Source organism: Hyla sarda, chromosome 4, assembly GCF_029499605.1.
Source record: "Hyla sarda isolate aHylSar1 chromosome 4, aHylSar1.hap1, whole genome shotgun sequence".
Classification (NCBI taxonomy): Eukaryota; Metazoa; Chordata; class Amphibia; order Anura; family Hylidae; genus Hyla; species Hyla sarda.
The window spans coordinates 3504773-3576861 of NC_079192.1; the positions used below are offsets into that span (position 1 = coordinate 3504773).

General features: G+C 44.5%; 1 protein-coding gene across 1 annotated transcript; it reads right to left on the bottom strand.

Annotated features, from left to right (window-relative positions):
• Positions 1-1829: 1829 nt before the first annotated feature.
• Positions 1830-28979, bottom strand: LOC130366701 (olfactory receptor 6B1-like). Its single transcript, XM_056569021.1, has 3 exons — positions 28406-28979; positions 3437-3573; positions 1830-1964 (listed from the first exon to the last, which is right to left on the bottom strand). Exons 1-3 carry the CDS (start codon positions 28977-28979, stop codon positions 1830-1832), a joined length of 846 nt encoding a protein of 281 aa, XP_056424996.1.
• Positions 28980-72089: the final 43110 nt, after the last annotated feature.

The following is a 72089-nucleotide window of genomic DNA, read 5'->3' on the forward strand; positions in this document are numbered from 1 at the left end:
ACTTCTTTAGGAGAGGGAGCAGCATAGGACAAAGGCAATGGGAGGACAGGGACTGCTCCCGGGCCATGCCAACTGAGGGTTGTGTCTGAGAAACCCACCGACTGTTGACTGGGGGTGTCAGATGTCACTTGTGATGAAGTGAATGAGTGTGTTAACCAATTGATGATGGCAGATAGGTTGCTGGTCGAGACACGAGCGCTAGCTGATATTGGGAGCTCAGGCCTCTTGCTGCGACTCCTGATGCCACTCGCCCCTAGTCTGCTGCGACCTCTGCCTGATGAATTTAGGCCTTTGCCACTCCTCTGTGCATGTCCTGGCACTTCTCTGCCTGACATATTTAGTGCGTATAAGAGGGGAGTACAATATGCTCCACTATGCTTAAAACAGTGTTTGTCTAGAACAGCAGAAGGTGATTACTTTTGGCTGTCCTTTCACAGTATCTAGGCCCTTAAGACTTTAACAGGAACAAAATCGTACACCACCTACTGTATGTAAGCACAGGTTACACTTAATAGAGGACAATATGCTCCGCTACGCAACCTGTATTAGGCACTATGATTATGGCTTTTAGTGCTCTGCTTACCCTAACTGGCTGGCTACTATTAGCTTTTCAGTGGGTGTACACACCAGTGCTGCAGCACACAGTCGCTGTGTACTACACTCAAAATATAATTTTCTCTCTCACTTCTGGATTTGGGCTTGATGTGAATCGCTAGTGTAGAAATGCTTTTCTGTTCAACACACACTGCTGTCCGTCCCTCTCTCTCTCTCTCTGCAATAAAAGGCTGAAGTGACTGGCCGCAAGATGGCTGCCGATTATATAGGGCTGTGACATCACAGGGGTGGCTTGCTTGCTGATAGGATGCATGCTGTATGTGATTCAGGGTCATCCCGACTATCCATCTTCCCGCCTTTCCAGAGTTCCTTGCCCCATGTCCTCACATGTGGAGCCGCCATCTTAGATGCCCTGGAGCCTGGACCGCACTAAATGGAGTTTAATGAAGTGATTCGTAAGTTGGAATCGCGGCAATATTCTGATTCATTGCAAAGCAAATTTTTCCTAAAATTCGTAACTAATTCAGATTCGGGAGATTCGATTTGCTCATCTCTGCATATAAACATAACAGTGTAAAGTTATAGTTTAACTCATGTTTCAAATAACTTCCCCATGTATGATAACCTATATGAATCGATAAAAACTGTGATATCCAGCGCTGGACTCAGGAAAGATTCTTTATTAAAGGGGTACTATTAAAGGATAAGATGTCTTAGCGTTGGAAATAGCCATAGGAGACATCACAGGAACTCAGACAACGTGACGCGTTTCAACCTCACTGAAAGGCCTTAGTCATACAAAGGTTAAACACACATGGATCTCCTTATATATGGGGGAGAACATGTGGCGCAACCCAAGGAAATCAGCCTGCGTCACCAGGACCATCTGCATACAATCACAAGAGTAACACTAATTAAAAATGCATGTGAGAACAATAAATATATTCAGTACAAATAAAAACAATCACATTAAAAACAATGCATAAATCTTGCTCCTGCCAATGTTCAGTTGTGCCCAAAAGATATAAATAAATCAAATTGCATATTAAATAAATGAGAACAATAAGAAACATATAGCAGGATAACCAGGAGGTAGTTATTAGGTGCGACAAAATATGTACATGAGTAAGGACATACAATACCAAAAAATTGTATATGTAATGGAGGGATGCCAAATAATGTAAGATTGTGTCTTTGCCTTCTATTCAGACCACACGGGAATCTTGTATTGAGTCTCAGTATCCAATACACCTCACAATCATAAATCTTTTGTTTCAGGCTTCCTCCTCTAGGTGGCAGTATAACTCTTTCAATGCCCTGAAGCTGAAGTCAAGATGTATCGTCCTCATGTTTTTGAGCACAATGTTTTGTGACCATTGAAATATATTGTGACTGGAAGTGTGCAACATCTGAAAGATGAATACGTATCCTAGATTTTAATGAATTTGTGGTACAACCAACGCATTGCACACCACAGTCATGACATGTGAACAGATATACAACTCCAAAAATGTTACAGTTGATGTATTGTTTTATAAAAAAAAAAAAAAAAGAAGGTGTTATTATTGCTGGAGGATGTCAATTGAGTGGAATTGAGCATGTGATTACGACAAATACATTTTTTAGCCCCACATTTAAATGAACCTGGATGATTCAGCCACGTGGGTTTCCTGGCTGGACGATCCATAAATAAACAAGGGGAGAGATTTTGACTAATCAATGGTGCTTTCCTGAATACGCACATATAGCCATGTTTCAGAGCCTCCTTAAAATTAGGGTCAGTATACAATCGACATATATTTAATTATTATTAATATATTTTAAGGCTCTGAAATCTGTGAAATCAGCTATTCTATTTATAGGATCCAGCTAGTTCAACTTGTATATATTTAACTTGTGGTGTATACATTATGTCATGGCTACATTGTTATCTGATTGGATCCTACTAACCATTCACATATGGTACTTCTCTGAAGTCTCAACATGACTATTCTCCTGCTACATATGTGCTGAAATAGTATATAGTGTGTCATGTTGTCTATAGACATGCGTGTGTGGGAGAATGATAGCATGGCACTAAATGCATACAGTTTTTCTAGGATAGACAGTCAGCAGGAGTTAAAGAGGCAGGGCGAGGCTAGCAAACTTCAATAGTGCTGGGTAACGGTGCTAGGATATTAGAAATAAGTAGAGCTGCAATATCGTAGGTAATATAAGATAAAAAAAAAAATATATCCACACTCACCACCGGGAATGGCCAGCCATGCTCCTACATGGAGTCAGCAACGGGACCGAGACCGCTGGCGGTCTCGGTCCCGTTGCTGACTCCATGTAGGAGCATGGCTTGCCGTTCCCAGTGGTGAGTGCGGATATATCTTTTTTATCTTGTATAACCTACGATATCTGTAGACATGATATCCTTTGACAACTGGTGAACTTGTTATTTCAACACGTGATTACCATAACTTTGATACATATATTCAGTACATAATATTGAAAAATGCTTTTTATCATTCCACCAGTCTTTTTTAGACATGAAAATGTCAAGAAGGACACACCTTTTTCTTTTTGAGAGCCACCTTGATTTTTTCATTTTTTAAACAATATATTACGGGATTTAGTAATGGAGTCACAACGGTGTAGATGATGGAAAGAACTTTGTGAAAAACTACAGAATTTATATTTTCTGGGTAAAATATATAGAAAATAGTGTCCCATAAAATATAGAGACCACGGTCAAATAGGAACCACAGGTGGAGAAAGCTTTTTATCTTCTGGTGATAGGCTGGATCCTTAAAATTGTATGGACAATGTAAATATAGGAAAGGACCACCATAACAAAGGGGCACACGATCACAGGGAAACCCAAGAAGATAGATACCAACTTAATTGTCTGAATATCTGAACATGAAAGCTTTAAGACAGGATCAAAGTCACAGAAGAAGTGGTCAGTGACGTTTGATTGACAGAACTGAAGCTGAGCTACGTTGACTGTTTGGCCTAATGTCACGTTAATGCCTAAGAACCAACACATTAATATGTATTTCAGGCAAAGCTTAGGATGCATCATCAATTCATAATGGAGAGGGTGACATATGGCCAGATACCTGTCATAAGACATCACTGTCAGCAGAAGACATTCCGAAGCTTCGGAAGAACCAAAGAAAAATAGTTGTGTGAGACATCCTAAAAGAGACATGGAGGCGCCATTGTTTAGAACCATAGGAAGCATGTTAGGGACAATATCTGAAATGATGATGATATCTGATATGGTGAGCTGTGTAAGGAGGTAGTACATGGGACAATTGAGGTTCTTGCTGTAGGACATCAGGGTGAGGACCAAGAGGTTCCCACAGATGGTTAAAAGGTAAATAATAAAAAGAAAAGAAAAACAAACAATTCTGAAGCTATGGAGGCCTGAAAATCCAAGGAGAAAAACTGTAGTGACATTGTCTGGTGACCTGTCCATTCCTATGTAAACGAGATATTGGATAATAATAATAAGTCTTAGACCCTTTCACTTTTTTCACATTTTATGTTGCTCCTTGTGCTAAAATAGAAAAAAAAAAGTTTTCCCATCATTCTGCCCTCAAGTAAAAACATAACAACAGGAGCAGACGACCATGGGGCAGTTTTATTTTTGCTGCCCGATCCTAGAGGTGTCTGGCAACGTTTTACCACACCCCCTGCCCCATATGGCACAATTTATAACAAATAGCAAACCTTGATATGTGCATATAAAAGGTCTCACACAAAAAAAGTTCAACATCCAGCATTAGTTTTGCCTTTTAAGCTTTTCCTGACATTTCAGGTGACTTTTTAGGATAAGCTCTTGTATGTAGATAAGGAGTAGCACTATCTCTGCACATTATTTAACTTGTAAATGGCATTTACCCCTCCACAGTGAGTATTTACAAGTGTCAGCTTTCCCCGAGTTCAGGTGCTGAAGATTATTTTTGACATAAAATGCAGACTCATTAGAAAAAAAAACTGCTCTCCCACCTGTCGGTAGCAAAGCCTCAAAAGTAGCAGCAGGATGGAGGACATTATAGAACAGTACTGTGCCAAAGAACTAAGGAGCCTGAGAAGTGAAGAAAAAAGAAGATCTATTACAGAATTTCTTATGTTTACTTGTACTATTGATTTATGTAACATTGTTTGTAATGAGTTTTGCAATTCAAGGGGCTGAGACCTGATGATGCTCTATCGTTATAATAAACTGGAACATGATAATAAGTAACAGAAAACATTTGACCCTTCATCCACATGAGGTGAAATACCCCTAAAGGGAGAGAATGTGTTAATATGAAGACAGTAGAGAAAGTCCTGTTACATAGGTTTTGCAATATGCACTTGAGCGTTTCTATGCGGCCATGTTGTGCCATAAAACTTGATGAATATTAAAGCCTGAAGGAAAAAGATGGCTGATCTCCTCCTGTGTGTCTGTAGGATTATATAGTGACAATGAATAGAGCTGAAAGTGGTGAAGGAAAAGACACAATGGTTTATGTTCTGTCTTTTTATAAGCTGATGGATAAAACACTGAAGAAAGGAAATCGGTGCAGAGCCGGGGGATGATCTCTGAGGTGGTGAGGCCCATGGGATGAATGAGATACAAGAACAATTATTAGGAATAATTATCTGATAATAATATGTATTGGGCTATAGGATTCTAAAGTGAATGTATCAGCAAGTGATATGATGTCACATAAAATGTATAGACATGTAAAAAATGTAGATAAATATATGAAGGTGTAAAATGTAGATAAATATATGAAGGTGTAAAATGTAGATAAATATATGAATGAATAAAATGCATAAATATCTAAATGTATATAAATATACAAACGTATAAAATGTATATAAATATATAAATGTATAAAATGTATATAAATATATAAATGCAAAAAATGTAGCTCAATATATGAGGGTGTAAAATGTAGATAAATATATTAATGTATAAAATGTATAAATATATAAATGTATAAAATGTATATAAATATATAAATGCAAAAAATGTAGCTCAATATATGAAGGTATAATTTGTAGATAAATACAGTATATAAAATGTATATTAATGTATAAAATGTATATAAAATACAAATGTAAGAAAAGTATATAAATGTATAAAGTGCATATAAATATTTAAATGTATAAATGTATGAAATGCATATAAATTAATAAATGTATAAAATGTTCATAAATATTTAAATGTATAAAATGCATATAAATGTAGAAAATGTTTATAAATGTATAGAATGTATATAAATGTATAAAATGTATATAAATATACAAATGTAAGAAAAGTATATAAATGTATAAAGTGCATATAAATATTTAAATGTATAAATGTCCGAAATGTATATAAATTAATAAATGTAGAAAATGTTTATAAATGTTTAAATGTATAAAATGTATATAAATATATGAAAATGTATATAAATGTATACAATGTATATAAATATATAAATTTATAAATTGTATATAAATGCAAAGAATGTATAAAATGTATATACATATATAAATGTATAAAATGTTTATAAATATACAAATGTAAAATTGTAGAAATATACAAATGTATGTAAACATATAAATATATACAATGTATAAAATGTTGCAAATGGGGTTGATTGTGTTTGTTTATTTTAAATATAGGATAGAATAATGCACTTTTCTATTTCACAAGGCTTGTATACATGGATTATTTAACCCCTTAGGAATGCAGGTTTTTTTTTTTTTTGCACTTTAGTTTTTTCCTCCTTGCCTTCCAATAACTATAACATTTTAATTTGTCACCTACAGATGACTGTTTTTTTGTGTCGCTTATTGTACTTTGTAATACATTTACAAATTTTACCATACAATCTGCTGTGAAACAAAAAATCTATGCAGTGCAGTTTACAGTAAGAAAGATGTGTTATCTCTATTCTGTAGGTCCATATGATTACAATGATACCCTATGTATAAAGGGGGTGTCCCAGAGCGGAACACCGTTGTCTACCTGCCCTGTCAGGTGGATGTCACTATATGGTGCATGCTTACAGTATTGTGGTAGAGGTAGTACAGACAGTTCAATTCAACAAAGGTGTGATCGTAAGGAAGGATGCAGTAAGAAAATACAGTTGCTTTACAGGGCTTTCTGGGACTTGTAGTCTTAACCGACTCTGCCTTGACTAGGACTTGGTTAGATAGGAAATTAATAGACTTTACTTGAATAGACTTGTCCCTTTGGAAGCTGACTAACACTGACTAAAGCTGCTTCACACTAGGGAATCCAATTTTAGTGCTTACTGCCAGGGTGGACTATACCGGACAGACATTGCCTTAGGATCTTCACACCTTTATCCTTTGGTCTGCACTGACCTTGTAAAAAGTGCGTAGAAGACCTGGGCGTAGAGGGGCGGAAGGCCATGATTGGCTAAACTGCTCATATGATTTCTTACCAATCCTCTCACAGAAATAGCATTAACTACACAATAGCATTGTATGAAATTAAAGATGCAATTACAGTAGACAGTGAAAAACACAATAAAGACATTTGTCATAACACAATAGAATTTGACATAGAGCTGTGGAGGCAGAAGCAGGCACCATATAGTGACATCCACCACCTGATAGGGCACATAGACAAGGGAATTCCACTAAGGGACAACAGTATAGGTTTTGTTTTATTTTAGTACTTTAAAAAAAATTTAAACTTTTTGTATGAAGTTTAGTGTGACATTTTTCCACACAGCAAAACCAAATATGTTTATTTTTGTTTACATTATTTTATTTAACCTATTGGGGATGGAGGGCGTATCGGTACGCCCTCGCGTCCCGGTACTTAAGGATGGAGGCCGTACGTTAACACCCTGAGTTCTGTTACCAGGGTTTTAAGCGTGCTCACGAGCAGAGCGTGCATTAAACCTGGTGGGTCCCGACTGCTATCATCAGCGAGGACCCAGGATTAATGCCAGGCACCGCCGACGAGGCCAATGCCCAGCAATAACCCTTTAGATGCTGCAAGATTGATTGTGGCATCAAAAAACTAAAGAAAATGTCCCGGCAGCTCAACGGAGCTGATCGGGACCATTGCAGGGAAATCACGATGTCCCGATCAGCTAACTGGACAGCAGGAGGGTCCTCATCTGCCTCCTCGCTGACCGATCTGTGATCTGCTGCTCCAGCCTGCTGAACACCGATAACACTGATCAATGCTATACTATGGCATAGCATTGTTCAGTATATGCAATCAAAAGATTGCATGGTAAAGCCTCCTATGGGGGCTAAAAAATAAAGTGCTAAAAAAAAGTTAATACAAGTTTTTTAACCCCTTCCTAATTAAAGTGTATTTTATTTTAAATAAAATAATAAAAATAAAAAAAGAATTATATGTGGTACAGCCGCATGCATAAATGTCTGAATTATTAATATATAAGGGTAGTTAAACCACACGGTCAATGGTGTACACGAAAAAAATACCAAAGTCCAAAATTGTGCATTTTTGGTCACTTCATACACCATATAAAAATTTATAAAAAGCGATCAAAAAGTCTCATCAAAATAAAAATGGTACCGATAAAAACTACAGACTATGGCACAAAAAATTTAGCCCTCATATAGCCCCGTATGAGGAAAAATAAAAAAGTTATAGGGGTCAGAAAATGACAATTTTAAACATACTAATTTTGGTGCATGTAGTTATAATTTTGTTTAAGTAGAAAAATTTAATTTAAGAATCTTTGTATCCGTATGGACCTAAAGAATAAAGAAAAGGTGTCACTTTTACCGAAAAATTTAGAAACGGAAGCACCCAAAATTTTCAAAATGGCATTTTTTTTATTTCAACCCACAAATAATTTATTTTTTGTTTTGTCACAGATTATGTTATAAAATAAGTGATATCAGTACAATTGGTGATGCAAAAATAAAGCCCTTCTATGGGTCTGTAGGTGGAAATTGAAAGCGTTATAATTTTTAGAAGGGGAGGAGGGAAAAAATGAAAGTGCAAAAATGAAAATTGGCCTCGTCCTTAAAGGGGTACTCCAGTGGAAAACATTTTTTTAAATCAACTGGTGCCAGAAAGTTAAACAGATTTGTAAATAACTTCTATTAAAAAATCTTAATCCTTCCAGTACTTATTAGCTGCGGAATACTACAGAGGAAATTATTTTCTTTTTGGAACACAGTGCCCTCTGCTGACACCATGACCACAGTGCTATCTGCTGACATCTCTGTCCATTTTAAGAACTGTCCAGAGTAGAAGAAAATCCTCATAGAAAACAAATGCTGCTCTGGACAGTTCCTAAAATGGACAGAGGTGTCAGCAGAGAGCACTGTGGTCATGTCAGCAGAGAGCACTGTGCTCCAAAAAGAAAATAATTTCCTCTCTAGTATTCAGCACCTAATAAGTACTGGGAGGATTTATATTTTCTTAATATAAGTCATTTACCAATCTGTTTAACTTTCTGACACCAGTTGATTTAAAAAAAAAGAAAAAAAGTTTTCCGCTTGAGTACCCCTTTAAGGTCAAAATGGGCTTCATCCCCAAGGTGTTAAAAATGGGAAAAGGGAGGGGGGTGATATAAACTTTTATTAGGGAAGGGGCCTATTTACATTTATTAACATGTTTTTCAACACTTTGTTTACCATTCCCTTTGGTTTTATACACTGAACAATGCTGTTCCATAGAACAGCATTGATCAGTGTTATCAGCACTCCATTGCTTCAGGCTGCCTAAAGTAAGGGGACACTGATTGTATGAGCTGGGGGCAAGTAGGGACCCTCTGCCCATCCACTGGGCTGTCAGGACCCACAATTTTATCTTGGTGGAACCGATCAGCTCCATTACCTAACCAGCAACATTATTTTTCCATTTTAGATGCCATGATCATCTTTATTTGTGGTGTCTAAAGGTGAACCTCGGTGTCCCGATCAGGTAGGACGCACAAGAAGGGTCCCTTACCTGCCTCCTCCGCTTCTGATCGCTCAATGACTGCTTTGTGCCTGAGATCTAGGCAGGAGCAGTCAAGTGGCAATAACACTGATCAATGCTATGCTATGGCATAGCATTGATCAGTGCCTGCAATCAATGTATTGCATGTTATATTCCCGTATGGGAGCAAAAAAAAAATGAAAAAAAAAGTTAATAAATATAATTTCACCCTTTCCCTAATAAAAGATTTAATCCCCCCCCTTTTCCCATTTAAAAAAAACTGTGTTAATAAAAATAAACATACCGTATTTATTGGGGTATACAATGCACTGGCCTATAACACACACCCTCATTTTACCAAGGATATTTGAGTAAAAAAAGTTTTTTACCCAGATATCCTTTGTAAAATGAGGGTGCATGTGTGTGCATGTGTATACCCCGATACACTGTTTCTCACCCTGCAGAAGCCCCCAGGAAAGGCAGGGGAGAGAGGCTATCGCTGCCCACTTCTCTCCCCCTGCCTTTCCTGGGGTCTAGAGCCCTGCTGCCGCCGCTTCTCTCCCCCTTGCTATCAGCGCCGCGGTTCCATAGCCTCCCCCATCCCCGGTTTTATGATTACCTGTTGCGCCAGGGTCAGGTCCACGCTGCTTCTGGCTCCGTTGTGGCATCTATGCATCTTTGCTATGCACTGCGAGGCGCAATGACGAGTGACGCGACGTCACTCGTCATTACGTAGCGCAGCGCATAGCAACGACGGATAGACGCCACATCGGAGCCAGAAGCACTGCGGACCGGAGCCAGAAGCAGCGCGGACCCGACCCCGGCAACAGGTAATCATAAAACCGGGGATGGGGGAGACAATGGGGCAGCGGCGCCAATAGCCAGGGGGAGAGAAGCGGCGGCAGCAGGGCTCTAGACCTCAGGAAAGGTAGGGGGAGAGAAGCGGGCAGCGACGGCCTCTCTCCCCCTGGGGGCTTCTGGGGGGTCAGAAAAACCAGGGGGGGGGTGGGGGAGGTAATGGGGCAGCGGCACCGGCAGTCTCTGGACCCCAGGATAGGCAGGGTCAGAGAAGCCGTCAGTGACGGCGGGTCTCTGGACCTGCAAAAGCCGTTGCTATTCATTAATTTAAAGCGCCTGCTTTAAATCATTGAACTGCACCGGCTTATCTGCGTATAACACGCAGATAGACTTTAGGCTATGTGGTATGTGGTATGTGGTATCGCCGCGTGCGTAAATGTCCGAACTATAAAAATGTATTGTTAATTAAACTGCACGGTCAATGGCGTACGCTCAAAAAAAATTCCAAGCAAAAATGGTACCAATTAAAACTTCAGATCACTATGCAAAAAATGAGCCCTAATACCATCCCGTATGCGGAAAAAATTTAAAAAAGTTATAGGGGTCAGAAGATGACAGTTTTAAATGTATTCATTTTCATACATGTAGTTATGATTTTTTCCAGAAGTACGACAAAATCAAACCTATATAAGTAGGGGATCATTTTAATTGTATGGACCTACAGAATAAAGAGAAAGTGTCTTTTTTACCGAAAAATTACCTGCGTAGAAACGGAAGCCCCCAAAAGTTACAAAATGGTGTTTTTTCTTCAATTTTGTGGCACAATGATTTTTTTTTTTGTTTCGCCGTAGATTTTTGGGTAAAATGACTGATGTCATTACAAATTAGAATTGGTGGCACAAAAAATAAGCCCGCATATGGATTTTTAGGTGCAACATTGAAAGGGTTATGATTTTTAAAAGTTAAGGAGGAAAAAACGAAAGTGCAAGGACTGAAAAGTGCTATGTCCCTAAGGGGTTAAAGGGGTACTTCACCTGTAGACATCTCATCCCCTATCCAAAGGATAGGGGATAAGATGTCTGATTGCAGGGGACCCGCCGCTTGGAGCCCCCGCAATATCTACTGCAGTACCGCAGTCATCCGGAGCACAGAGCGAACTTTGCTCCGTCCCTGATGACTAGCGATGCGGCGCTACATCGCCCCCCTCATAACATCGTGCCTTCTCTCTCAATGCAAGTCTATGGGAGGGGAGTCATGAAAAAATAACATGATTCCTGGCAAATAAATAAAATAACATAATATAAAATCAAAATAAAATTGTAAAAGGAAATTCAATTACCAAAAATAGTTTTTCTTATAAATGATAAAAAGAAGGAATTTTTTTTTTGTTATTTATAAATCAAAATTGTAAAAATAGTGCATTTTAAAAAGTTAATTGTATTAAACAAGTTTCTTTCTATTGGTAATAAAATAGTCATATAAAAGTGTAAGTAATAAAACCATTATGATTTCAGATTTTTATTAATAGTATGGTTAGCAGAAAACCAATTTACCAATCTAAAGAACAAGCAAAAAAGAACTTTTGGCTACGGTCTACTTTTAATTTATAGATTTATATTTATTTATAGGAGAATATCTTTGTTTTTTACATTGTAAATAACTTTATTTCATATAAAATTAAAGAGATATTCTGCTCATAGACATCATATTCCCTATCCAAAGGATAGAGGATAAGATGTCTGATTGCAGGTGTCCCGCCACTGGGACCCCCTGCAATCTCCATGCAGCACCTGACATTCTGTGCCGGGTGTTGCGCCAGCCTGGGAAGCGCTGGGTTTCCGGGACTGGAGAGGTGACGTCACGCCACGCCCCTCCAGTCATGTCTATGGAAGGGGGCGTGATGACAATCAGACATCTTATCCCCTATCCTTTGAATAGGAGATAAGATGTCTATGAGTGGAATACCCCTTAACCCATTAAGGACCAAGGGCGTACAGGTACGCCTTTGCTCCCTGGGACTTAAGGACCAAGGGCGTACCTGTACGCCCGTGGGAATTTCGGTCCCCGCCGCGCGCCGGGCGGGGACCGGACCGGGGTGACTGCTGATATCTATCAGCAGGCACCCCGCGCAAATGCCCAGGGGGGTCATCAGACCCCATCATGTCGGCGATCGGCGCAAATCTGTAGCACACCTGGGGGAGGGGTTAATTGATTAACTACTCTCAGGTGTTTAAAACTAACTGGGATACTCTGTGAGCCCTGCTCTGGCTGAGTCTCACTGAAGCTTTGGTTTGTATTCTAAAGTGTTGTATTCTTAAGTGTTAACATCTGAGAAGTTTTATACGCAGAAGTTTAAAAAGCAGGAGTTTTAAGCAGGACCCACTGTAACTGTAAGTATTACACTCCCTTGATAAATGTAATTTTTCTGAATAGTTAATAACAGCTGTTTGTCACAAAGGATAAGGACAGCAGGATTGGAGGTTTTCTTCAGTGCACATTGTGCCACATGTATTCATCTCTGGACCAGCAGCTTCAGGGTGAATACCGCTGTGACAAATGTGAGCATGTTGCCCACCTGGAAGCTCATATTAGAGATCTAGAGGAGCAAAATGCAACATTGAGGGCGATTTACAATCTTACAGAGCAAGCAGTTAGTGGGGTAGAAATGGAGGTTGGAGAAACTAGCCGGAGGCCCAAGTAGGGAGCTGGGTTAATGTAGTTAGAGGGACTGGAAAGGGGGCAAGGAAAAGGAAGGCCACTTCTGCTTCTGATCTCCCAAGAAAAATTGCCAAGTTGGGCGATGATGCGAGGGCCTCAGTATCAGAGATGGCAACCCTAGTGGATACTGGTCTCCCTAACAGCCGGGGGAACTGCTCAACTAGTAGTGTGGGGGATGGTAACGCAGGTAGGCCAAGACAGTTAGTTGTGGTAGGGGATTCTATAATCAGGAAGACGGATAGAATAATTTGTCACCAAGACCACCTCAACCGAATGGTTTGCTGTCTCCCTGGTGCCAGGGTTCGGCATGTGGTGGAAAGGGTGGACAAATTACTAGGGGGGGCTGGGGATGACCCAGCTGTCATGGTCCATGTGGGAACCAACGACAGAATATATGGTAGGTGGAGGTCCTTGAAGAATAATTACAAGGAACTAGGTGCCAAGCTGAAGGGAAGGACCTCTAAGGATGTGTTCTCTGGAATACTTCCTGTGCCATGCGCATCGCAGGAAAGACAGCGGGAGCTTAGGGAGTTAAATGCATGGCTTAAGTCGTGGTGTGAGGGGGAAGGGTTTGGGTTTTTAGAGCACTGGGCTGACTTTTCATTGGGGTACAAACTCTATTCTACGGATAATTTGCACCTGAATGGAAGGGGGTCCACTGTGCTGGGGGAGAGAATCCTGGAAGGGGTGGCTGAGTATTTAAACTAGGTGAGTGGGGGGAGGATAATAAAGCAAAGAAAGCAGACAGTGGGATGGATAGGTTAGAGAGGAGTCAGGACATAATGGTGGGTGGAGAGGAGTCCTGTGGGGGGAGGTTAAGAACAGTGGATAAGGAGATCCATGGGTTACAAACCAGCCGTAAAAATAAATGTAGCCCGAAAAATTGAAATCCCAATAATTCAAAAAATTCCATTAGCCCCAATAACTCAATAACTACAATAAGCCCCTTTAACTCAAAAAATACCATGAGCCCCAATAACTTAAATAATAACGTTAGACCCAATAACTCAAAAAAATCCCATTAGCCCCAATAACTTAAATAGTACAATTAGCCCTTATAACTCAAAAAATAACATTAACCCCAATAACTCTGAAAATCCCATTAGTGAGACTATATGTATAAAACTTAATGGAAATGTAAAGTGTATGTTCCCAAATGCCAGAAGCCTAGCAAATAAAATGGGGGAGCTTGAGGCCTTGATACTGGAGGAACATATTGATATAGTTGGGGTCACTGAGACATGGCTGGACTCCTCACATGACTGGGCTGTTAATCTGCAGGGGTTTACATTGTTTCGCAAAGGATAGAATGAACAGAAAAGGTGGTGGAGTCTCTCTGTATGTAAGAAGTGGTATGAAAGTCAGTGTGAACGATGCCATAGTGTGTGATGATTCTGAGGAGGTGGAATCATTGTGGGTAGAATTACAAAAGGAGGGAAATACTGGAAAAATAATATTTGGGGTAATCTACAGACCCCCTAATATCACTGAAGAGATAGAAGGTCGGCTGTATAAACAAATAGAGAGGGCCGCCCGGGCAGGTACAGTAGTAATAATGGGAGATTTTAACTATCCAGATATAGCTGGGGCCGGGGGTTGGCTAAAACTACAAAGGGGCGACAATTCCTAAATTTATTGCAGGATAATTTTATGGGCCAGTTTGTGGAGGACCCAACAAGAAGTGATGCCTTGTTGGATCTGATCATTTCCAACAACGCAGAGCTGGTTGGGAATGTAACTGTGCGGGAAAACCTTGGTAATAGCGACCACAATATAGTTACTTTTCACTTAAAATGTAGAAAACAAAGACAGGCGGGGAAGGCAAAAACATATAACTTTAAAAATGCAAATTTCCCTGGGCTGAGAGCTGCACTACAGGACATAGACTGGGGGGAAGTGTTCTCAAATACTGATACAGAAGGTAAATGGGACATCTTTAAATTAACTCTAAATAACTATACAGCTAAATATATACCAAAGGGGAACAAATATAAACGATTAAAACTAAATCCTACATGGCTGACAAATGAGGTTAAAAGAGCAATAAACAACAAAAAAATTGCCTTCAAAAAATACAAATCTGATGGGTCAGCTATAACATTTAAACAGTACAAGGAGCTTAATAAAATCTGTAAAAATGTAATAAAAACAGCAAAAATTCAAAATGAGAGACAGGTGGCCAAAGAAAGCAAAACTAATCCTAAATATTTTTTTAGATATATAAATTAGACTTGTGCACTAGAAAATTTTTCGTTTAATTTCGTTTCGTTTTTTCGTTTTGGAAAAATATTTCGGTTCCGCAATATTTTCGGTTTAGATTTTTCGGATACATTCGGTATTCGGGTATTCGTGTTGGTTTTTTTCGGATACATTCGGTATTCGGGTACATTCGGTAAATCTTTTTAGTCTTTTTTTGGACTTTAGCGATCCTAATAAATAGTGGAGATACCTTTTTTATTAAAATTTCGCAGGGTATAATAAAAAAATCATAATAAAAAAGATACAATGGTGATGGAAAAAATTGTATCTAACGAAATGTATCTTTTTTATTATGAAATGTTTATTCATTTTTAAACAGGGATCAATTTATGTGAGCGGGTAAAGCACAAAAAATGTAGCCGACAATAATGAAAATGTAGTGTGTGCGTGTTTTTCACTTTTTTTAAAAACATTTTTTAGGTAGTACTACTACTCCCAGCATGGAACACACTCTTCCATGATGGGAGTAGTAGTTACCTGTACTAATTGACAGATCACAGGGGTCCCTTGCGATCCTCTTGTATAATATATAGATGCGCCGGCTGCTCTTCTATGGTCCCCTGCACTCACGTATATATACACATATTCATATTTCCCGCAGAGCTGTGATTGGCCAGATGGTTCCAGCCAATCACAGCTCTCTGTGAGAAATAGGAATATGTGTATATATACGGCCGTGCAGGGGTCCATAGGAGAGCGGCCGCCGCATCCATACATTATACTGGAGGATCGCAGCGGGTGTCAGGAGTGATACCCGCAGTGATCTTCCCTTTACTACAAGTACTACCACTCCCAACATGGAGTACACTCTGCTCCATGCTGGGAGCTGTAGTACCTGCATTAATAGACAGATCGCAGCGGGTGTCAGAAGTTACACTCGCTGCGATCTGTCTCTATTAATGCAGGTACTACAGCTCCCAGCATGGAGCAGAGTGTGCTCCATGTTGGGAGTATTAGTACCTGCAGTAAGGGACAGATCCCAGGGATGTCACTCCTCCTGACACCCGCTGCGATCCTCCTGATGTGAATGTCGGGATCAGCTGTTCTCAGGGCTACAGAGACGGGAGAACAGCTGACGCTGAGCTGTAGGTATACATAGTATATCTACTGCCCAGCAAGAACTTACAGTGAGCCTGCAATGTGTATATACAGTATACATCGTATATCTACTGCCCAGCAAGAACTTACAGTGAGCCTGCAATGTGGATATACAGTATACACATTGCTGGCTCACTTAACCCCTTTCTGAGCTGTGCGCTATGCGCAAGCCCAGCAAGGGAAGAGTTAACTTACACTGCTGGACAGTGTAGGTTAACCCTTTGTGCGGTATACACTTTATACAGCTATCTATAGATAGCTGTATACAGTGTATACAGAAGACGAAGTCCAGCTTACTTCCCTCGAGTCCCGGGCTGGGTTTGTGTGGCTCCGCCCCCTAGTGATGACGTCATTAGGGGGCGGAGCTACAGAAGGGAACAAGGCTAGTTAATCTGAAGCTCTGTTCACATTGTACGTTTTGCATAATGTGAACAGACCCTTCTGGCAGTGTCTACCCAGACAGGCAGACTCCAGCTGTTGCTAAACTACAACTCACAGCATGCCCAGACAGCCAAAGGCTGTCTGAGCATGCTGGGAGTTGTAGTTTTGCACCAATTGGTTGCTCCCTGTTTGGGTAGACATTGCATCATGGGTGCTCTCCCCAGCGGACAGCGCCAAAAATGTCATAACCAATTTTTTGTGTTTTTTTTCTTCTCTTTTCAGATCCGTGTATGCAGAGGATTACTGCGGATTCGATGGATTACGGCGGATTATTTATTTTTTCCTTTAATAAAATGGTTAACGAGGGCTGTGGGGGAGTGTTTTTTTAAATAAAATAATTTTTCCAATGTGTTGTGTTTTTTTTTTATTTTTATTGAATTTTCAGGGTTAGTAGCGGAAGCTGTCTTATTGACGGAATCCATTACTAGGCCAGGGCTTAGTGCTAGCCCCAAAAACAGCTAGCGCTAACCCCCAATTATTACCCCGGTACCCACCGCCACAGGGGTGCCAGGAAGAGCCGGTACCAACAGGCCCGGAGCGTCAAAAATGGCGCTCCTGGACCTAGGCGGTAACAGGCTGGCGTTATTTAGGCTGGGGAGGGCCAGTAACAATGGTCCTCGCCCACCCTGGTAACGTCAGGCTGTTGCTGTTTGGTTGGTATTGTGCTGAGAATGAAAATACGGGGGAACCCTATGCGTTTTTTATTTTTATTTAAATAAAACATTTTTTTTTTTAAAACGCATAGGGTTCCCCGTATTTTCATTCTCAGCACAATACCAACCAAACAGCAACAGCCTGACGTTACCAGGGTGGGCGAGGACCATTGTTACTGGCCCTCCCCAGCCTAAATAACGCCAGCCTGTTACCGCCTAGGCCCAGGAGTGCCATTTTGACGCTCCGGGCCTGTTGGTACCGGCTCTTCCCGGCACCCCTGTGGCGGTGGGTACCGGGGTAATAATTGGGGGTTAGCGCTAGCTGTTTTGGGGGCTAGCACTAAGCCCTGGCCTAGTAATGGATTCCGTCAATAAGACAGCTTCCACTACTAACCCTGAAAATTCAATTAAAAAAAGAAAAACACAACACATTGGAAAAATTATTTTATTTAAAAAAACACTCCCCCACAGCCCTCGTTAACCATTTTATTAAAGGAAAAAATAAATAATCCGCCGTAATCCATCGAATCCGTCGTAATCCTCTGCATACACGGATCTGAAACGAGAAGAAAAAAACACAAAAAATTGGTTATGACATTTTTGGCGCAGTCCGCTGGGGAGAGCACCCATGATGCAATGTCTACACAAACAGGGAGCCACCAATTGGTGCAAAACTACAACTCCCAGCATGCCCAGACAGCCTTTGGCTGTCTGGGCATGCTGGGAGTTGTAGTTTAGCAACAGCTGGAGTCTGCCTGTCTGGGTAGACACTGCCAGAAGGGTCTGTTCACATTATACAAAACGTACAATGTGAACAGAGCTTCAGATTAACTAGCCTTGTTCCCTTCTGTAGCTCCGCCCCTTAATGACGTCATCACTAGGGGGTGGAGCTACACGAACCCGGCCCGGGACTCAGGGAAGTAAGCTGGACTTCGTCTTCTGTATACACTGTATACAGCTATCTATAGATAGCTGTATATTGTGTATACCGCCCAAAGGGTTAACTTACACTGTCCAGCAGTGTAAGTTAACTCTTCCCTTGCTGGGCTTGCGCATAGCGCACAGCTCAGCAAGGGGTTAAGTGAGCCAGCAATGTGTATACTGTATATACACATTGCAGGCTCACTGTAAGTTCTTGCTGGGCAGTAGATATACGATGTATACTGTATACACATTGCAGGCTCACTGTAAGTTCTTGCTGGGCAGTAGATATACGATGTATACCTACGGCTCAGCGTCAGCTGTTCTCCCGGCTCTGTAGCCCTGAGAACAGCTGATCCCGACATTCACATCAGGAGGATCACAGCGGGTGTCAGGAGGAGTGACATCCCTGGGATCTGTCCCTTATTGCAGGTACTAATACTCCCAACATGGAGCACACTCTGCTCCAAGCTGGAAGCTGTAGTACCTGCATTAATAGACATATGGCAGCGAGTGTAACTTCTGACACCCGCTGCGATCTGTCTATTAATACAGGTACTACAGTTCCCAGCATGGAGCAGAGTGTACTCCATGTTGGGAGTGGTAGTACTTGTAGTAAAGGGAAGATCACTGCGGGTATCACTCACTCCTGACGCCCACTGCGATCCTCCAGTATAATGTATGAATGCGGCGGCCGCTCTCCTATGGACCCCTGCATGGCCGTATATATACACATATTCCTATTTCTCAAAGAGAGCTGTGATTGGCTGGAACCATCTGGCCAATCACAGCTCTGCGGGAAATATGAATATGTGTATATATACGTGAGTGCAGGGGACCATAGAAGAGCAGCCGCCGCATCTATACATTATACAAGAGGATCGCAAGGGACCCCTGCGATCTGTCAATTAGTACAGGTAACTACTACTCCCATCATGGAAGAGTGTGTTCCATGCTGGGAGTAGTAGTACTACCTAAAAAATGTTTAAAAAAAAAAAGTGAAAAACACGCACACACTACATTTTTACTATTGTCGGCTACATTTTTAGTGCTTTACCCGCTCACATAAATTGATCCCTGTTTAAAAATGAATAAACATTTCATAATAAAAATCATACATTTCATTAGATACAATTTTTTCCATCACCACTGTATCTTTTTTATTATGATTTTTTTATGATACCCTAAGAAATTTTAATAAAAAAGGTATCTCCATAACTTTTTAGGATCGCTAAAGTCCAAAAAAAGAATAAAAAGATTTACCGAATGTACCCGAATACCGAATGTATCCGAAAAATCTAACTATCTGTATCCTTTTTATTAACTTTGTTATCAGAATTAATTCTTCACGTCGTTTACGGATAACGAATGCATTCGTTATTTACAGGTCGGGAAATAACGAATGTTTTCGTTACTTTGCTATTCGTATTATCGTGGCTATTCGGGAATGTTCAAAATATGTTTTCGTGCATTCGGATGGGTCCGAATGCACGAAAACGGTAAAATTCGTTAATTTAGACATTCGTGCCGAACCGAATTGCACATGTCTAATATAAATACAAAAAAAAAAACAAGGACAGAGCATGTAGGACCCCTTAATAATGATAATGAGGAGGTTGTCACGGGCGATCAAGAGAAGGCGGAGCTACTGAATGGGTTCTTTAGTTCTGTATACACTATGGAAAAAGGAGCTGACATTGGACAGGTCAGTGCTGGTAACACATCATGTACAGGTCAGTGCTGGTAACACATCATGTACAGGTCAGTGCTGGTAACACATCATGTACAGGTCAGTGCTGGTAACACATCATGTACAGGTCAGTGCTGGTAACACATCATGTAATGTACTGAACTGGCTTAATGTAGAGATGGTACAAGGAAAGTTAAGTAAAGTAAATGTAAGCAAATCTCCAGGGCCGGATGGACTACACCTAAGAGTTCTTAGAGAGGTAAGTTCAGTAATATCTATACCCTTGTTCATGATATTTAGAGATTCTCTGGTGTCTGGTATTGTGCCAAGGGACTGGCGCAAGGCTAATGTGGTACCAATCTTCAAGAAGGGCTCTAGGTCTTCGCCAGGCAATTATAGACCGGTAAGTCTAACATGCATTGTGGGTAAATTGTTTGAAGGACTTATAAGGGATTACATACAGGAATACATAGGGGATAATAGTATTATAAGTGATAGCCAGCATGGGTTTACTATGGATAGAAGTTGTCACCAATCTAATTTGCTTTTATGAAGAGGTGAGTAGAAGCCTTGACAGAGGAATGGCTGTGGCTATAGAGGGGGGGCTGTGTATATAGAGGGGCTGTGTATATAGAGGGGGGCTGTGTATATAGAGGGGGGCTGTGTATATAGAGGGGGCTGGGTATATAGAGGGGGGGCTGTGTATATAGAGGGGGGCTGTGTATATAGAGGGGGCTGTGTATATAGAGGAATGGCTGTGGATATAGTGTTTCTGGATTTTGCCAAAGCGTTTGATACTGTCCCTCACAGACGTCTGACAGGTAAGTTAAGGTCTTTGGGTTTGGAAACTTTAGTTTGTAACTGGATTGAACACTGGCTCATGGATCGTACCCAGAGAGTGGTGGTCAATGATTCGTACTCTGATTGGTCCCCGTTTATTAGTGGTGTACCCCAAGGTTCTGTACTGGGCCCGCTGTTGTATAATTTATTTATCAATGATATAGAGGATGGTATTAACAACTCTGTTTCTATCTTTGCAGATGACACCAAGCTTTGTAGCACGGTACAGTCTATAGAGGATGTGTATATAGAGGGGGGCTGTGTATATAGAGGATGTGCATAAGTTACAAGATGACTTGGATAGACTAAGTGTCTGGGCATCCACTTGGCAAATGAGGTTCAATGTGGATAAATGTAAAGTTATGCATCTGGGTATTAATAACCTGCATGCGTCGTATGTCTTAGGGGGGATTAAACTGGCAGAGTCACTGGTAGAGAAGGATCTGGGTGACTTGTAGATCACAGACTACAGAATAGCATGCAATGTCAGGCTGCTGCTTCCAAAGCCGGCAGGATATTGTCATGTATCAAAAGAGGCATGGACTCAAGGGACAGGGACACAATACTCCCCCTTTATAAAGCATTGGTACGGCCTCACCTGGAATATGCTGTTCAGTTTTGGGCACCTGTCCATAAAAGGGACACTGCGGAGCTGGAAAGGGTGAAGAGACGCGCGACTAAACTAATATGGGGCATGGAACATCTTAGCTATGAGGAGCGATTAAAGGAGTTACAATTGTTTAGTCTTGAGAAGAGACGTTTAAGGGGGGATATGATAAACGTATATAAGTATATAAATGGCCCATACAAAAAATATGGAGAAAAACTGTTCCAGGTTAAACCCCCCCAAAGGAGGAGGGGGCACTCCCTCCGTCTGGAGAAGAAAAAGTTTAGTCTAAAGGGGCGACACGCCTTCTTTACCATAAGAACTATGAACTTATGGAACAGTCTACATCAGGAACTGGTCACAGCAGGAACAATTAACAGCTTTAAAACAGGGTTAGATACATTCCTGGAACAAAATAACATTAATGCTTATGCAGAATTATAAAACTACATCCCTTTCCCTTATCCCCTTACACCCTTCCCTTCAATTCCCTGGTTGGACTTGATGGACGTATGTCTTTTTTCAACCATACTAACTATGTAACTATGTAACTATGAATTCACACATGCGATTTGCGCGATTCCGGGTCATTACGGGTCTATGGTGACCCGGTGACCCTGAATATAAGTGGGATCGCGGGTGTCTAAGACACCCACAATCCCCCTGAAGAGATAGGAGTGAGGTGGCAAGGGTGCCACCCCTGCTATCCCTGCTATTGGTGGTCTAGACGCGACCACCAATAGCAGATCGGGGGCGGGGGGGGGGTTAACTTTTGTTTTCCCCATCCTGCCCACCCACAATAGGTGGGGGAGGACGGGGAAATGACAGAGGACCGGCGCCGGAGTCCACTTACCCATATGCGGAGGCTGCGGGCGACGATCGGCGTCGGAGATCGGCGGGACGGCGATGTCGCGCAGCAAGCTCCCTGGATCCGACGGAAGCCGGTAAGTTGCCTAGCAACATCTTGAGGGCTGCAGTCCGAGACCACTATATACTGGTCTCTATACTGTAGCACTCCAGATGTTGCAAAACTACAACTCCCAGCATGCCCAGACAGCTGTTTGGGCATGCTTGGAGTTGTAATTTTGCAAAAGCTGGAGGGCTACAGTTTGAGACCACTATATGGTAGTCTCTGAACTATAGCCCTCCAGATCTTAAAAAACTACAACTCCTAGCATGCCCACACAACTGTTTGCTGTCTGGGCATGCTGAGATTTGTAGTTTTGCAGCATCTGGAGGGCCACCGTTTGCAGTGGTCTCTATACTGTAGCTCTCCAGATGTTGCAAAACTGCAAATCCCAGCATGCTGGGAGTTTTAGTTGCGATCCCTCCAGCTGTTGCATAACTACATCTCCCAGCATGCCCTTCGGTGATCAGTACATGCTGGGAGTTGTAGTTTTGCAACAGCTTGAGGCACACTGGTTGGAAAATATTGAGTTAGATAACAGAACCTAACTGAAGGTTTTCCAACCAGTGTGCCTCCAGTACAACTCCCAGCATGCACAGTCTGTCAGTACATGCTGGGAGTTGTAGTTTTGAAACAGCTGGAGGTTTTCCCCCCATGTGAATGTACAGGGTACAGGGTACATTCACACGGGCAGGCTTACAGTATGTTTTCTGCTTCAAGTATGAGCTGCGGCAAATTTTTCGCCGCAGCGCAAACTCTTAGCAGGGAACTCACTGTAAACCTCCGCCAGTGTGAATGTACCCTAAAAACGCTAAACTACACTACACTAACACATAATAAAGGGTAAAACATTACATATACACCCCCTTACACTGCCCCCCCCCCCAATAAAAATTAAAAACTTATTTTACAGCAGTGTTTCCAAAACAGAGCCTCCAGCTGATGCAAAACAACAACTCCCAGCATTTCTGGACAGCCACTGACTGTCCAGGCATGCTGGGAGTTTAGCAACAGCTGGAGGCACCCTGTTTGGGAATCACTGGCATAGAATACCCCTATGTCCACCCCTATGCAATCCCTAATTTAGTCCTCAAATGCGCATGGTGCTCTCTCACTTCGGAGCCCTGTCGTATTTCAAGGAAACAGTTAAGGGCCACATATGGGGTATCTCCGTACTCGGGAGAAATTACACTACAAATTTTGCTGGGCTTTTTCTCCTTTTACCCCTTATGAAATGGAAAAGTTGGGGTATACACCAGCATGTTAGTGTAAAAAAAAATAAAAAATTACACTAACATGCTGGTGTTGCCTTTTATTTATTTTCACAAGAGGTAAAAGGAAACAAAGACCCCCAAAATTTGTAACGCAATCTCTCCTGAGTACGGAAATACCCCAGATGAGGGCGTAAAATGATCTGCGGGCGCACAACAAGGCTCAGGAGTGAGAGCGCATTATGTACATTTCAAACCTAAATTGGTGATTTGCACAGGGGTGGCTGATTTTACAGCGGTTCTGACAAATGCAAAAAAATAAATACCGACATGTGACCCCATTTTGGAAACTACACCCCTCACGGAATGTAACAAGGGGTATAGTGAGCATTAACACCCCACAGGTGTTTGAAAATTTTTCGTTAAAGTTGGATGGGAAAATAAAAAAAAAAATTTTTTTTCACTAATATCCTGGTGTTACCCTAAATTTTTCATTTTCACAAGGGAAAATAGGAAAAAAAGCCCCCCAAAATTTGTAACCCTATTTCTTCTGAGTAAGAAAATACCCCAAATGTGGATGTAAAGTGCTCGGCGGGCGAACTACAATGCTCAGAACAGAAGGAGTGCCATTCTGATTTTGAAGAGAAAATGTGTCCGGAATTGAAGGCCTCGTGTGTTTACAATGCCCCCATAGTGCCAGAACAATGGACCCCCCAACATGTAACCCCATTTTGGAAACTACACCCCTCACGTAATGTAATAAGGGGTACAGTGAGCATTTACGCCCCACAGGTGTCTGACAGATTTTTGGAACAGTGGTCCGTGAAAATGAAAAATTAAATTTTTCATTTGCTCAGCCCACTGTTCCAAAGATCTGTCAAATGCCAGTGGGGTGTAAATACTCACTGCACCCCTTATTAATTCTGTGAGGTGTATAGTTTCCAAAATGGGGTCACATGTGGGTGGGTCCACTGTTCTGGCATCAAGGGGGGCTTTGTAAACGCACATGGCCCCTGACTACCATTCCAAACAAATTCACTCTTCAAAAGCTCAATGGTGCTCCTCCCCTTCTGAGCATTGTAGTTCGACCGCAGGGCACTTGACGTCCACACATGGGGTATTTCCATACTCAGAAGAAATGGGGTTACAAATTTTGGGGGGTATTTTCTGCTATTAACCCTTGCAAAAATTTGAAATTTGGGGGGAAACACACATTTTAGTGATTTTTTTTTTCCTTTACATATGCAAAAGTTGTGAAACCCCTGTGGGGTATTAAGGCTCACTTTATTCCTTGTTACGTTCCTCAAGGGGTCTAGTTTCCAAAATGGTATGCCATGTTGTTTTTTTTTTTGCTGTTCTGGTATCATAGGGGCTTCCTAAATGCGACATGCCCACCGACCAAAATTTGCTCTCAAAAAGCCAAATATGACTCCTTCTCTTCTGAGCCCGCCGAACACTTTACGTAGACATATGAGGTATGTGCTTAATCGAGAGAAATCGAGCTACAAATACAAGTATACATTTTCTCCTTTTACCCCTTGTAAAAATTCAAAAATTAATTCTACAAGAACATGCGAGTGTAAAAAATGAAGATTGTTAATTTTCTCCTTCACTTTGCTGCTATTCCTGTGAAACACCTAAAGGCTTAAAACGCTGACTGAATTTCATTTTGAATACTTTGGGGGGTGCAGTTTTAATATGGGGTATTTATAATATGAAGACCCTTCAAATCCACTTCAAACCTGAACTGGTCCCTGAAAAATTGTGAGTTTAAAAATTTTGTGAAAAATTGGAAAATTGCTGCTGAACTTTGAAGCCTCTGATGTCTTCCAAAAGTAAAAACTTGTCAATTTTATGATACAAACATAAAGTAGACATATTGTATTTGTGAATAAAAACATTTTTTATTTGGAATATCCATTTTCCTTACAAGCAGAGAGCTTCAAAGTTAGAAAAATTTTACATTTTCAATTTTTTCATCAAATTTTTCACCAAGAAAGGATGCAAGTTACCACAAAAATTTCCACCATGTTAAAGTATAATATGTCACGAAAAAGCAATCTCAGAATCAGAATGATAACTAAAAGCATTCCAGAGTTATTAATGTTTAAAGTGACAGTGGATGTTTAAAAAACGCTCTGGTCCTAAGGTGTAAAATGGCCTGGTCCTTAAGGGGTTAAAGGAGGTAGCCCATTGAAATAAATACTCTCAGCGCACTCCGGCCTCCACCCTCGGAGATTGGCTTCAGTGTCGGCCCACTCAGCAAATCACCAACTGAGCCAGTAACCTGGTTGAGCCGAAGATTTGCTGAGCAGGCCAACGCTGAAGCCTGTCTCCGAATATAGAGGCTGGAGCATGCTGGGGACAGGTGAGTATCCTGCACAGGATATTTTGGGGGGCCCAGTGGTCAGATCTTTGGTGATCAAAAATGTATCCTCCATACTGTAGATTAAAAGGATGATTTTCCTACCTATTTCATGACCGTTTTTTTTTTGTCTTGTTTTCAGGGGCAAAAAAAAACTAAAATCTTTATACCATAGTTACATTTCTCATGAATTTTCTCATTACATTTTGTTTAAATTGTTTTTAGAAAATAAAGAACTACATCCACAACTTAATTGTTTTTTCATGGAGGTTTTATTTAATTCTCACTCAAAAACTTTTCAGTAACCTTAAATAAACCTGAATATTGTCTTATTCTTTACTGCCCTAGCCACAAAGTATTGGAATATTTTGTTTGTAATACATTTATACTATATGCAGTGTCACTAGTCCGGGGCCTGGCCCGGAGCGGAGAAGAGGGCCTTCCGGTGAAGATGGATGGCCCAGACCGGCTGACCCTCCCCACCGGAATTTAGACGGTCCCTGCAGCTACTAGGCAACATGACCGAGAGAACTGGGGAGTTGAGTAGACATTGAGGGGGGCTTGTATGATGACGAAGGGGGCAGTCTGGATGATGACAGGGGGGATATTGACTGGAGGTGATGATGACAGGGGGGTCTGGATGATGACGGGGGGTTGACAGGGGGTAATGATGATTGGGGTGATGATGAGATGATGACGGGGGCTCTGGATGATAACAGAGGGGGTTGACGGGTGATGATGACAGGGAGGTCTGATGACAGGGGGATGATGTATTTCCCACTCTAGGCTTATACTCGAGTCAATAAGTTTTCCTAGGGAAATTAGGGGCCTCGGCTTATATTCAGGTCGGGTTATACTCGAGTATTTTCAATTTTTTAAAATTTCCTTTTAAAATGTAAAGCTAAGTTTACACACTGTAAATTACTATGGTGTATTTTATTTTACGTGCACATTTTCACCAGTAATCGACAAAAGATGGCCAGGTGAAAAAAATGTGTAAAATAAAACATGATGGGTAATTGTAAGCAGTGTGAACTTGGTTAGTAAAATAGATGATATTTCTAATGATCTCCACTATAACACATATATAAAGCCTTATAAAAAAAAAAAAAACTAACCCATAAATCAGACATTAATGCTTGCCCTATGGTTAGAACACTACTATAGAATCTTGAAACTTTCTGTGTCCTTAACAGTGCTCTGGCTCTCCTCGTGCATGTAGCGAGAGTTGGCACATGCCCTCCATTTATCTCTATGGGAGAGCCAGACATAACAGTGCTCGTATCTGTTCAGCTCTCCCATAGAGACGAATGGAAGGTGCTTGCCGACCACCCGCTCTGTGCACATGGAGGACTGGAGTGCCATGCAGGAGATCACAGGGCGTCCTTGGGGGAACTGGAGTACCCCTTTAAGCACCTCTTGTATTTTCACCATTTATCCCGCTCCTGAAAGTGGAAGTTGGTCATAGCTGACACAAGGTGCCAGATATCACTTCCAAAGAGTGTCTCAGAGTGATAGCCCAGGGGAGCCAAATAGCTGGTCAAGAAGGTAAAACTTAGGCTTCTTTCACACTACACTAGAGGCTCGGTTAAAAACGGACGTTAATGGCTCTTTTTTTTCTACTTTGTCTGCCATTAACATCTGTTATTGTAACGGAGCCTAACGGGTGTAATAACGGGCACAAAGGATCCCATTCACTTGAATGGGATCCCTCTAAAGTCAATTATAACTCCCGTTATTGCGGCCGAAGATAGAGGGAGAAAAAGATTTGTCATGCATAAATTTTTCTTCCGCGATCTTCCTAAAGGACGTCACCTACCAGGTAAAAACGGTAGTGTGAAAGGAGCCTTAGTCAGCAGGCTGGGTCATACACTGAAGTATTCTAATGGTACACAAGAAAGAGAATGACAGTCATACTCCAAATTCATCCAAATTATCAGGGCAGTTAGCACATGTTCAGGTCAACAATCCGGGGCAGCAACAGGAGAGACGTATAGTACAGATGGATCATACAGGAAAGTAGTGTGGAAAGGTAGGCATGGGTCATACACAGAATGGCAGGATCAGAGTATAGAGCATACCTTAGCAATGGCAAACTACTATGATGCTCAGGCACCAGGGAGAGGGTGGGGTACCCTTAAATAGCAGATGCTGAGCAAAGGCAGGTGGAGGAAAGATTTGGAGTATGCACACATCCAGTATAAGAAACAGAGAGAGAAGGTTCCTGCCACTTATTGTAGCTTTGGAGGAAGAAGCAGCATTGCGTTGTGATGTGAGTGCTGGGAGTGACAGTTTGGCTACGGTTGCCATTGGCTGGTGTTACAATTACATTATAGACTTTATTAACATTACTATATTGGTACAAGAGGAAATTCTTATAATCATAAACAAGGTTTGTTGAATTTCTAAGTGAGTCTTCCCTTACCACAATCCAGGACATATTTCATTATGGACGCCTGAATCTCTTTGTTTCTTAGACTGTATATAATGGGGTTCAGAAGGGGGTTTAGTACAATGTAGACCAGGGAAATAAACTTATTAACATTCAATGAATCTTCTCTGTATGGGAATATGTAGATTATGAGCATGGATCCATAATAGATAGAGACAACCATCAAGTGAGAACTGCAGGTGGAGAAGGTTTTCTGTCGGCCTGTTGTGGAGGAAATTCCAAAGATAGTGTCAAAAATACAGACATACGATATGATCACTAATAGAAATGGCAAAATTATGATTGGAAAACAAAGGACAATCATTTCAATGTTAGGAACGGTTGTGTCTGAGCAAGAAAGTTCTAGAAGAGGAGCATAGTCACAGAAGAAATGGTTCATAACATTCGGCCCACAGAAGTCTAAGCTAGATATGAGTACAAGTGAAATCAACACTAACATGAAGCCAAGCACCCAGGAGGAGAGGACGAGGATGTATCTAAGCTGGACACTCATCATTGCCATATAATGTAGCGGTTTACAGATGGCCAAGTACCGGTCATAGGACATGGCTGTGAGCAAAAAACACTCAGCACTGACCGTTCCACCATACAAGTAAAATTGGGTTAAACACCCAATAAAAGATATAACACTTCCTTCTCTTATAATAACATCCAGCATCTTAGGAACAACACTTGTCACAAGGATAATGTCTGACAGGGCCAAATGTCCAAGGAAGAAATACATCGGAGAACGGAGACGTTGGCTTGTGGACACCAGGAGAATGATCAGGAGGTTCTCACATATAGTCATACAATACATAGAAAGAACAATACAGAAGAAAGGGAACTTGTAATCATTCAGAGCCGGGAACCCAAGTATAAAAAACTCAATGACGAAGGTGGAGTTGACTTCATTAACTTTCATCTCTAAATGTTACACAGAGGTGTCCTGTAGAGAGTCAGAATCATATCAAAGCTATGATGGGAATATTCCTGAACACTTTAGCTGCATGAACAATTATTAGAGTTCAAAACACAAAAACTTGGAGCCATTCAAGTCTGGAAAATCTGGACGTTGAAAACGCATCAGGTCTGTCTGGATTTTGGATATATAGTGGAGATCCATCACTTTACACCGTGATATATCTTGTCAATATCTCCTCAACCAGGTCTCCATTAAGAGATCTTCTATCATCAAGACCTTAGAGAACAGAGAGAAACCATCAAGATACGTTCATAGCACATATACCTCCCATCCCATTAATTAAAGAGTACCTCCAATTGTGCCACAGTAATAGGATGTGCTTTTCATTTTTATTGCCCTAAGACTTTCACAATCTGGTGATGGATTTGCTGGAGGTTCCATAGACTTCCGGGAAATGTGCCTCCAGATCTTGATGGTCTTAGGGTTAGTGACTTTATCAGAATAGCGCAAGAAGGAAGATGTCCAGCACTCCAAGGCTTATAAGGTACATAGTTTCGGCTACCAAGCCAAAAAGCATCACTGTCTTCTATGTCCTATGCACCTTGAAGAATTATAATAAAGAAGCTACGTTGTTAAAGGGGTACTCCGCTGCTCAGTGTTCGGAACAAACTGTTCCGAAAGCTGGAGCCATTGCCGGGAGCTCGTGTTGTCATAGCCCCGCCCCCTCATGATGTCACTCCCCATCCCTACAATGCAAGTCTATGGGAGGGGGCGTGGCAGCCATCACGCCCCCTCCCATAGATTTGCATTGAGGGGGTGGGGCGTGATATCATGAGGGGGGGCTATGGTGACACAAGCTCTTGGCGCCGGCTCCAGCGTTTAGAACACTGAGCAGCGGAGTACCCCTTTAAGAGCCTTGGGGGGTCATCTTCCTTTGGGGTAGATCCACATCTGTCCATGCACCTGGTGGACACAGAGATGATCTGGTTTGCTTTGTTCTTTTTTTTTTATCAGAATTGGTGACAAAATTTAAAACCAGATCCTGGAAGCACAATTAGAGGAACAGATAAAGGGGTACTCCGGTGGAAATCTTTTTTTTTTTTTTTTTTTCAACAAATGGTGCCAGAAAGCTAAACAGATTTGTAAATACCTTCTATTAAAAAAAAAAAAAAAAATGAATCCTTCCAGTACTTATTAGCTGCTGAATACTACAGAGGAAATTATTTTCTTTTTGGAACACAGAGCTCTCTGCTGACATCAAGAGCACAGTGCTCTCTGCTGACATCTCTGTCCATTTTGGGAACTGTCCAGAGCAGCACATGTTTGCTATGGGGATTTTCTCCTACTCTGGACAGTTCCTAAAATGGACAGAGATGATACTATATCATTGACATTGCATTCTTCTTGTGATTGTATCTACACCAGTCACTCTGGTATTGCTTATCTTCTAACATATTGCTTCATTGTCATTTATTGCTCAGTTGCTCTGGAGTCGCTGTGATTCTATTTTGTATGTTTTCCCTTTTTTCTTTTAATAAAAAAAATTTTTGAATGAGAAAATGGACAGAGATGTCAGCAGAGAACACTATTTTCTTTTTGGAACACAATTTCCTCTGTAGTATTCATCAGCTAATAAGTACTGGAAGGATTAAGATTTTTTAATAGAAGTAATTTACAAATCTGTTTAACTTTCTTGCACCAGTTGATTAAAAAAAAAAAAAAAAGTTTTCCACCGGAGTACCCCTTTAAGAGCTTTAGGATCTCAAAATGTCATGCCCCAATCTCTACCAATCCCTACCAAAGAAAGTACCTCAATGTGGTAAGGTGCAAATAAAGGTTTAAAAACACTTAAAAGCACAACATGTAACCAACCCCCCCCCCCAAAACCATGGTGTGGACATCACTTACTAGTGGAAATGAACTGGTAGAACATGGAGGCCACATCTGCTGAGCTGCATTTACTGGACAATTTGCAGGTGATGATTGTAATTCCTTTGCCTATAAAACCGTAATTTTATCACTTGGGGTCACTCCTGAAGAAGCTGTTAGAGACCCTCAGGGGGATTTTTTTTTACTTTGCATTGACTCTGTATTGCCCTTGTGCTCTGTATATTCTATAGCTCTGTTACTTTTCTCTGCATTCCTTTGGGTCCTGCCCAGTAGGTAATGTCCACATTCTCTTCTGAGTATGCGGTAGGTATCATTCGTGTTTTCCAAGTGTTTTTAAACCTTTTTTTGTGGCATTTTCACATGAATACATTGACCCTAATTTACATAAGGCTTCCCGACTGTTTTTATCGATTTGTGCGCCTAAATTTCTGTCGCAGCGAGCGTGCAACCAAATGTGCGCCCAAAATTTACACCGCAAAACCGACAGTTGTGCAAACACTCAGAGTATTTTTTTGAACCGAAAAAAGGTGTGTTTTTTGTTAAAAGGGGCGTGGTCACGACAAAATGCTAAAAATATTCCGAGTTAATTGGAAAACACTCTGTAAATTGTGTGAATTGTGTTTGCTGAAAAACCGACAGCCAAGAGGATGTGTAAAAACCACCAAAAGCGAATGATTTTAGAAAAGGCACAGCTGAACGTGGCGGGGAGGGCTTAAACTATTTTCTTTTTCATTGTTTTACAGTTCTACCCAAGGATTTTAAGAATATGCAATGCATTTTAAACTTTTAAATATGCCTTTAATTGTATATGTGGTTTCTTTTTGTGCCGGGGGGGGGGGGGGGTAAAGGGATACTCCGGCGCTAAGACATCTTATCCCCTATCCAAAGGATAAGGGATAAGATGCCTGATTGCGGGGGTCCCGCCGCTGGGGATCCCCATGATCTTGCATGCAGCAACCCGTTACCATCAGTCCCCGGAGCGAACATGGGGCCGGAGCATTGTGACATCACGGATCCGCCCACGTGTGATGTCACGCTCCGCCCCCCTCAATGCAAGCCTATGGGAGGGGACGTGACAGCTGTCACGTCCCCTCCCATAGGCTTGCATTGAGAGTGGGGGGCGTGACGGCACAATGCTCCGGCCCCCTGATCGCAGTCATCAGACCCGGGGCAAACATGCTCCGGAGACTGATAGTACCAGGGTGCTACGTGAAAGATCATGGGGGTCCCCAACTGTGGGACCCCCGGGATCAGGCATCTTATCCCCTATCCTTTGGATAGGGGATAAGATGTCTTAGTGCCAGAGTACCCCTTTAAACTCCTATATTAGATGGTCTAAGTCCATAAGTTAAATTTTTTTTGTTCTATTTTGTTGCTTAAATCCCGTTAAATGTTGCTTATTTGGTTTGGCACATGCTATTGATGAGTATGTGCGACACATTTTCCCATGCAACACAAAAAAACCTGTGTTACAGAAAATGAACCGACATGTGTGACACATTAGTGGATCAGCTCCCAGAAAAAGAGGAGTGAAATCTTAAACACTCAAGAAAGAACACTCGGATTTTAGTAAATCAGGGCCATTGAGCGCGTCCATGACCATTTATATGTGAAACTGATAACGATTGATAACTGATGGGACGTGGATTGTCGCGCAGACCAGCGTTCTGTTTGTAGGCAGTGTCCTCTGCTCTCCTGGTAGTCGGTGGTCAATGCCATAAACACAAACTCCTTCACTCATCCGTACAGTATGAAGACTCTTGAAAGATTATGACTTTTTAAGCAGCCTGGTGAAGACTGATTACCATACTGTGTAAGTATATATTATGTCCATCAAGAACATTAAGCTCTAGTCTAGGTCAGTAAGATGTTCCAGAGTGTAACGTTACGAACCAGTTGACATCACACTAAAGATGGAGCTAAATTAGTCAAGTAGTGATGAGTAAAACATTGAAATCCATTGAATTTTATACTGGGGAATGTACTCAAACCTTCAATGTCCTATATGGTGTTACCAGAATGTTTTAAAGGGGTACTCCACTACCCCAGTGTCCGGAACATTTTGTTCCGAATGCTGGGTACGGGCTGCGGGGGTCGTGACGTCACACCATGCCCGCTCAATGCAAGTCTATGGGAGGGGGCGTGACGGACGTCATGCCCCCTCCCATAGACTTGCATTGAGAGGATGTGACGTCAGGACCCCCGCACCCAGTGTTCTGAACTAAACGTTCCGGATGCTGGGGCAGTGGAGTACCCCTTTAATGATATGAAGATGAGAAGATTTGGTACCACAATGGGTAGTCACAATGCTGGTCATAGCCGAGGTGCACAAACACATGGACTTCACCATATAAAGGAATTAGAAACCATAAGTAACACTGTAACACTATAAAGGTCTTTACACGAGTTAGTCTCAAGACAAATACAAGTCACATGATAACCTGAGTCCACCACCAACCACTGTTTCCTCGTTACCGTCCCCAATCTCTATGAACATTTTACCAGTATCCAGCCATCAGTGAGGACAATGAGAGCCTCAGCTTCCTTGTAAATTTGATTACCAAAAAAAGATCATCTTACATTATTGTACTTGTGGGAGAATAAATGGAAATAGGTGAATAAATGGAAAAGAATAGAACGATACATGATGTATTAAAAAAAATATAAAAAAGAGAAACAACATAAAACTAATTGGTTAACGGATAGTTGCCTTGTTGGAAATTATACTTGTTCAACTTGTTCCTATTGTTAATACAATGCAAAAGCCAAGTTTGTTAGATTGGGGGGACACGACATACAGATTAAACAATTTTTCACGTGCAGGAGCAGTTATGTCGTGTATACCCTAGTTTGCAAATGTGGCAGGTTTTATATTGGCAAGACAATTAGGCCATTATTTCATAGGATTCGAGAGCATGTCAGGTCACTAGCCATGGGTGTAGGAGCCACGAGGTTCATAACACACATAAATGAGTGCCATGCAGAGGAACCGGTCCCCTTCAGAAGAGAATCCAAATGGATTCTCCGGACAAATGCATTAGGCCAGGCAGGCCTGAATGATAAATGTGAAATGGGAGCATTTTTAGCCACTTAATAGTTGTGTATATTAAGAAAGATTCACAGCGTCATTAGGTTGTTGTTTTTAACTTATTTTATCACTTTATATGTGGTTTTATCTGCTTTGTTACAATGGTCACTATGGTGATGCCTGCGCCGGCAGGTAGAAGAACTCACCTTCTGACGGAGTGACGTATGGCCTGAGGAAGTGCTGTGAGCATGCAGCGGTCCGCCGCCACTCCCCCCGCATGTCTGTCTACCCGCTCTCCCGCTGTATCCGCTGGCGTCTTTTATCCTTATGAATAAAGAAGACACTATGGTTGGAATTCCTGGTGAGTGCAGCGTTTTTATTCTTTGAGAAGTTCGGATTATTGCTCTATACTGCATAAACGCTAGCACCGCGAGTGCCGACAGCCGGTCAGAATACATCTGATTGCTCCCCACCTAGTACGAGCATATTGCATAGCCGTATATACAAGGTTCTGGTGCCGGTGTTTTGTTTCCTCTTGATGAGAAGCAGAATAAATGGAAATGATTAACCCTTTCCTTTATTACCTGGTTCTTAACGGCTCGTTCTCCCTCGATCACTAGAGAACAGCTGTCAGTGCGGAGCCGAGTGTGTGACTTTATAGTATTGACTCAGCGGGGGAGGGGCCCTCGGGACTCGTTACCTCGTTCATTAATTTGTTGCCAACAGGTCTTAATGACTTGTTAGAGACAGGAATAACAGCAGAAGTGATTACATTATATGTTTGACAACAAGTGAGACCTAATGATCCATGAATAATCCATTGTTAGGCTGCAAAAGCATGTAACATTACTGTAGGTATGTAACCCTCACTCCCACCGTGTCCTCTTAATACTTCCGGGTTGAGCAGTTGGGCAGTCCTACTATTCCCAGAATGCATTGCTTACCCTCAGCTCTTTATCACTACCCCCTCCTGCCTTCTCCCCTACCACAGCACTACTTCCAGATTCCCACACAGAGCTGTTGCAGAACATTTTAGTACAAATCAGACCTGCTCTACATTCAGTTCATCTGCAGCACCAGCTGTATTCATTCACTGCCTGCTCTTCTGCCTGTGGCAATGCTCAGCAGAAGGCAGCATGCTGTAACTACACCTCATTCTTCTCTTAATATTCCAATAAAGATAAATATGTGTATATGACAAGGAAATAGTGATATAGGCTGTGAAAACTGGTCAGGGGTGATGACATTACTCAGAGGGAGGGGATAAACTCTGAGACAAGATCCAGCTAAGCCTCCTAAGACAGCAAAGGATAATGTGTCATCCCTGGAGGGGGGAAATAGACGGTGAGCTGCTGAGAGAACTTCACACTGTAAAGAGGAATGAGCCAGGAGCTGGAGACAACATTATACTGACAGTGAGAGGACTACACAACTTCCTGTCAGGAGAGGGGGAAAAGTCAGGGAACTGCTGAAACACCACCCTGGCAATTCAAGGACTGCACAACTTCATGTCAGGAGAGAGGGAGGGGGATATATGGAGACCACACCACATTGACAACAAGAGAACTGCACAAGGTCCTGTGAGGAAAAAGGGGAAGCCTGAAAAGGGGGAGCCTGACCAGAGAACACCACACTAACAATAAGAACTACATAAAAAAACTACATCATTTCCAGTCAGTAGAGAGGAAGAAGCAAGGGAACTGCTTAGAAAACACCACACTGACAAAGCAAGAACTACACAACTTCATGTCAGGAAAAAGAAAGGAGTTGGGGAGATGAGAGATCTCAATAGATGATACCTTTAAATGGTTACTTAAAAAGTACTGACAAGCAGTTGATTTTCAGACTATCTAGGTCTGTACCTTTGTCATGTTAAAGGGGTCATCCAGCGAAAGGTCCAAGGCTATCTGATAAACTAATAAATAAAAAAGCTGTACTTACCTTCCTTGATCCTCTGCAACCTCTGTTACCACGGTTCCCAGTTTTAGTTAAACTGCCCTTCCTGGTGCTGTGGTAAACAGGTCACATTGTTGCCCAGCAAATCACTGACTGTGGAGGAGCCCCACTGTGGTCAGTGACTGGCTAAGCAGCAATTTGTCATGCCAAACCCAGCACCAAGTCTCAAGGGTTTGGGGTCAGCTTGACATATTACTGCTTGACCAATCACTGGTTGCAGCAATGTCCCATCTCCAGTCAGTGATTGGCTGAGCAACAATATGACCTTTTGACCTCCAGCACCAGGAAGGGAAGTTTAGGAGTCCAGGCACCATGATACCAGAGGCAACAGGTGTTTGTTTATTTGATTGGAAAGCTTGGGCACATTTCTTAAACAAAAACCTTAAACCTCTGTTGTTTGACAACCCCTTTAACATAATATTTAAAGAGCCAAATTTTTATCCACAAAAGGCTGCAATGTGTCTCTTTGAGTAGACAGCCAAGCTGGTGTAGACCGCTTCATGGGTTATGGAATTCTGCATGGAATAAAGAGTATGCAAATTAGCTTTCCTCCAGAAGAGAATAGAAGAGATCTGGCTCTCTAGTGCCACCTATTAGATATATAGGTTATCACTTTGAAAAAAGACTAAAGTTCACAAAGTTCACCCTACATCCCTATTGTGTCCATACTGAGTTGATCCAGAAAAAGGCAAAAACCTCTCACGAGGCTGATGCCAATTGCCCAATAAGAGAGAAAAAAATTCCTTCCCGACTCCAAATTTGGCATCAGAATAAATCCCTGGGTCAACATTCTGTCTCTATAAAATCTATTATTTATAACCTAAAAATGTTGTTGCTCTCCATAAATGCATCCAGACCCCTCCTGATCTCTTTTGTTCAGTTCACCGTGACCACCTCCTCTGTGGTTTCCCCTAAGCCATCTTTTTTCTAAACTAAAAAATACTGATTTTGATAATCTTTCTGGGTTCAGTAGGCCTTCAATTCCTCTTATTACTTGAGTTGTCCATCTTTGAACCCTCTCCAGCTCCACTATATCTCCATTGAACACTGGTACTCAGTACTGTACACAGTATTCCATGTGAGCTCTGACCAGTACTGTACCCAGCATTCCATGTGAGCTCTGACCAGTACTGTACACAGTATTCCATGTGTGGTATGACCAGTAGTGTACCCATAATTCCATGTATGGTCTGACTGACTAGTACTGCACACATTATTTCATGTGCGGTCTGATTATTACTGCACACAGTATTCCATGTGCGGTCTGACCAGTACTTTACACAGCATTCCATGTGCGGTCTGATCAGTACTGTATACAGTATTCCATGTGAGGTCTGATCAGTACTGTACACAGTATTCCATGTGTGGTCTGACCAGTACTGTACACAGTATTTCATGTGTGGTCTGACTAGTACTGCGCACAGTATTCTATGTGGGGTCTGACCAGTACTGCACACAGTATCCCATGTGTGATCTTTCCGTGTGAACATAACCTGTATGTAAAAATGTGTGCACCTAGAAAAGGTGTGTCTGTGTTGTTATTTTGATCAATGATAATCATTGACATTGTTCAAGAAACAATAAAATTTGAAACAATTTGAAACAATAAAATATACAATGGATGTGTCATGTTGAGCAGTGAACAGTGCAGTCCTGCACTCACCCAGATCCACTCTTCTTGCCTACTGGTGTATCCACCCTAGAAAGCAGATCCCCAACTGGACGGGGGTCCCTGCGCTATATAAAGTGCTGGGGCAACACTAAATAATAAACGGAACTGTACGAAGGTCAGGGAAACAGGTCAGGATACAAAGGGTAAACAGACACAGACCTAACAAACAAGGAACCAAGGTAAGATATAACTGCAGGTAAGCAAAGTAGTAACAAATATTAAGTAAGAAGATATAAGGGAAAGTATATAGAGTACTGACTAACAGGTTCAGGACCAAAGTAATATAGGAGTATGAAAATAATGACAAAACAGGTTTCCAGGAAGATATAGTGGCAGGTTTACCAGGAATGAAGGTGAATAAACAGGTAACTGAAGTCAGGACTCTATACAGATCAGGATACACAGGTAGATGATCACACAAGACTGAACACAGAAACACACAAGGTATAGGGGCTAAGCAAAAAACAATGGATCCGGACAAATACAAACAGGTCTGAATACAAGTCAGGATAAAGGCTCAGGTTCAAACAGACAGAACAGCAAACACCAGGCTATGGGGCAAAGCATGAAAAGCATTGGATCAAGACCCATACCGTGGCGGATTAGAAAACACAAACAGGTCCGAATACAGGTCAGGTGACAGACACAAACGAGACAGGATAAAACCGACCATAAGTACAGACAGATCACAAGACACACTTGGCTAGACTAAAAACTAGCTAAATGGGTCAGTACTACAAAGTCATGAACAAACCAAGTCAGAACTGAACAGACAGGACTGAAATCAAAACAGAACTGAAATAAAGAGCACAACCAAACAACTGAGGAGGAATTAGATACCCAGCCTCAGCTGCTGATTGGCCTGGGCCTGTAACTCCTCACTGAGCAAAGCTCGGCCATCATTACAGAGTGAAATAAGTATTAAACACGTCAGCATTTTTTTTCACTAAATACATTTTCAAAGGAGCATGAAATGACGTGAAATGTCACCAAATGTTGGTAAGAATAACAATCCAAATAATAAATACATACAAAGAAACCATAAAAATAAACTCAGAAATTAAAGGAAATCTGTCATTAGTGTTACTTGCACTTACTTGTCAGTACAGAAAGGTAGTGTAGGTGACACTAATGACAATGGTACTTACCTTGTCCCGTCCCGATCTATGGGTTTTCAGCAATTCTCTTTTGTATCTTCATTTCCGCACCCGACTTGGAGCATGGGTGGAGCTTAGTGACATCACTGCTGCTGTTTGCAAGCAGCTGGACCCAGGAGAGAAATCAGTGGTGATGTCAATAGGCTCCGCCCATGCTCCAACTCGAGCCTGGAGCTGAAGATACAGAAGAGGGTTGCCGAAAAACTACAGATCAGAATGGGACAAGGTAAGTCCCGTTTTCATCAGTGTCACCTGCACTTCCTGTCTGTACTGACAGGTTAGTGCAGGTGACACTGATGACAGATTTCCTTTAAGTTATGTATAATAATGTGAAATGACGCAGGGGAAAAGTATTGAACGTGTGAAGAATGGAAGGTGCTAAAAGGCCTGGAAAGTCAAGACAACAGCTGAAATTTCTCAGTTACTAACAAGCAATCCAGACTCTTGTCAGTGCAAATTGCAGTCCCAGCTGATGGCTATTAGTGATGAGCGGCATGGGCCATATTCGAATTCGTGATATTTTGTGAATATATTGACGATTATTCATCCTATGTTTGCGAAATTCGCATATTCGCTATGTTCGTTCATTTTTCTTCCATGCGAAAATTCGCATGGAAAATTTGCATAACAATTTGCATGCGAAAAAGAAAAAAAACTAAAAAAATACAATATTCATCATTACAAATATATAGCACTATATTCTAAATATTCGTGAAATCGCGAAGTGCCGATATTCGCTATAAAAATTTGCATTACGAATATTCGTGCTCAACACTAATGGCTACAAAAAGATCTCAGTAGAAAGGTGTCACACAAGACATATCTCATGATGAAGAAAAGAGCTGTCTCCAGACCTAATTGTAGTAAATTGGTTACAGGCACATTTCTACGTTTCTGAATGTTCCACTGAGCAGTGTTGGGACCATAATACGAAAGTTAAAGGGGTATTCCAGGATAAAACTTTTTTTTTATATATCAACTGGCTCAAGAAAGTTAAACAGATTTGTAAATTACTTCTATTAAAAAATCTCAATCCTTTCAGTACTTATGAGCTTCTGAAGTTAAGATTGTTCTTTTCTGTCTGTGCTCTCTGATGACACCTGTCTCGGGAAACGCCCAGTTTAAAAGCAAATCCCCATAGCAAACCTCTTCTAAACTGGGTGTTTCCTCAAGACAGGTGTCATCAGAGAGCACTTAGACAGAAAAGAACAACCTTAACTTCAGAAGCTCATAAGTACTGAAAGGATTAAGATTTTTTAACTTTCTGGAGCAAGTTGATATATATATATATATATATATATATATATATATATATATATATATATATATATATATATATATATGTATATAAATGTTTTTTTCCTGGAATACCCCTTTAAAAGACAATCATTTCCCCATAAATTTGCCTTCACAAGATTTCTGCCTAAGAGCTCTAAAGTCCTGTATAACACTGCTGGGAATGTATTCAAGTAGTTTTTTTTTTTTTTTTTTTTTAAACACATTTTATTTCAGTTATGCATAATAAACAGAGATCATGAAATATACTCCTTGCAAAGGAGTAAGAAGAGGAAAACTTTTTTTTTTTTTTGTGTAAAAAGAGAAAAGAAAAGAAGAACAATTATTTGCTCATATAGCTCAGCCCATCCAGTCATTGAAAAGTCCTCTCCGAGGCTCGCCACTTCTCCATCGATAAACAGTCCCTGAGATAAGAAGCAATCCGAAAGGTGTGGCGGGCCTCAGGATACAGAAGTCGTTCACGCAATTGCGATAAGTATACAGGAAGATTCATATAGGCCATCATGTAGTACCCTCCATTAAGATCCACATTTGTTGTCACAATGTCCGAGAGCGATGGCATACAATTGACTCTTAGGAAGGTAAGCGTAAGGCACCCAGAGTGTCCCCCAACATACCCATACAATACCATTCCGTTGCGCTAAACGGTCGAACGATTTCTGCAATCTCAGTCGGAGTGTATTGGGAAACAATAAAAACCTTCCACTTTTCAAAGAATTGTTCTGTTTTCGTGGTTTTGTGTCTTTCAGTGTCTAGTTTATCTATTCTGCAATACAATTTCATTTGTGTAATAACCATACCCAAAGTTGGTATTGAGGGTGAAAGCCACGAAGCAAAAAGACAGCGGAGAGCTATGTGCAAGGTGATATGTACCAGTGGGGGGACCCTAGTACCTGGACATCCTGCTATATCCGGGGGACGGAATTGGTGAAACAGCAGGGTTCTGGGTGAATAAGGTAAAATGAGATCCCATACGGTGTTAATGTAAGACATTATCATGTGCCAGTATGTCTTGGTGTGTGTACACGTCCAAATCCCATGCCACAGGTCAGTCAGGGGTGTAGAGCACTTCGGGCAGGATGTTATTCGGTCGGGGAAGTCGGGAGAAGGGAGAATATTGAAACCATAAAGGGCTTTGTGAGCGAGCTTGAAATAAGTTTCCCGCCATCTTTCATTTATTATAAGTCATTTCACTATGCGCCACCCTTGTAGGATGCAGTCCGAAACGTCATCTCCCGGTATCCATGAGGACCATGAGGAAAAAAGGGTGTTGGTGTCTATGTTGAGTAACTTTCTTCGTAGGACTGGATAAATGGTGGACACAGTCAATCTGTGGGAACCATCCCCTATCACATAATCCAGAGCATGATTTGTTAATTCTATATTTAGGGCCCGCAAGCGGGAAGCAAAAAATGAATGCAGTTGGTTCAGGGGGAATGTATGTGAGGGTGGCAGGTCATATTTCGCCCGTAACATAGATGGGGATAACCAGCAGCTGTTTGATTTGTCCATAAAATCACCGGCTTTCCTCAAACCCTTTTCCGCCCATGTCGCCCTAATCCTGTCAGGTATGTTATGGGGTGCTTCCGGGTGTCCTGATAATGGATGATGTTTTGAAATCAGGAAGGGAAGATGGAACAATTTCCGGACCTCCTTCCATGCCACTTCGAGTATGACGTGTGTAGGAGGGCAGATAGAGTCCATGGAGAGGCTAAGTCTGCCTCAAGGTCATAGATGGCATGAAAGGAGGAGCCGTGAATCCAGTCCACCGTGAAGCGAAAGAGGCATGCTAAGTTATAACCCCTGATGTTTGGAAAATTGAGGCCTCCGTCCTGTTTGTCCAGCATCAGTTTGCGTAGGGCAATTCTAGGCCTTTTACCCGCCCATATAAATTTTGTGAATCCCGAATTTAATTTTTTGACATCATCGTGGCGTAGTAGTAAGGGCAGGGTTTGAAGTGGATATAAAAGTCTGGAGAAGCTTATCATCTTCAAGAGATGACAGCGCCCTAGGAATGTAAGAGGAATCGATTTCCATCTTCTCAATTCCGCATGGATTTTTTCAAACAAAGGCGGGTGTCACGATGCCGGCTGGCAGGTAGTGGATCCTCTGTGCCAGAGAGGGATTGGCGTGGACCGTGCTAGAGGATCGGTTCTAAGTCACTACTGGTTTTCACCAGAGCCCGCCGCAAAGCGGGATGGTCTTGCTGCGGCGGTAGTGACCAGGTCGTATCCCCTAGCAACGGCTCAACCTCTCTGGCTGCTGAAGATAGGCGCGGTACAAGGGAGTAGACAGAAGCAAGGTCGGACGTAGCAGAAGGTCGGGGCAGGCAGCAAGGATCGTAGTCAGGGGCAACGGCAGGAGGTCTGGAACACAGGCTAGGAACACACAAGGAAACGCTTTCACTGGCACTAAGGCAACAAGATCCGGCGAGGGAGTGAAGGGGAAGTGAGGTGATATAGGGAAGTGCACAGGTGTAAACACTAATTGGAACCACTGCGCCAATCAGCGGCGCAGTGGCCCTTTAAATCGCAAAGACCCGGCGCGCGCGCGCCCTAGGGAGCGGGGCCGCGCGCGCCGGGACAGAACTGACGGAGAGCGAGTCAGGTACGGGAGCCGGGGTGCGCATCGCGAGCGGGCGCTACCCGCATCGCGAATCGCATCCCGGCCAGAGGCGGTATCGCAGCGCCCCGGGTCCGTGGAACCGACCGGAGCGCTGCAGTGAGAGGAGTGTAGCGAGCGCTCCGGGGAGGAGCGGGGACCCGGAGCGCTCGGCGTAACAGTACCCCCCCCCTTGGGTCTCCCCCTCTTCTTGGAGCCTGAGAACCTGAGGACCAGACTTTTGTCCAGGATATTGTCCTCAGGTTCCCAGGACCTCTCTTCTGGACCACAACCCTCCCAATCCACTAAAAAGAAGGTTTTCCCTCTGACCTTTTTAGATGCTAAAATTTCTTTGACGGAGAAGATGTCCGAGGAGCCGGAGACAGGAGTGGGGGGAACAGATTTGGGAGAGAAACGGTTAATGATAAGTGGTTTAAGAAGAGAAACATGAAAGGCATTAGGAATACGAAGAGAAGGAGGAAGAAGAAGTTTGTAAGAGACAGGATTAATCTGGCGCAAAATCTTGAAAGGACCAAGATAGCGTGGTCCCAACTTATAGCTAGGGACACGGAAGCGGACATATTTGGCGGAGAGCCATACCTTGTCTCCAGGGGAAAAAATGGGAGGAGCTCTTCTTTTCTTATCCGCGAATCTCTTCATGCGTGAAGAAGCCTGTAAGAGAGAATTTTGGGTCTCTCTCCATATGATGGAGAGATCACGAGAAATTTCATCCACAGCGGGCAGACCAGAGGGCAAGGGGGTAGGGAGGGGGGGAAGAGGGTGACGGCCGTACACCACGAAAAACGGGGATTTGGAGGAAGATTCAGAGATTCTGAAATTATACGAGAATTCGGCCCAAGGTAGAAGATCTGCCCAGTCATCCTGGCGGGAGGAAACAAAATGTCGTAAATAGTCACCCAAGATCTGGTTAATTCTTTCTACTTGTCCATTGGATTGAGGATGGTATGCAGAAGAAAAATTTAATTTAATCTTGAGTTGTTTACAGAGAGCCCTCCAGAATTTAGACACAAATTGGACGCCTCTATCCGAGACGATCTGCGTAGGCAACCCGTGAAGACGAAAAATGTGTACAAAAAATTGTTTAGCCAACTGAGGCGCTGAAGGAAGACCAGGAAGAGGGATGAAATGTGCCATTTTGGAGAATCGATCAACGACCACCCAAATAACAGTGTTGCCATGGGATGGGGGTAAGTCAGTAATAAAATCCATACCAATCAGAGACCAAGGTTGTTCGGGAACAGGCAGAGGAAGAAGAAAACCAGCGGGCTTCTGGCGAGGAGTCTTATCCCGGGCACAGATAGTGCAGGCTCGCACAAAGTCCACCACATCAGTCTCTAGAGTCGGCCACCAATAGAAGCGAGAGATGAGTTGCACAGATTTCTTGATGCCCGCATGACCTGCGAGATGGGAGGAGTGACCCCATTTGAGGATTCCGAGGCGTTGGCGTGGAGAAACAAAGGTCTTTCCTGGTGGAGTTTGCCTGATGGAGGCTGGAGAAGTGGAAATCAGGCAGTCAGGAGGAATGATGTGTTGAGGAGAGAGTTCAATTTCAGAAGCATCTGAGGAACGAGAGAGAGCATCGGCCCTAATGTTCTTATCAGCAGGCCGAAAGTGAATTTCAAAATTAAATCGGGCAAAGAACAGAGACCACCTGGCCTGACGAGGATTCAGCCGTTGGGCAGACTCGAGGTATGAGAGGTTCTTGTGATCGGTGTAAATAATAACTGGAAATCTTGATCCCTCCAGCAGATGCCTCCATTCCTCAAGTGCTAATTTAATGGCTAGAAGCTCTCGATCCCCGATGGAGTAGTTCCTCTCCGCCGGAGAGAAGGTCCTAGAAAAAAACCCACAAGTAACAGCATGCCCGGAAGAGTTTTTTTGTAGAAGGACAGCTCCAGCTCCCACTGAGGAGGCATCAACCTCCAATAGGAAGGGTTTAGATGGGTCAGGTCTGGAGAGCACGGGAGCCGAAGAGAAGGCGGACTTGAGTCGTTTAAAGGCGTCTTCCGCTTGAGGAGGCCAAGACTTGGGATCGGCATTTTTTTTGGTTAAAGCCACAATAGGAGCCACAATGGTAGAAAAATGTGGAATAAATTGCCTGTAATAATTGGCGAACCCCAAAAAACGTTGGATGGCACGGAGTCCGGAGGGGCGTGGCCAATCTAAGACGGCAGAGAGTTTATCTGGATCCATTTGTAGTCCCTGGCCAGAGACCAAGTATCCTAGAAAAGGAAGAGATTGGCATTCAAACAGACATTTCTCAATTTTAGCATAGAGTTGATTGTCACGAAGTCTCTGAAGAACCATACGGACATGCTGGCGGTGTTCTTCTAGATTGGCCGAAAAAATTAGGATATCATCAAGATATACAACAACACAGGAGTATAACAGATCACGAAAAATTTCATTAACAAAGTCTTGGAAGACAGCAGGGGCGTTGCACAGGCCAAAGGGCATGACCAGATACTCAAAGTGTCCATCTCTGGTGTTAAATGCTGTTTTCCACTCATCCCCCTCTCTGATGCGGATGAGGTTATAGGCGCCTCTTAAGTCCAATTTAGTAAAGATGTGGGCACCTTGGAGGCGATCAAAGAGTTCAGAGATGAGGGGTAAGGGGTAGCGGTTCTTAACCGTGATTTTATTAAGTCCGCGGTAGTCAATGCAAGGACGTAGAGAGCCATCTTTTTTGGACACAAAGAAAAATCCGGCTCCGGCAGGAGAGGAGGATTTACGGATAAAGCCCTTTTTTAGATTCTCCTGGACGTATTCAGACATGGCAAGAGTCTCTGGGGCAGAGAGAGGATAAATTCTGCCCCGGGGTGGAGTAGTGCCCGGGAGGAGGTCGATAGGACAATCATAAGGCCTGTGAGGAGGTAGAGTCTCCGCTTGTTTTTTGCAGAAAACATCCGCGAAGTCCGTATAGGCCTTAGGGAGACCGGTTACTGGAGGAAGCACAGAGTTACGGCAAGGGTTACTGGGAACCGGTTTTAGACAGTCCTTGGAACAAGAGGGCCCCCAACTCTTGATCTCCCCAGTGGACCAATCCAGGGTTGGGGAATGAAGTTGAAGCCAGGGAAGTCCAAGGAGAATTTCCGAGGTGCAATTGGGGAGGACCAAAAGTTCAATCCTCTCGTGATGAGATCCGATGCTCATTAGAAGGGGCTCCGTGCGGAAACGTATGGAACAGTCCAATCTTTCATTGTTTATACAATTGATGTAAAGGGGTCTGGTGAGACTGGTCACTGGGATGTTGAACCTGTTGACGAGAGAGGCCAAAATAAAATTTCCTGCAGATCCAGAGTCTAAGAAGGCCACAGAAGAGAAGGAGAAGGCAGAGGCAGACATCCGCACAGGCACAGTAAGACGTGGAGAAGCAGAGTGGACATCAAGGATTGTCTCACCTTTGTGCGGAGTCAGGGTACGTCTTTCCAGGCGGGGAGGGCGGATAGGACAATCCCTCAGGAAGTGTTCGGTACTAGCACAGTACAGGCAGAGGTTCTCCATGCGGCGTCGTGTCCTCTCTTGAGATGTCAGGCGAGACCGGTCGACCTGCATAGCCTCCACGGCGGGAGGCACAGGAACAGATTGCAGGGAACCAGAGGAGAGAGGAGCCGAGGAGAAGAAACGCCTCGTGCGAACAGAGTCCATATCTTGGCGGAGCTCCTGACGCCTTTCGGAAAAACGCATGTCAATGCGAGTGGCTAGGTGAATAAGTTCATGAAGATTAGCAGGCATTTCTCGTGCGGCCAGAACATCTTTAATGTTGCTGGATAGGCCTTTTTTAAAGGTCGCGCAGAGGGCCTCATTGTTCCAGGATAATTCAGAAGCAAGAGTACGGAATTGTACGGCATACTCGCCAACGGAAGAATTACCCTGGACCAGGTTCAACAGGGCAGTCTCAGCAGAAGAGGCTCGGGCAGGTTCCTCAAAGACACTTCGAATTTCCGAGAAGAAGGAGTGTACAGAGGCAGTGACGGGGTCATTGCGGTCCCAGAGCGGTGTGGCCCAAGCCAGGGCTTTTCCAGACAGCAGGCTGACTACGAAAGCCACCTTAGACCTTTCAGTGGGGAACTGGTCCGACATCATCTCCAAGTGTAATGAACATTGGGAAAGGAAGCCACGGCAAAGCTTAGAGTCCCCATCAAATTTATCCGGCAAGGATAGTCGTAGTCCAGAAGCGGCCACTCGCTGCGGAGGAGGTACAGGAGCTGGCGGAGGAGATGGTTGCTGGAGCTGTGGTAGTAACTGTTGTAGCATAACAGTCAGTTGAGACAGCTGTTGGCCTTGTTGCGCAATCTGTTGTGACTGCTGGGCGACCACCGTGGTGAGGTCAGCGACAACTGGCAGAGGAACTTCAGCGGGATCCATGGCCGGATCTACTGTCACGATGCCGGCTGGCAGGTAGTGGATCCTCTGTGCCAGAGAGGGATTGGCGTGGACCGTGCTAGAGGATCGGTTCTAAGTCACTACTGGTTTTCACCAGAGCCCGCCGCAAAGCGGGATGGTCTTGCTGCGGCGGTAGTGACCAGGTCGTATCCCCTAGCAACGGCTCAACCTCTCTGGCTGCTGAAGATAGGCGCGGTACAAGGGAGTAGACAGAAGCAAGGTCGGACGTAGCAGAAGGTCGGGGCAGGCAGCAAGGATCGTAGTCAGGGGCAACGGCAGGAGGTCTGGAACACAGGCTAGGAACACACAAGGAAACGCTTTCACTGGCACTAAGGCAACAAGATCCGGCGAGGGAGTGAAGGGGAAGTGAGGTGATATAGGGAAGTGCACAGGTGTAAACACTAATTGGAACCACTGCGCCAATCAGCGGCGCAGTGGCCCTTTAAATCGCAAAGACCCGGCGCGCGCGCGCCCTAGGGAGCGGGGCCGCGCGCGCCGGGACAGAACTGACGGAGAGCGAGTCAGGTACGGGAGCCGGGGTGCGCATCGCGAGCGGGCGCTACCCGCATCGCGAATCGCATCCCGGCCAGAGGCGGTATCGCAGCGCCCCGGGTCCGTGGAACCGACCGGAGCGCTGCAGTGAGAGGAGTGTAGCGAGCGCTCCGGGGAGGAGCGGGGACCCGGAGCGCTCGGCGTAACAGCGGGTAATTTAGGGTATACAATTTATCCGGTGTACGCCCCAGTTTGATCCCTAAATATGTTATATGAGTGGAGGCAAGTTTTATTCCCAAATCCAAGATCCTCTCCACCCCACGAGGATTTGAGAGGCCCAATGGCAGTAGTTCCGACTTGGAAATATTTATGCGATACCCAGAAAAGTCCCCAAATTGTTTAAGATGTGCCAGAATGCCCTGAAGCGAAGTGCCCGGATCATTAATGAAAAGTAAGATGTCGTCGGCAAACATGGTCAGTTTAACCTGTCGTCCTTTCAGTTTGATCCCATTGTAGATCGAAGAATGTATGAGGGAGCGCGCCAGGGGTTCTATTGCAAGGTCAAATAAGAGTGGGGAGAGAGGGCATCCTTGGCGCGTGCCCCTATACAACTGTAAAGGTGTAGATAAGATCCCTGGGGAATATACCCTTGCAACCGGGGTTCGGTAAACCCCCGATAAATAGGTACGGAACGCTCCCTGAAGACCAATTTTATCCAATACCATCCCCAACCAGTCCCAACGTACATTGTCGAATGCTTTTTCCGCATCAAGTGTGAGCAATGCTGGTTGGTCTCCTGGCTGAGGGTGGTGATGAAGCCTGTCTAAGACTGCCATAACCGTCCGTAAGTTTATTGTAGCCGATCTGTTCCTGATAAATCCCACCTGGTGAGGGCCTATCAGAGAGGGCATAAAGCGGGAAAGGCGATCGGCTAATATTTTGGAAAGTATCTTTACATCCTGATTTAATAATGATATTGGACGGTACGATCCTGGGTCTGAGGGGTCTTTTCCGGGTTTCGGAAGCACTTTTATGTAGGCTAGAGAGGCTTCTTTGGAGAGGTGTCCTGTCGTCATAAAGCTATTAAAGACACCTACCAGCGTTGGTGAAATATGAGTCGACAGGGCCTTGTAAAATTCCCCGGGATATCCATCCGGACCCGGAGCTTTACAGTTGTGTAAATGTTTAATGACTTGATTCACTTCTTCTTCTGTGATCGGGGCATTAAGGATTTCCCGTTGATCCTCCGTCAGTGTAGGCATTTCAATATCAGTTAAAAAGCGTTGGCCGGCAGAATAATCCGATGGGGTGTCTTTATACAAATTCTCATAATATTGTGCTAGGATCCTATTTATATGGTGGGGATTCGTATGAGATTGACCCGTGGAATCTTTCAATTGGATTATATGATGGGGAGCATGACCACCCTTGGCCAAGCGGGCCATGAGACGTCCTGCCTTATTACCATACCGGAAGAGATCTACCTCAAAGTATGATCTTTTTAATCGTTCCTTACGATCGAGCCACGTTTCATACTGGGTTCTAGCATCGTTCCATCTATTTCTAAGTTCTACATTTGGGGATGACACAAATGCTGAGTACGCCTTTCTGAGATTATCCCTAGCTGTTATATAGTTGGTCAAGGCAGTTCGCTTCAGGGCAGACATGTGGGCTATCAATTTACCTCTTAATACCGCTTTTCCCGTTTCCCAAAACAATAGCGAGTCAGTTTTATGTTCTGAATTTAGGGAATCATATTCTAACCACCATCCCCTTAAGAGTTCTAGAAAAGATTCATCTTTGGTTAGCAATGAGGGGAATCTCCATAATATATCCGAGCCTTTTGGGAATGTCGGCTGTAAGGACAAGATTACTGGGGCATGATCAGAGAGTGCCAGTTCCCCAATGTCCACCGTTCGCAGGCGGCCACTCAGATCATCACTGAGGAAAAAATAATCAATCCTTGACCACGAACCATGGGCATTGGAATAATGAGTAAACTCACGATCATCAGGGTGACATAATCGCCAGGCATCCTGCAATCCCAGCTGCTCCATAAAGGTCGGGAGAATTTGGTCGCTGGTCCTGGTGGGTACCGGGCGGGCGCCTACAGATTTCCTATCCACCAAGGGATCCACTACAGAATTGAAGTCACCCCCAAATATTCTACTCAAGTTGGTGTCTGACTGCGTCCTGGTCACTAAGTCTCTATAGAAGGTCGTGTTAGCCCCATTTGGGGCATAGATATTATAAATGCTAAGTATTTCCCCGTGATGATCTATAAGGAGATGGGAAAGTCGCCCTTCAGAGTCTGTGTCGTGGGAAATGAACGTGAACGGGAATGATTTATTAATGAGTGTAAGAACACCTGCCTTCCCCTCTTGAGCTGATGAACCATAAGCATGTCCCACCCATTGCTGCTGCATCCTAAAGAAGTCTAAGTCTGTCAGATGAGTCTCCTGTAGTAAAACTATGTCCGGCTGCATTTTTTTCAGGTGTCTTAAGAACATACGTCTCTTATGAGGTGAACGGAGACCTTTGACATTCCAAGAGATAAAAGATACCATTGCAACTATATTGTCAGGTGACTAAAACAAAATAGCGTTGAAATGTTTGATTGTTCCTGCCATAGTAAGAGTACTGCAGCAAGAGGTGTCTGATCAAGAGTATGAACGACATATACTGAGGGCTAAGCTTATATTGTAGTGTAATGAGCGTGACTGAACAGGAATAAACTAAGTATCTCTGAACAAAAGAAAACAAAAACCAGGGAAACATAAAAACCTGAACAGAAGGCATCCTCCTGGGATGCAGGGCTAAACTCCCTACTTCTCTTGGGGTATAGGACTCCCTTTTTTCGGGGGGTGCAGGGGGTGAGCGTGAAAACAGCCACATTGAGAGGATTGATAGCTCCGCCCCCCCATCCCCGACACATCACCCCTCGGACCCCCACAACTGGTATTGTGAAAAAGTGTGCAACTAACTGTTCCCCCCGTGTTAGCAAGAGTACAAAGCACATTGGCAAACAAGACACAGAAGTGATACTTAATTATTACATGCACGCAAGAAATGCATTAATTAGACAGTGTGTTCACATACGACCTGAGAAGGAGATCAGAGCAATAATCACTCCAAACCAGTGGCAAACTGGAACAAGGCAGAATCATAGTCCATCGTCACAGATAATCTCTTCACTCCGGCGAGGATCGACGATTGTCCCCACTACTTCTTCTTGGGGAGCGTAGCCTTTTGCGACGATCTCTTGGGTCCGGTGAGTAGGCTGAGATTCTCGTGGAAGATCTTGAGCGGCGTGGTCCTCTGGGCGAGCGAGATCTCCGGTGTGTTCGCCTCGATGAACGTGGTGTGGATGACTTATGAAGATGGTCCAGGGCCGTTGAAGCAGCTTCAGGAGACTTGAAAACTGAGATGCTGCCGTCAGGGTGAAATACACGCAAAATTGCTGGATATTGTAGTTGGAATCTGTATTTGGCCTTGAATAGAGAAGTGCAGATTGCACTGGAGGCTCTCCGTCGTTTCGCTACTTCCGCCGAATAATCTTCAAATAGAAGAAGGCGCATTCCAAAAAGTTCAAACGGTTGAGACAAGCGCCTGTATGCTTGGAGAATTTCCACTTTATCATTAAAATCTAAAAAGCGGAGGATTACTTGTCGGGGGCGGTGATCCGTCGTCGATGAAGGACCTTGCGATGAAACTGGAGCCTGACCTTGGCCAATGCGGTGCGCCCTCTCTACCCGGCAAGGGTGGTTCAGGCCTAGGGCTTTTGGAAGGTCCCTTTCGCAGAATCGCTGTAAGTCCTGAGGCGCCACTGATTCTTTTACTCCCACAATACGGAGATTATTTCTGCGGGATCTATTTTCGAAGTCTTCCATCTTTTCAGAGATCCGCCGGAGTTCCGTTTCGGCCAATTGCAAGCGCTTAGCCGTGGTAGTGTCTGAGTCCTCCAAAGTAGAAATGTGATGCTCAGCTTCCTGCAGGCGGGTGGAATGAGAAGCCACATCAATATGTAGGTTTTGGAGGGTGGACTTCAGAACCTCCTCTACAATATGTTGCACCGTGGGGAACATTTTCTGCGCCACCTTTTCTGCTATTAGTTGGTAGTCAATGCCACCCCCTTCATAAGGTTGCCCCTGGCAGTCTGGGGAGATTTGTGATGCAGGTGGTGCAGCAGGAGTGCTGCATTGCTCTGTGGTATTCATAGTGTCCCCTGATGTAGTAATGTCCATGCCAGTATCAGCCTCCCTTGGGCTTGGCATATTGGTAGATTTGGCAGCAGTACCTTTGGAAGTGTCCCCTGTGGCGGTCCTCTCCAGGCATTTCGGCTGTTGTTGGGGGAGAGTATATGTCGCCTCCTGCGCTGGCAGGCTGGTCTGTGCGGTCTCAGCGGTGAGCGCGGGCGCCATCTTCGCTGCGCCGCGCTGCTGCGATGAGAGCTCCGGCAGCGTTTGGGGCTGCGGGGCCGGAGTGGCGCTTCGCTGAACGAAGCGATCCATTTTGTACGGTGTCGGGGAGCGGCGGGTGGTGTGCGGGGCTCCCGGGGCGATGATACAGGCCGGTACGTGGCAGATTGCAGCCAGGGATGTGGGAGCTCACCGTCTCAGCCGCCTACATCTCCCGCGCCGGAACCGGAAGTCTATTCAAGTAGTTTTAAAGTGGTTCTAAGGCTCAGTTATGGAGACATGCGGTAACTAACAGCTTGTTTAAGGTGCTTGTGGATTTTTTTAATGCTGATTTAAACAGCAACATAAAATAAAGCATAAAATAAAGCAGCATTAAGTATCTCTGGTTGTTGGAAGATTCCTGCCAATGTTAAAATGTACATGGAGGCATGGGGAGATGCAATGGATTATTCCTGGCATGCAAAAAATTATCCCTTGTATAAATGTGTATAAAAAGCTGAAAAAAAAAAAAACTTTTTTTAGGAATCATGGATTGTGTATGTGTAGGACTGGTTGGAAGTAAAATCAGCAAGGGTGATGGCAGACTGGAGGATAGTAGTAACCAGCGTACAGCAGGAGGTTTAAAAACGGGGTTTCAAATGTTTCAAAAATTTGTTTTTTTTATTTTTATTTTTCAAGGCCTGGCTGAAGGTAGTAGGACTGATAGAGGGTCTTGTAGTAGTCAGAGTACTGACAGTAGCCAGGGGAGGACTGGTAAGAATTTTAATAGCTACCACACAGCCTAGAGGCGGCAAGATACCATAAATAGCTAGGTACATCACGAAAGGACTGGGTCCCTGATCTAGAAGGTTTTTTCCTCAAGCCTTCAGATCCAGAAGCAGCATCATCTTCATCACCTGCTCTTGAGCTGCTCAGACCAACAGGCCCACTGACATCCTCCTCTCTAAACTCCTCTTCATCATCCGCCTTCTCTCAGTAAGAACTACCGTTGTGTGATTGTGGCTCCTTGTTTCCTCTCCGCACATACACCATAATGCCTTACAGTATCTCCACCACCCCTATCCCCAACAGTCCCACTAGTGCTATCCTCGGCCACTGTATCTCCCTCCACCAGCTCAGCAACACACTCCAAAGGCTGACCATGACACCCCTCTGCTTAGCAGTGTGTGTGTGTGTGTGGGGGGGGGGGGGATCCACCGACAGCTGACTCAATGTCTTATCATCAGACTTTTCTTCCTCCTCCTGAGAAGACCTCGAAGAGCAAGCGCAGAAGCTCCCATGTAAAGGATGGATATGCGCACGCGCCGGTTACCACACGTGTGCGAGAACTTAATTCAGGTGCAAGATCATCACTGTCACTGCACCTTGGTGAATACACTGGCGCATGTTTGAGAACTTGTTCTTCTGGCCAGAATAATATTAGTATCGAGCATGTGTGAAAGTTTAATTGCCAGACTAGAAGTATTCAAGCTTATTGATGGGACAAGGTTGGGCTCTTTATTTAAATCATTTGCTCTTCGGAATACTTATCATTTCTATTCTATATCACAATGGGCATCATACAAATTATATGTGGATGATTATAAAATTACATTATCATCTATATGTCCATTATTTCTATAGCATGTGTTTCGGCAATTCTTCACCCATTTTTTAGATACGACTCAGGGTAAGTATATATATATATATATATATATATTTTTTTTTTTTTTTTTTTACCTTTTGCATGATGCCAGTTCTTATTTATTTGAAATAAAATTTAATGAAATTATAATAATGGTACTGATCAGAATATACCTAATTAATTATTCCTCTTTATTTGTTATAGAAAAGTGAAAGGAGGAAGGAGAACTGCAACATTTTCAAAAGGAAATTCCCAACAGGGTAAGTATGACTATATTCTTCATGTGGTATTAATATCTTCTGTCATATTCCTTAACCTATGAATGGAAACATTTATTTGGGGTAAGTCCTCTTACAATACATCTTTTCTGGTCCAAATATTGGAATTATTATACAGGAATCATTGTTACATCATTGTCCCTTTAATAATGTCAACTATTATAGTTCACACAATTGCCGTTATACACTGCTCAAAAAAACTAAGTGGAACACGTAAACACCACAATGTAACTCCAAGTCACTGACACTTGTGCGAGATCCCACTGTCCACTCAGGAAGAACACTGATTGACAATCAATTTCACATGGAACAGACAACAGGTGGAAATTATAGGCAATTAGCAAGACACCCCCAATAAAGGAGTGGTTCTGCAGGTGGTGACCACAGACCACCTCTCAGTTCCTATGCTTCCTGGCTGATGTTTTGGTCACTTTTGAATGCTGGTGGTGCTTTCACTCTAGTGGTAGCATGAGACAGAGTCTACAACCCACACCAGTGGCTCAGGTTGTGCAGCTCATCCAGGATGGCACATCTATACGAGCTGTGGCAAGAAGGTTTGCTGTGTCTGTCAGCGTAGTGTCCAGAGCATGGAGGCGCTACCAGGAGACAGGCCAATGCATCAGGAGACCTGGAGGAGGCCGTAGGAGGGCAACAACCAAGCAGCAGGACCGCTACCTCCACCTTTGTGCAAGGAGGAGGAGGAGGAGCACTGCCAGAGCCCTGCAAAATGACCTCCAACAGACCGCAAATGTGTATGTGTCCACTCAAACGGTCAGACAGACTCCATGAGGGTGGTATGAGGGCCCAACGTCCACAGGTGGGGGTTGTGATTGCAGCCCAACACCATGCAGGACGTTTGGCATGTGCCAGAGAACACCAAGATTGGCAAATTCACCACTGGCGCCCTATGCTCTTCACAAATAAAAGCAGGTTCACACTGAGCACATGTGACAGACATAACAGAGTCTGGAGACGCTGTGGAGAACGTTCTGCTGCCTGTAGCATCCTCCAGCATGACCGGTTTGGCGGTGGGTCAGGAATAGTGTGGGGTGGCATTTCTTTGGGGGGCCACACAGCCCTCCATGTGCTTGCCAGAGGTAGCCTGACTGCCGTTAGGTATCGTGATGAGATCCTCAGACCCCTTGAGAGACTATATGCTTGTGCGGTTGGTCCTGGGTTCCTCCTAATACAAGACAATGCTAGACCTCATGTGGCTGGAGTGTGTCAGCAGTTCCTGCAAGAGGAAGGCATTGATGCTATGGTCTGGCTTGCCCGTTCCCCACACCTGAACCCGATTGAGCACATCTGGGATGTCTCGCTCCATTCACCACAGACTGTCCAGGAGTTGGCGGATGCTTTAGTTCAGGTCTGGGAAGACATCCCTCAGGAGACCATCCTCCACCTCATCAGGATCATGCCCAGGCGGGGAGGTCATACAGGCACGTGGAGGCCACACACACTACTGAGCCTCATTGGGACTTGTTTTAAGGACATTACATAAAGTTGGATCAGCCTGTAGTGCGGTTTTCCACTTTGATTGTGTGTGTGACTCCATATCTGTTACGCCGAGCGCTCCGGGTCCCCGCTCCTCCCCGGAGCACTCGCCACATCCTCGCTACTGCAGCGCCCCGGTCAGATCCACTGACCGGGTGCGCTGCGATACCGCCTCCAGCCGGGATGCGATTCGCGATGCGGGTGGCGCCCGCTCGCGATGCGCACCCCGGCTCCCGTACCTGACTCGCTCTCCGTCGGTCCTGTCCCGGCGCGCGCGGCCCCGCTCCCTAGGGCGCGCGCGCGCCGGGTCTCTGCGATTTAAAGGGCCACTGCGCCACTGATTGGCGCAGTGGTTCTAATTAGTGTATTCACATGTGCACTTCCTATATAACCTCACTTCCCCTTCCCTTCCTTGCCGGATCTTGTTGCCATTGTGCCAGTGAAAGCGTTTCCTAGTGTGTTCCTAGCCTGTGTTCCAGACCTCCTGCCGTTGCCCCTGACTACGATCCTTGCTGCCTGCCCCGACCTTCTGCTACGTCCGACCTTGCTCTTGTCTACTCCCTTGTACCGCGCCTATCTTCAGCAGTCAGAGAGGTTGAGCCGTTGCTAGTGGATACGACCTGGTTACTACCGCCGCTGCAAGACCATCCCGCTTTGCGGCGGGCTCTGGTGAATACCAGTAGTAACTTAGAACCGGTCCACTAGCACGGTCCACGTCAATCCCTCTCTGGCACAGAGGATCCACCTCCTGCCAGCCGAATCGTGACAGTAGATCCGGCCATGGATCCCGCTGAAGTTCCACTGCCAGTTGTCGCCGACCTCACCACGGTGGTCGCCCAGCAGTCGCAACAGATAGCGCAACAAGGCCATCAGCTGTCTCAACTGACCGTGATGCTACAGCAGCTACTACCACAGCTCCAGCAATCATCTCCTCCGCCAGCTCCTGCACCTCCTCCGCAGCGAGTGGCCGCTTCCGGCCTACGACTATCCTTGCCGGATAAATTTGATGGGGACTCTAAGTTTTGCCGTGGCTTTCTTCCGCAATGTTCCCTGCACTTGGAGATGATGTCGGACCAGTTTACTACTGAAAGGTCTAAGGTGGCTTTCGTAGTCAGCCTTCTGTCTGGGAAAGCTCTGTCATGGGCCACACCGCTCTGGGACCACAATGACCCTGTCACTGCCTCTGTACACTCCTTCTTCTCGGAAATTCGAAGTGTCTTTGAGGAACCTGCCCGAGCCTCTTCTGCTGAGACTGCCCTGCTGAACCTGGTCCAGGGTAATTCTTCCGTTGGCGAGTACGCCATCCAATTCCGTACTCTTGCTTCCGAATTATCCTGGAATAATGAGGCCCTCTGCGCGACCTTTAAAAAAGGCCTATCCAGCAACATTAAAGATGTTCTGGCCGCACGAGAAATTCCTGCTAATCTACATGAACTTATTCATCTGGCCACCCGCATTGACATGCGTTTTTCCGAAAGGCGTCAGGAGCTCCGCCAGGATATGGACTTTGTTCGCACGAGGCGTTTTTTCTCCCCGGCTCCTTTCTCCTCTGGTCCTCTGCAATCCGTTCCTGTGCCTCCCGCCGTGGAGGCTATGCAAGTTGACCGGTCTCGCTTGACACCTCAAGAGAGGACACGACGTCGCATGGAGAATCTTTGCCTGTACTGTGCCGGTACCGAACACTTCCTGAAGGATTGTCCTATCCGTCCTCCCCGCCTGGAAAGACGTACGCTGACTCCGCACAAAGGTGAGACAGTTCTTGATGTTAACTCTGCTTCTCCACGCCTTACTGTGCCTGTGCGGATATCTGCCTCTACCTTCTCCTTCTCCACTAAGGCCTTCTTGGATTCCGGATCTGCAGGAAATTTTATTTTGGCCTCTCTCATCAACAGGTTCAACATCCCAGTGACCAGTCTCGCCAGACCCCTCTACATCAATTGTGTTAACAATGAAAGATTGGACTGTGCCGTGCATTACCGCACGGAACCCCTCCTAATGTGCATCGGACCTCATCACGAAAAAATTGAGTTTTTGGTCCTCTCCAATTGCACTTCCGAAATTCTCCTTGGACTACCGTGGCTTCAACGCCATTCCCCAACCCTTGATTGGTCCACAGGAGAGATCAAGAGCTGGGGTACTTCTTGTTTCAAGGACTGTCTTAAACCGGTTTCCAGAACTCCCTGCCGTGACCCTGTGGGTCCCCCTGTAACCGGTCTCCCTAAGGCTTATATGGACTATGCAGACGTATTTTGCAAAGGACAAGCTGAGACTTTACCTCCTCACAGGCCTTATGACTGTCCTATTGACCTCCTCCCGGGCACTACTCCACCCCGGGGCAGAATTTATCCTCTGTCCGCCCCAGAGACTCTTGCTATGTCTGAATACATCCAGGAAAATTTAAAAAAGGGGTTTATCCGCAAATCCTCCTCTCCTGCCGGAGCTGGATTTTTCTTTGTGTCCAAAAAAGATGGCTCCCTACGTCCTTGCATTGATTACCGCGGACTTAATAAAATCACGGTAAAGAACCGCTACCCCCTACCTCTTATCTCAGAACTCTTTGATCGTCTTCAAGGTGCCCACATCTTTACCAAACTGGACTTAAGAGGTGCTTATAATCTCATCCGCATCAGGGAGGGGGACGAATGGAAAACTGCATTTAACACCAGAGATGGACACTTTGAGTATCTAGTCATGCCCTTTGGCCTGTGCAACGCCCCTGCCGTCTTCCAAGACTTTGTTAATGAAATTTTTCGTGATCTCTTATATTCCTGTGTTGTTGTGTATCTGGACGATATTCTGATTTTTTCTGCCAACTTAGAAGAACACCGCCAGCATGTCCGCATGGTTCTTCAGAGACTTCGAGACAATCAACTTTATGCCAAAATGGAGAAATGTCTGTTTGAATGTCAATCTCTTCCTTTCCTAGGATACTTGGTCTCTGGCCAGGGACTACAAATGGACCCAGATAAACTCTCTGCCGTCTTAGATTGGCCACGCCCCTCCGGACTCCGTGCTATCCAACGTTTTTTGGGGTTCGCCAATTATTACAGACAATTTATTCCACATTTTTCCACTATTGTGGCTCCTATCGTGGCTTTAACCAAGAAGAATGCCAATCCTAAGTCCTGGTCTCCTCAAGCGGAAGACGCATTTAAACGGCTCAAGTCTGCCTTTTCTTCTGCTCCCGTGCTCTCCAGACCTGACCCATCTAAACCCTTCCTATTGGAGGTTGATGCCTCCTCTGTGGGAGCTGGAGCGGTCCTTCTACAAAAAAATTCTTCCGGGCATGCTGTTACTTGTGGTTTTTTTTCTAGGACCTTCTCTCCGGCGGAGAGGAACTACTCCATCGGGGATCGAGAACTACTGGCCATTAAATTGGCACTTGAGGAATGGAGGCATCTGCTGGAGGGATCAAAATTTCCAGTTATCATTTACACCGACCACAAGAATCTATCCTATCTCCAGTCTGCCCAACGGCTGAATCCTCGCCAGGCCAGGTGGTCTTTGTTCTTTGCCCGTTTTAACTTTGAAATTCATTTTCGCCCTGCCGACAAGAACATTAGGGCCGATGCTCTCTCTCGTTCCTCGGATGCTTCGGAAGTAGAGGTCTCTCCGCAACACATCATTCCTCCTGACTGTCTGATCTCCACTTCTCCAGCCTCCATCAGGCAAACTCCTCCAGGGAAGACCTTCGTTTCTCCACGCCAACGTCTTGGGATTCTCAAATGGGGTCACTCCTCCCACCTCGCTTGCCATGCGGGCATCAAAAAGTCTTTGCAACTCATCTCTCGCTTCTATTGGTGGCCGACTCTGGAGACGGATGTTGTTGATTTTGTGCGGGCCTGTACTGTCTGTGCCCGGGATAAGACTCCTCGCCAGAAGCCTGCTGGTCTCCTTCATCCTCTGCCTGTCCCCGAACAGCCTTGGTCTCTGATTGGTATGGACTTTATTACAGACTTACCCCCATCCCGTGGCAACACTGTTGTTGGGTGGTCGTTGATCGATTTTCCAAGATGGCACATTTTATTCCTCTTCCTGGTCTTCCTTCAGCGCCTCAGTTGGCAAAACAATTTTTTGTACACATTTTTCGTCTTCACGGTTTGCCCACGCAGATCATCTCGGATAGAGGCGTCCAATTCGTGTCAAAATTCTGGAGGGCCCTCTGTAAACAACTCAAGATTAAATTAAACTTCTCTTCTGCTTATCATCCTCAATCCAATGGGCAAGTAGAAAGAATTAACCAGGTCCTGGGTGACTATTTACGGCATTTTGTTTCCTCCCGCCAGGATGACTGGGCAGATCTTCTACCATGGGCCGAATTCTCGTACAACTTCAGAGTCTCTGAATCTTCTTCTAAATCCCCATTTTTCGTGGTGTACGGCCGTCACCCTCTTCCCCCCCTCCCTACTCCCTTGCCCTCTGGTTTGCCCGCTGTAGATGAAGTGACTCGTGATCTTTCCACCATATGGAAAGAGACCCAAAATTCTCTTTTACAGGCTTCATCTCGCATGAAAAAGTTTGCCGATAAGAAAAGAAGAGCTCCCCCCATTTTTGCTCCCGGAGACAAGGTATGGCTCTCCGCTAAATATGTCCGCTTTCGTGTCCCCAGTTACAAACTGGGACCACGCTATCTTGGTCCTTTCAAAGTCTTGTGCCAAATTAATCCTGTCTCTTACAAACTTCTTCTTCCTCCTTCTCTTCGTATTCCCAATGCCTTTCATGTCTCTCTCCTTAAACCACTCATCATCAACCGTTTCTCTCCCAAACTCGTTTCTCCCACTCCTGTTTCCGGTTCCTCTGACATCTTCGCCGTAAAGGAGATACTGGCCTCCAAGACGGTCAGAGGGAAAAAAAATTTTTTGATTGATTGGGAGGGCTGTGGTCCTGAAGAGAGATCCTGGGAACCTGAGGACAACATCCTTGACAAAAGTCTGGTCCTCAGGTTCTCAGGCTCTAAGAAGAGGGGGAGACCCAAGGGGGGGGTACTGTTACGCCGAGCGCTCCGGGTCCCCGCTCCTCCCCGGAGCACTTGCCACATCCTCGCTACTGCAGCGCCCCGGTCAGATCCACTGACCGGGTGCGCTGCGATACCGCCTCCAGCCGGGATGCGATTCGCGATGCGGGTGGCGCCCGCTCGCGATGCGCACCCCGGCTCCCGTACCTGACTCGCTCTCCGTCGGTCCTGTCTCGGCGCGCGCGGCCCCGCTCCCTAGGGCGCGCGCGCGCCGGGTCTCTGCGATTTAAAGGGCCACTGCGCCACTGATTGGCGCAGTGGTTCTAATTAGTGTATTCACATGTGCACTTCCTATATAACCTCACTTCCCCTTCCCTTCCTTGCCGGATCTTGTTGCCATTGTGCCAGTGAAAGCGTTTCCTAGTGTGTTCCTAGCCTGTGTTCCAGACCTCCTGCCGTTGCCCCTGACTACGATCCTTGCTGCCTGCCCCGACCTTCTGCTACGTCCGACCTTGCTCTTGTCTACTCCCTTGTACCGCGCCTATCTTCAGCAGTCAGAGAGGTTGAGCCGTTGCTAGTGGATACGACCTGGTTACTACCGCCGCTGCAAGACCATCCCGCTTTGCGGCGGGCTCTGGTGAATACCAGTAGTAACTTAGAACCGGTCCACTAGCACGGTCCACGTCAATCCCTCTCTGGCACAGAGGATCCACCTCCTGCCAGCCGAATCGTGACAATATCCAGACCTCCATGGGTTAATAAGTTTGATTTCCATTGATAATTCTTGTGTGATTTTGTTGTCAGCGCATTCAACTATGTAAAGATGAAAGTATTTCATAAGATTAGTTAATTCAGATCTAGGATGTGTTATCTTAGTGTTCACTTTAGTTTTTTGAGCAGTGTATTTATAGAGATCTATTTGAGGTGTCTTCTGTTTAGTTGGTTGGTGGTTCATTATTTTCAATCTACCGTTTTTATACATCAAAGATCAAAATTGGCATGAAATTTACTTCAGAAATGATTCCTCAGAAAATAAATTTTCTTGATTTAGAAATCACATTAGAGATGGACGGTACGGTTCAAACGAGAGTACATAGGAAAGAAACAGCAAAAAACTATTTCTTGCATTGGCAAAGTGACCATGTGCCCCCTATAAAAAGAGGAGTACCTATAGGGCAGTACTTGTGCGCAAGAAGAAATTGCTGGAATGAGGAGAAATTTCAAAAAGAATGTAACAAACTATACCTGAGATTTATCACATGTGGATACCCCAAAAAATGGTTACACAGAGACAACGCAAGAGCAAAAGTGACTTCATTAAGTCAATTGTTGACAAGTCAAACACGATCATTTACATCTGAAGGTAATAAAACTATAAGATGCGTAGGACCTTTTGACTCTAACAACAAACAAATACTTCATATAATGGGAAAATACTGGCCACTTCTCACAGGTGATACTGACTTGAAATACGTTTTACCTTCGAGACCGGAGACTGTACTCGGAGGGTGGTTCTGCCACTGAGTCACTGAGGCTGCTGCCGGATTTTGCGGTATTTGTGGGACCCGAAGGCATAGTGCCTGACTGCTCACACCCGCCCGCAGCAGCCTCCTGACCGCCCGCAGGTTTTGGGTTGTGTGCCGCAGGATCCCAATCCCAATGCAGGGCTCTGTTGAGTTGTTCTTTTCTGTCTGACCATAGTGCTCTCTGCTGACACCTCTGTCTGTTTCAGGAACTATCCAAAGTAGGAGCTAATCCCCATAGCAAATCACTCCTGCTCCGGACAGTTCCTGAGACAGACAGAGGTGTCAGCAGAGAGCACTGTGGTCAGACAGAAAATAACAACTCAACTTCAGCAGCTGATAAGTACTGGTAGGATTACATTTTTTTAATAGAAGCAATTTACAAATATGTTAAACTTTCTGGAGCCAGTTTCTGGAGCCAGGGAAAAAAATTGTTTTTCACCGGAATACCCCTTTAATATAACGTGAGTTTTATTAAACAAAGAATATGGAAGTACTGTAAGTAGCTCTAGAAAGCTAATTGATGTTAAGTGAACACCCTATTATTGCACCTCGTAAATGTAACTATTAAAGTGATTTAGATGGCAATGTTGTGTTCATAGCAATTTAAATACATATTGCTATCATAAAGGTCATCCCACAGCTTTGCTCATTTGTACCACTATTTGAATGTGCCTGGAACAATGCTGGTGTCATGTCTTATTGAATTGTATTGAATTGCTTGTGTGTGAATTGCTTGTCTCCTGGTCAGGGAAGAGTTAATGTCTCTGACTCTTTCTGCCTCAGCCTCTGTTAACCTATAGCTGCTTGGGTAAGTCTATTTATAGTCAGCCCAGCATAGCCTCAGCGCTGGTGATTAACTTCATATGGACTTCCTGATGGCTAGCTGCTGGATGCTAGGCATGCTGCTAATGGAGGCTGGGTGAAACACTCTTTGTTTGAGCTTTTATTTACTATATCTGTTTTAGCCTGCACTTTGTATTTTCTGGTTTTAGCTATGTTATTTGGCATGCTCTTATTAGATTTTTAGCTGTGTTTTTATAGTCAGTTTTAGGATTTGTATATACTTTCTGCTATGTGTCTGTTCACACCGTTTTCTGTTTTATCAGTTTATGTGAAGTTCTGTGTTTTATATTTCTGTTTTCCTGCTGGGCCAGCATCCTGACCACACTTTGGTGTGTGTGTGTTGCTAGTCTTGTGTCCAGTGGGAACAGTGTCCTATATTTATATCCTGTTGGGTTGACCTGATATTTAGAGTTTGTTAGTTCATGCACTGATCATGGAGTTCATGATTACTAATTAGTGTTTCCTCTGTGCTTTACCATTGGTCAATAGTGTTTCTCTGTACTAAAGCTCTGATCTGTGTTCTCTGAACTTTATCGGTTTGTGTTAGTTATTGAAGTCCAGTACTTATAGCGTTTTATGTTCCTGTAAAGTTCTTGCTCGTGACCTACTGTGTTTTATTATGTATTTTTACGCTACTGCACTTTGGCGCAGGAATGGACTGGTGCCCAGTTGTTGATCCATCGTTTAGAATGTATGGGCAAGTAGGGAGAGTGGTTTTAGAGTCAGTTTTGGGCTCACTCTCCCTGTCTTCCCCAGACAATACTGACACAATGGTCTTGTATCTCTTCCAATTTCTAATAATTGCTCCCACAGTTGATTTATTCACACCAAACTGCTTGCCTATTGCAGATTCAGTCTTCCCAGTCTGGTGCAGGTCTACAATTTTGTTTTTGGTGTCCTTCGACAGCTCGTTGGTCTTGGCCATAGTGAGTTTGGAGTGTGACTGTTTGAGGTTGGGGACAGGTGTCTTTTATACTGATAACAAGTTCAAACAGGAGCCATTAATACAGGAAACGAGTGGAGGACAGAGGAGACTCTTAAGGAAGAAGTTACAAGTCTGTGAGAGCCAGAAATCTTGCTTGTTAGTAGGTGACCAAATACTCTTATTTTCCACCATAATTTGCAAATAAATTCTTAAAAAATCGGACATTGTAATGTCATTGTATGGATTTTTTTCCTCTTTATGTCTCTCATAGTTGAGGTTATAACCTATAATTGTCACACACCTGGTAGCGGGTTGTCACGGAGCTGTTAGTGGATCCTCTACCTGTGTAGCTGATGACTCGGACCGTATTGGGGAGCGGAGTCTAAGGACTGTCTTAACCAGAGCCTGCTGCAAAGCAGGATGGATTTGCTGCGGCAGGCGACACCCAGGTCGCTTCCCCCGACACGGCTTGAACACACAGGTAACTGGGCAAGGCGAGGTACAGGAGTGTAAGACAGAGGCGTAGTTAATGTAGCAGAAGGTCAAGGCAGGCGGCAAAGGTTCGGAGTCAATAAGCGTAGCAGAAGGGTCTGGAAACACGGGTAGGCAAAACAGGCTATGGGAACGCTTTCTCTTAGGCAATGAGCACTGAAGATCCGGCAGGGGTGTGTGGGAGGTGCCACAACTTTGTAATGTGCTGTTCAGGTGCATTACTAATTATGGGCGCACTGGCCCTTTAAATCTCAGAGCACCAGCATGCGCGCGTCCTAGGAGACGGGGACACGCCAACTGGAGCTGAGACACAGTGGAGGAGGCAGCAGAGGAGCGAGGTAAGTGACGGGCCGGGACTCGCATGCGGGCGCGTCCCGCGATACAAATCCCGGCCCTGTCGGGAGCAGGGACAGTGCGCTCGCGGCTGTCATGTGCATCCGGAGCGCAGATTGTAACAGCACCCCTCCCTTTTGGTCTCCGGCTCCTTTTGCGGCTAAGGAGTTTCTTGAGCAGGTCTTCGTCAAGAATTTTGTCCTGCGGCTCCCAAGACCTCTCCTCCGGACCGAAACCTTCCTAATCAACCAGAAAAAAGTGTTTTCCTCTAACGAACTTAGAGTCCAAGATTTCCTTTACAACATACACATCTGAGGTACCAGAGATGGGGGCAGGAGAGATGTCCCTTGGGGAAAAACTGTTTAAGATGGCTGGTATCAGGAGAGAAACATGGAAGAAGTTCGAGATCCGGAGAGAGGAGGGAAGATGAAGGGAATAAGCCACAGGATTGAGCCGTTTCTTGACTTTACAGGGACCCAGATAACGAGGCCCAAGTTTATAACTGGCTAACTTGAAACGGATATATTTAGTGGATAGCCAGACTTTGTCACCTGGAGAATATTCAGGAAGAGGATGTCTCTTCTTGTCTGCCTGAACTTTCATGTGAGAAGTAGCCTGTAGAAGGGAAAGACGTGTCTTTTGCCAGATGGAAGAAAAATTCCGTACTTGTTCATCAACGGCAGAAACTCCAGTGGAAGATGACAAAGGATGGAGGATGAGGGTGAAGTCCATAGACCACATAGAAGGGAGAGACTTCGGAGGAAACGGAATCTTTGTGGTTGTAGGAAAATTCAGCCCATGGTAGCAGATCGACCCAATCATCTTGACGCGTAGAAATAAAATGGCGTAGATCGTCTCCCAACACCTGATTCCCCCTCTCGACCTGTCCATTGGATTGAGGATGGTAAGCCGAAGAGAAATCCAACTTGATTTGTTGCCGTGAATAGAGATGAGCGAATCGAAGCTGACGAACCCGAATTCGTTACGAATTTCATGAAATATTCGATTTGCAACGAATGCGAATATCGCTGCGATTCGATCGTGCAAATCACTTCATTAAACTTAATTTTACAGCGTTCCAGGCTATTTGAGACCTAAAATGGCGGATCCACATGTGAGTACATTGGGCAGGGGATTATGGGAGGGCGGGAAACAGCAGCGGGAATGAAGGTAGGCTGGATGACCCTGAATCACATGTGAGATGCAGCCTATCAGTATTCATTGACCCCTGTGATATCACAGCCCCTATGTAATCGGCGGCCATCTTGCCTCTCTTCATTTCATCTATGCATTCAGAGATAGAGAGAACGGGACTGTGTGTGTCTGACTAGCTTATGCCACAGCGTTACACAGCAACTACTATCTAGACCAACAACATTAACTACTGCAAGAAGCGCACACCAATATGAAAAAATAATATACTTTAATAATTTATATCACTACATATAGAAAAAGAGCAAAGGCTAAAATCAGTTAAAAACTCTATAGACTAGAGCACACAACGTGGGAGAGGGACCATGAACTCCCCCTCCACACTATCCTGTCTGCAATGTACAAGTAATACATAAACAATTCTGACTGTGGAAACAATAGACATAAAACAATCATAAATAAATGATCAGTGGCCTTCCTTAGTCACAATACACAATACATATAAGAAATAACAATAGTAAATAAGGTATGAGCCACAACAGACAATTACTATGTTGGTACCAGACGGGATGCCAGAGCCCCACTGCTAGTCACATCAGCATTAGGGAAAGGCAGGAGTGCAGAGTGCTGTGCTTTTACACTGAGAAGGATCATTGATTGCTAAACCTCCTATTCACGTTATTGAGCATTGCAGCAGAGAGGGGCAGAAAGCTGTCAGCTGCCTCATACAGATCTTCAAGCTGCCTGAACTTTATCAACCATCTTATCTCCTCATTTTTCAGCGCAATTGAGTTTAATTTTATTTGCTCCACAAATCTTCTGCTGCTCAGAATTGTGTGACAGAGTGCAATTTAGGGTTTAAGCCTTGGATTTTTTTTTTTATTGTGGTGCTGCACTGTTGGGTCCTGCTGCTGTTCAGAAATACTTTCTTTTTCAGCGGACTGTAGTGCATTTGTCTGCCCTCATACGTGCATAACACATGCCTACATCAAAGCGTCTACTATTCTGTATCTGTAACAAGTCTAGATACAGGGAAAGTCCTGGCCCCTGGCAAAAGTAATCACCTGCTGGTGTTTTTAAAAAAATACTTATTTTTTCTGCGTATTGTTGCGCATATTATTGCCCTCATCAGTGCATACCGCATAGGTACATGCAAGTACTGTACCATTTTGTGCCTGTTAATCTGTCAAGGGGCTACATACTGTCAAAGTCCAAACAATAGTACTCACTGGCTGGTGTTTTTTTTTTCTAAATACAGAGTTTTTTCTGCATATTGTTGTGCATATTATTGCCCTCATCAGTACATACCGTATACGTACATTCAAGAATTGTACCATTTTGTACCTGTTAATCTGTCAAGGGGCTACATATTGTCAAAGTCCAAACAATAGTACTCACCGGCTGGTGTTATTCAAAAATACAGAGTTTATTCTGCGTATTGTTGTGCATATTATTGCCCTCATCAGTGCATACCGCATATGTACATCCAAGTATTGTACCATCTTGTACCTGTTAATCTGTCAAGGGCCTACATACTGTGAAAGGACAGCCATAAGTAGTCACCTGCTGCGGTTCTAGACAAATACTGTTTAAAGAGTAGTGTAGCGTATTGTAATACACACTAAGTATGTCAGGCAGAGAAGTGCCAGGACGTGCACAGAGGAGTGGCAGAGGCCTAAATTCTTCAGGCAGAGTTGGCAGCAGACTTGGGGCGAGTGGCAGCAGGAGTCGCAGCGAGAGGCCTGAGCTCCCGTTGTCAGCCAGCAGTCGTGTCTCGACCAGCAACCCATCTGCCGTCGTCGATTGGTTAACACGCTCATCCACATCATCACAAGTGACATCTGACACCCCCAGTCAACAGTCGGTGGGTTCCTCAGACACAACCCTCAGTTGGCATGGCCCGGGAGCAGTCCCTGTCCTCCCATTGCCTTTGTCCTATGCTGTTCCCTCTCCTAAAGAAATATCTTATGCTGTGGGTTCAGCTCCACTATTTACTGAGGACGATCTAATAGAGGACAGTCAGCAGCTACTGCCCAGCCAAGAAGGGGAGGAGACATGCGCCGCTTGCTCTGCTAGGCGGCCAAGTAGTGATGCGGAGAGTGACGTGGGAGGCGGTGTTGCAAGGGTTCAGGGTCCTGAAGCAGACACTGTTGGGGAACCTGAGGAGGACATCAGTGATGTGCATACACCTGTTGTTGATGATGAAGCCGACCGCAATTGGGCAATTGGGAGCTGGGTGCAGAAGGGGCTTCATCATCATCAGGAGAAGAGAGTTGCAGGTTGCCCTTGAGGCAGCAAGGCGGTAGCACGGTTGGCAGTCAGCGTGGTGGCAGGAGTGGAAATTCAGGAGCCAAACGTGCCCGGGGGAGACCACCTGCTTCGCGGCAGCCAACCTTTCCGGGAGGTAGTGGAACAGGGGTTCCTGGATACGATGCCAGTAGCAGTCAATTAGTGCGGACTGTAGGTGGGAAAATCAGCTACTCTGCGGTGTGGAATTTTTTCATCAGGCATCCGGAGGAGGTTCACGTAGCCACATGCAAGATCTGATGGCAGAAGGTGAAGCGTGGCCAGGGTCCCAATGTCGGCATCACGGCCCAGCATCAACACATGCTTCACCACCATAAAACGGCCTGGGAGAACTGTGGCTCCGATGTAGTGGTCCAGCCTGCTGCATCACCCATTGGCCATTCGCTCCCTCCTTCATCCAGCCAAGGCTCCACCACCTCAGCCGAAGGGAGCTGTGTGTCATACCCTCCTTCTGTCGCTCCAGATGCTCCTGCTTCTCCTGCTTTTAGTCAGCCATTCCGCCAACAATCCATCAGCGAAGCCATGTCCAAGAGACAACAGTATGCGCCCACTCATCCAACAGCGCAGAAGTTGAATGTGCTTCCTGTCCAAGTTGCTGGTGCTGCATTCCCTCCCTATTCAAGTGGTGGACTCTGCACCTTTCAGAGAATTGATGGCTTGTGCCAAGCCGAGGTGGAGAGTCCCAAGCCGTTATTTCTTTGCGAAGAAGGCAGTACCAGCCCTACATAAGTTTGTACAAGAGAAGGTGGGCCAGTCCTTGAGCCTGTCGATGTGTTCAAAAGTGCACGGCAGTGCCGGCACGTGGAGCTGTAACTACGGGCAGGGACAATACTTGTCTTTTACGGCCCACTGGGTAAATGTGGTTCCTGCACAGCCACAACAGCAACTTGGACAGGTCACACCGCTTCCTCCTCCACGCTCTCGCTCTCAGGCAGTTGGTCTTGTTACAGTGTGCGACACCGCCTCCTCATCCTCCACCGTGTCCTCGGCCTCCACTGCACGTCCAAATCTCGGTGGCCCTTCATCGTACCTCGTGTGTAGGGCACGGCGGTGTCAAGCTGTTCTTCACATGGTTTGCCTTGGCAAACGGAGTCACACAGTGGAGCCACTCGTACACCGCTGAGCACACCTTCCTTGAGCTGCAGCATCAGTATGGTATACCACAACATAGTCTTATTTGTGACATTGCCACACGTTGGAATTCCTTCCTCCATATGTTGGACAGACTATACGAACAAAGAAAAGCCTTCACCAATTTCTTGATGATCCAAGCAGATAGGAGTACTCCCCTGTGTAACTTCAATGTGAACCAGTGGCAGCTCATACGTGACACCTGCCGTTTGCTGAGGCCCTTTGAGGAAGCAACATTATTTGTAAGTCGCCTGGATTACGCCATGAACAACGTAATTCCACTTCTACATTTCCTACAACAAATTATTGAAACCATGGCTGGTCACGGCAATGGAGATGTTGCGCCTACATCTCAAGGCTACATGAGCCCTGTGGGGGCTGAACTGGAGGAGGAGGATGAGGGACAGAGCGGAGCACAGTTTAGGTTGGACAAGATGGCCGGTGTTTCTAGTCATCAGACAGGAGAGGAGGAGCAGGAGCAGCCAGAGGAGCTGGAGAGTTATGAGGAAGTCGAGACAGAGGACCCAGACACACCGTGGCAGTATGCAGTGGAGATGGAGGTAGGTAGTCCCTCCGAGTCTCTGGTGCAAACGGCACGATGCATGCTCATTTGCTTGCGTAGTGACCCCTGAATTGCCAAAATTCGTCAGCGGGATGACTTCTGGAGCTCCACCTTATTGGACCCTCGCTACCGTCCCAGAATGGGGGCCTTTTTTACACCCATTGAGAGGGAGGACAAACTGACCTACTACAGAGAGATCCTACGTAGTCAGTTGGCCGATGCCATCGGCCACATGGTCCATCCACTCGCAGGTCTGACTCGGGGGGCCCTCTGCGCTCACCTTCCACTGCCATGGCTGCTGGGGAGGGGTGGCAGGAGCAGTACCAGCTCAAGCAGCAGCAGCCTGAGTCTACAGTCGCTGATGAGTAGCTTTCTTCACCCGCATAGTGAAGCAACTCATCAGCAGTAGGTAAACATGGAGCAGGACCTGAACCAGCAGATGGAGGCATACCTTGACATAACAATGCCAACAAACATTGAAGATCCGCTGGACTTCTGGGCAGCCAAACTTGATTTATGGCTGCAACTAGCAGAGTTTGCCCTGGAAAAGCTGTCCTGCCCGGTCAGTAGTGTGCCATCAGAGGGGGTGTTTAGTGCGGCCGGGGCCATAGTCACCCAAGGCGAACTCGTCTGTCCACTTATGTTTGTCAAGGTGAATCAGGGATGGATCAGCCAGGATTTCCAGCCACCAATGACAGATGCCTCAGAGTAGATTGACCATGCTGCTACAACAACACTTCCCAATTATGATTATGAAACCCTCTTGGGTTATCAATTAGGGTTATGAAACCCTCTTTGGTACTGCGAATGCCAGCTCCTGGCTCATGCTGTGTCTTTGGGAACTACTTGCCTCACAGATGCTTCGGGCCTTGGACCTTTAATTTTTGGATGTTTTGCAGTAGCTAAATACATGCTTAATGCAAATTTCAACATTGATCTTTACTTGTAAGGGGTTATGAAACCCTCTTGGGTACTGCAAATGCCTGCTCCTGGCTCATCCTGTGTCTTTCAGGAACTACTTGCCTCACAGATGCTGTTCGGGCCTTGGCCCTTTAATTTTTGGATGTTTAACAGTAACTAAATACATGCTTAATGCAAATTACAACATTAATCTTTACATGTAATGGGGTTATGAAACCCTCTTAGGTACTGCGAATGCCTGCTCCTGGCTCATCCTGTGTCTTGCAGGAACTACTTGCCTCACTGACGCTTCTGGCCTATGGCCTTTAATTTTTGGATGTTTAGCAGTAGCTAAATACATGCTTAATGCAAATCTCAACATTGATCTTTAGTGAAGGGGTTATGAAACCCTCTTGGGTACTGCAAATGCTTGCTCCTGACTCATCCTGTGTCTTTCAGGAACATCTTGCCTCACTGATGCTTCTGGCCTTGGGCCTTTAATTTTTGGAAGTTTAGCAGTAGCTAATACATGCTTAATGCTAATTTCAACAATGATCTTTAAATTCTCGGCGCTCTGCCAGGGCCGTCGCCTACCCCGCCGGGGCCGATCCGAGCACCTCACTAAACCATCCAATTGGTAGTAGAGACAGGCGGTGTGTACAAAGGCCAGGGACTTAATGAACCTGAGCTTATGACCCGCACTTAGTTGGAATTCTTTTTTCATGGCAAATAATTGCAATCCCCGATCCCTATCATGAATGGGGTTGAGCGGGTTATCCGCACTTGTCGGTGAAGAATAGACACACGCTGGTCCATTCAGTTTAGCGCGTGTGCAGCCCCGCACATCTGAGGGCATAACACACCTCTCGCAATTGATCAGGCAAAGTAAGGGGTTATGAAAGCCTCTTGGGTACTGCTGATGCCTACTCTTGACTGCTCCTGTGTCTTTAAGGAACTACTTGCCTTCATGATGCTTCTGGGCTTGGGCCTTTAATTTTACGATTTGTGAAATACAAACATACATGCTTAATTAAAATTTCAACATTTATGGTGCAATGTATGGGGTTATTAAACCCTCTTGGGTACTGTTTTTGTCCAATTTTATGATAATTTTCTCAATAATAAACTTGAATTTTCCAGAATAATAACCATTACACCATTGAACGCTTGTTGTGTGTGATTTTTTTAATTAAAATTGTCAAAAATAATACGGAGATGGATGAACTCTGCTTCTTTATTTCAGAAAGCATTACTTTAGAGAAGAATGTCTTTTGGTGGTCCACCGTCCTGCATTATAGAGTCTTCTGGACTTGTT

Bases quoted from the DNA above. Each gene is read 5' to 3' on its own strand.
- LOC130366701 (XM_056569021.1), bottom strand. From the start codon at position 28,979: ATGTCCTATGACCGGTACTTGGCCATCTGTAAACCGCTACATTATATG. The intron at 3,574-28,405 runs GTAAGGGAAGAC...GTTGGTTCTTAG, and splicing joins GAAATATGTCCTGGATTGTG to GCATTAACGTGACATTAGGC. The intron at 1,965-3,436 runs GTATCTATCTTC...TTCATCTTTCAG, and splicing joins ATATTCAGACAATTAAGTTG to ATGTTGCACACTTCCAGTCA.